We start from the raw sequence: 56,815 nt of genomic DNA on the forward strand, positions 1-56,815 counted from the left end.
TTTGCCTCTTCTGTGGTTGAAATTGAATAAAACTATATAGGTTAATTATGTATCTAACTAAGCAAGCCTTATGAAAGTTATAATCATTTTCATTGAATAAAACCAAGCAATAACTTGGGAAGTTGCTTTGATGAAATTAGAAACTTAAAAAAAAACAATAAATTCAACAGACTTCTCACAAAATTGGTGTCAGGGCACAAGGATAATACCCCACAATTTAAGGTTAACTCTTTCGGTGAACATAGATCTCATTGAGCATTAGCAGTGGATTTCTTTTGCAGCGTATATAGTTAGCCAAATGACAAGATGTAAAGAACATTACAATAGAGGATTCAAATGTAAAATTCAGCTTGATCTTTAATCATAAATAAGCAACATGTTTTAAAAAGACAAGTGAAAATGAAAAATTAATCAAAATAACTAAACAATTGCTTCATTTAGACAGTTATACTATATCTTTCAGACCTAACCTGCTTTTCTGTACTTGGTACTACTTTCTCTCTGCAATAAAACAACTTTTTCTTTAGTCTTTGGTTCAATTTTGTTCTTACCTTTGCATTTAAAGACATTTCTTTGGAGAATAACTTGTTAGTCTAAAGCTAAAGATTTTCTAGTCCCCCCCCCAAATGAATGTTATAATTTTTTTGTCTATTTATCAGGTATAATAATCAAAACATTTTTAATAGTTTTGATATTGATTTGACTTTATTGGCATGTTTTTGTAAAGTGCGAGCACCATGACTCAAATTTAAGAAGGAAGGTACTCTGTACATTTGTTCATAGTAATTTTGATCCATTTTCTTTCTTGTCTGCTCTCCATTTCCTGTTCAAAATACAATGTACTACAATTATAGTGAAGCAAATGATTCCTATCAAACCCAATGCTGTCAAAACTCCTTTCAATATAAGACCATCTCGGGCAGGCTCTGGGCCAGAATTTAGGGGAATAAACAGAGATACCTGAGCAATGTTAGATACAGCAGACTTTAAGGAGTTCCTGTCTATTGCTTGTACTGCCACATAAATTCTGTGGCTTTCTTGTATCTCTCCGTTAGGTTGGTATTCAGATCCATTTATGAAAAGCTTTGGTAAGAATGTATATATCTCCTTGGTTCCAGCTTGCTGGGGATTCAGCTTTGATGTATTCACTAAAATGGCATTGTTAAAGTTATCTTGAATATTCTGTAGGCTTTTACTCATTCTTATTTCATAACTGTTAGCTGAAAATATAAGATATGTCACGAGTCAGTTTTTAGTTTATTAGAAATTGCTAATGAGAATGATAACAAAAAAGTCAAAATGCTCAGGAATATGAAAAACTTTAAAATACTACATAAGAACACATATTAAAACCTGCACAAGAGGACTATTTTGGTTTTTGAATAGCAATGTTCAACATAATAAAGATGATATTTCCCCCAAGTTATATTTCCTTATGTAAATTTTACATGATTCTACTCGCAAGTGCTTCTACTTTCTAATAACAAGTTTATTGTAAAGTTTAAATGGGAGTGGTCATGTAAGTCTGAAAAACAGCAATATGTTAGGACTAAGCCCATCAGATATAAAAACACTGATGTTTCAATACATCAGTATTGACAAATGAATAAACCAATATCTAAATACAGAACCAAATACATTCAAGCATTTAGTATATGATTGAGGTAGAACTCAAATTAATGTGGGAAAATATGTCTTCATGTGTGTTTTTGTGAAAATTGGGTAAAAATCTGGAAACATAAAATTGGATCTATACCACAGGCCTTTTTATCAAGATAAACTTCAATGTGATCAAAAAGCTTGAGAAGAGTAAGTAATAAAAATAGTAAATAATAAAAAATGAAACTAGTAGCTATTTAATAGGAAACAATGAAATAATTCCAGCATAATTATGAAGTAGGACAGGCCCTTCTAATTAAGACTCAGAGTTTAGAAGCCATAAACAAATACTTGAAAAATGAAATCTTCTACATGGGAAATAAAATGAAAATCTACTTGGGAAAAATCCTCCTAAGCAAAATATGAGCATAAATGTTAAGTGACAAAAATGTCTGTCAAAGATGAAGTTTACATCTATAACAACTGAATGTCTCCTATTAGACTAACTCTCCAGTAGATAACAAAGAAAAAAAATATTGACGAGTGGGACTCAGACAAAAATAATCAGAAACTATGGAATGAACCAGACTAGGTATGATTAATGTTTATACAGCTTTTCTCTGTGAAGGCACTTCCCATTGCAGTAAAGGTAGCTGGAACCAAAAGTCAACTATTTTCTGGGTCTGAGAAGTCAGTGGACTGTGAGACTGCCAGAGTAGCTGAATATTGATTGTGCCATAAAAAGGGCTAGTCTAAATTCTGTGAATTAACTTCTTTCAAATCATTGAAAGACCTCTAATTATACATGTGTGGGTTCAGGGGAAATGAACAGCTAAAGACTGGAAAGCTGAGTGAAGGCTTTATGCTATGGGGAAGTAATTGAGTTTGGAGTGAGTCTTGCCAAGTTAGAGGAGATTGGTAAATACCATGATTAAAAACATAAAATTAGAAAAGGCATGCTTTATAAATAAAGATTGGGCCCTAGAACTAAGAGTAAACCCAAGATTCTTCCTATTCAAGGTCATCTAAGGTAAACACTACAAAGAAATTTCAAAGCTCCACAGGAGAATATAGAAGATTCCAGAGTATATAATTTGCTATCATCTAAATATGTAATTTTATAAACCATAAAAAGAAGGAAAGGAACTCTCCTACCTCATGGAGATTGAAACCCATACTACTGGAAGACCACTGGACTAATGAGGAGATAAAAGAAGAAATTAAAAAATTCTTTGAGTTGAATGACAAGGAGGACACCAATTTCCTAAATGTATGGGATATAGCAAAAGCAGTAATAAGAGGAAAATACATAGCAATAGAGGCTCATATCAAGAAACAAGGAAGAACTCTAAGAAACAACCTAATCTCAAAGCTCAAAGAACTAGAAAAAGAACAACAAAAAAACCCTAAGGCCAGTAGAAGAAAAGAAATAATAAAAACCAAAGCAGAAATAAATGAAATTGAAACTAAAAAAAAACAATCCAAAAGATCAATGAAACCAAAAGCTGGTTCTTCAAAAAAATAAATAAAATAGACAAACCCCTAGCAAGGCTCACAAAGGAAAAACAGGAGAAAACACAAATAAACAGGATCACAAAGGAAAAACAGGAGAAAACACAAATAAACAGGATCACAAATGAAAGAGGAGAAATCACAACGGACACAGTAGAAATCAAAAGAATACTCAGAGACTACTATGAACAGTTATATGGAAACAAGTTCAACAATCTAGAAGAGATGGAAAAATTCCTACAACTCTACAATCACCCAAAGCTAGATAAAGAAGAAATAGAACACCTAAACAGACCAATAACATGTACCGAAATTGAAATGGTAATCAAAAACCTCCCCAAAAACAAAAGCCCAGGACCTGATGGATTTACAAATGAATTCTACCAAACATTCAGAGATGAAGTAGTGCCTATCCTTCAAAAACTCTTCCAAACAATTGAGAAGAAAGGAATAATACCAAACACGTTCTATGAAGCCAACATTACACTAATACCAAAACCGAACAAGGAAAACACAAAAAAAGAAAACTACAGGCCAATCTCTCCAATGAACACTGATGCAAAAATCCTCAATAAAATTTTAGCTATCAGAATCCAACAATGTATCCACAAGATAACTCACCACGACCAAGTAGGATTCATTTCAGGGACACAAGGATGGTTCAACATCCGAAAATCAATCAGTGTCATCCAACACATCAACAAAAGAAATATAAAAACTATATGATAATATCAGTAGATGCTGAGAAAGCTTTCGGCAAAGTACAACACCCATTCATGATAAAAGCCCTTGAAATTCTTGGGATACAAGGAACATATCTCAACATCATAAAAGGCCACATATGACAAGCCAACAGCCAGTATCATTCTCAATGGCAAAAAGCTGACAGCATTTCCATTAAGATCTGGAACAAGACAAGGATGTCCACTCTCACCACTGCTTTTCAATATAATATTGGAAGTCCTAGCCAGAGCAAAAACTAATTCAACTAATCAATCAGTTTAGTAAAGTGGCAGGATACAAAATCAGCATGCAAAAATCAGTAGCCTTCCTATACACAAACCATAAATCTGAAGAAGAAGAAATTAAAAAAAATCCCTTTTATTATCGAAACAAAAAAAAAAGCAAATACTTGGAAATAAACCTAACAAAAGAGGTAAAGGACCTATATAAAGAAAACTATAAAACACTGTTAAAAGAAATAGAAGAAGACACAAAGAAATGGAAAGACATCCCCTGCTCGTGGATTGGAAGAATAAACATTATTAAAATGGCTATCCTACCAAAAGCAATATACAGATTCAATGCTATTCCAATAAAAATTTCAATGACATTCTTCAAAGAAATAGAACAATTATTGATGAAATTCATATGGAATCACCAAAAACCCCGAATAGCCAAAGCTCTTCTGAAAAAACTCTTCTGAAAAAAAACAAAGAAGGAAATGGGGGCATCACACTCCCAGACTTCAAACTATAATACAAAGCCATAATCATCAAAACTGCATGGTATTGGAACAAGAACAGAACCAGAGACCAATGGAATCGAATAGAAAATCCAGAAATAAACCCACAGATTTATGGTCAACTAATCTTTGACAAAGGAGCAAAGAATATGCATTGGAGCAAAGAATGTTCAATAAATGGTACTGGGAAAACTGGGTCGCTACATGCAAAAGAATGAAGCTTGACCACTACCTCACACCATACACAAAAATCAACTCAAAATGCATTAAAGAACTAGACATAAGACCTGAAACCATAAAATACATAGAAGGAAATATAGGCGAAACACTACATGACATGCACCTCAAAGACATCTTTATAGACACATCACCCAAAGCAGTGATAGTGAAGGCAAAGATCAACAGCTGGGACTACATCAAATTAAAGAGCTTCTGCACAGCAAAAGAGACAATAGCCAAAACAGAGAAACCCCACCTACTGGAAGAACATTTTTGCACACAACACTAACGATAAAGGACTGATCACAAAAATCTACAAAGAGCTGACGAGACTCAACAAAAACAAAGAAAATAATCCAGTCAAAAAATGGGCAGAAGAGCTAAAAAGAAACTTCTCTGAAGAAGAAATGCAAATGGCCAACAGGCTTATGAAAAAATGTTCAACATCACTTGTAATCAGGGAAATACAAATCAAAACTACAATGAGATAGCATCTCACACCAGGGAGAATGGCACATATTAAAAAAACTAGCAACAACAAATGCTGGCGAGGTTGTGGAGAAAAAGGAACTCTCCTGCACTGCTGGTGGGAGTGCAAACTGGTCCAACCACTATAGAGAGCTGTGTGGAGATTTCTTGACCTACTAAACATAGAGCTTCCATATGATCCAGCAGTTCCACTCCTAGGTATTTACCCAAATGACACAGAAACAGTAATTCCAAAGGGCACCTGCACCCCTATGTTTATAGCAGCACAATTTACAATAGTTAAGCTATGGAAGCAACCCAAATGCCCAAAAATACATGACTGGATCAAAAAGATGTGGTACATATACACAATGGAATATTACTCAGCAATCAAAAAAGATAAACACATGCAATTTGCAGCAACATTGATGGAGCTAGAAGGGATCATGCTCAGCGAAATAAATCAGAAGGAAAAAGAAAAATGGTCTCACACATAGAATGAATTTAGAAAACGTAAATAAGAGATCAGTGAAAAGACTAATCAATGCAAAGTAAAAATCAAAATCAACAAGCAACTATAAACCAGAGACACACTAAGGGGGCGGGGGGGAGAAAGAGGCGGGGAAAGGAAGGACTAGAGTCAAAATGGGGGGGGGCAATTGTATGGGGACTATAACCAAAATGAAAATGCATACATTGTGCAAAGATGAAAAAAGATGTTAGAATTATATAAAATAAAATATTTAAATAAAAAAAAAATATGTAATTTTAAAATGCTAGCCATGCAAAGAAATGGGAAATAGTATGTATGGGCAAGAAAAATATCAGGAAATAAATAATACATGACTGAGATTTGAAATTAATAGACAGAACTTTAAAATAACCAAGATGAACGGGCCTCCCCGGTGGCGCAGCGGTTGAGCGCTGGGTTGAGAAGCTGCCCGCAGCCTCTGCAGTGCCAGTTCAATCCCCGGCCACAGGCAAGGGTCCCACATGGCGCGCAGACCTCTCCTGCCGCCCGCTGCTCCCCTCAGCAGTGTACTTCGGTCCTTCTGCCTGCTCTGCTCCCTGCTCTGGCTCTGGTGAGTTCTCTCACCCACCCGGGCTTCAGACTGTACCCAGTACTTGTATAAATAAATAAAAATAAATCTTAAAAAAAATTTAAAATAAATAAATAAAATAACCATGATGGAAATCCTGGGATTAAAAAAAATACAGTGAAAAAATATATTTGAGAGGATTAATAGTAGATTGGACACAACAGAACAAAGATCAAGTAAACTCAGAGACAGGTCCATGAAACTCATACAGACTAAGGCATTCAGAAATAAAAGAGAAATTGAACTGAATCTCAATGATTCTTAAGCTCCACTGACTTTTTCATTTAATATATGTGAAAATAACCTAATGCCATATATATAATTATAGTGAACAAATATAATACATGTAATACAAATATTATCCAGTAAGGACAGAGAATAGAATAGAAATATTTTGAAGGCCTACTAACTGAAAATATTCCAAATTTGAACAAAAAAGCACACTCCACAGATTTAGGAAGCTCAGCAATCCCTAAACAGAATACACATCAAGAAAATAGAGTGAGACATATCATGGTCAGTTGAACACCAAAAATAAAGGAAAACAATTTAAATTGCCAGAGGAAAAACATAAAATTACCTTGAAAGAAAAATCTATTGCCCTGAAATTTTAAAAGTTAAGTTGAAAAGAAAACTTTTTCATATAAATGAATGATGAGAGAAATTTCATGCAAAGACCTGAACTACAAAGGAAATGATGCTAGATAAAAATTCAGATCTATAGAAAAAAGCAGCAGTAACTGAAGAATTTGGATACAAAACTACAATGCTTCTCAGCAGTACAGAATTATTTATAAGTGAGATGGTTTCTGGTAAACAGTGATCAGATAGACAATTATAAGCCAAAGAAAGAGAATGCAAATTTGACGCAAGACTGGCAAAGTCCCAAGTTATTCACTCTTATTTGACTGATAATAACAAAATCAGTGCTCAATAAAGAAGGTTGTTTCTTACAGGAATCTCAATCATGGACATCAGGAAATTAACCATTTAATGCATACATAATGATAACCATGTTTTGATGACAGCAAAGAGATTGGGCAAGTTATCCTTTCACAAAAGTTATTAGGCTGAGTTGCTTGCTATGTGGATCAAGAAATGATGGTGGGGGCTTCCCCGGTGGCGCAGCTGTTGAGCACTGGTTGCGAGGCTGCCCGCAGCCTCTGCAGCGCCAGTTCGATCCCCGGCTGCTCCCAGGCCACCGGAGGAGGGTCCCACATGGCGCGCAGACCTCTCCTGCCTCCCGCTGCTCCCCTCAGCAATGTACTTCGGTCCTTCTGCCTGCTCTGCTCCCCGCTCTGGCTCTGGTGAATTCTCTCACCCTCCCGCGCTTCTGACTGTACCCAGTGCTTGTATAAATAAATAAATAAATAAATCTTTAAAAAAAAAAATGATGGTGGAAAACTGAAGGCTGACATAGGCATGGAAAGTCAAAAAGAAACTTTGTCAGTGTCTCCCAAACAGGAGCAAGAAGGTCCAAAAAATAAAACTGGTTCCAATCTCCCTAACAAAAATGATGGCCAGTAGTGGGAGAGGAAAATGTACCAAGGTTTGCATGATTTATTCTCTAGACTGGTTTGTAATTCTTTGAATAAATATTCATTATCCAATCTTCAGAAAACTAATCACCTCAGAAGATGATGCCCTGTAATGCAGAACTAACAGTTCTGCTGGTTGGATTGCTACACACAGTATTTATGTTTTCAGACAAGGTTTCTGTGTGATTAGTGTCAGTCTGCCAGGGCCTCTTCAGTCCAGTGGGAGCTGATATGCTCTTGTTCCCAGACTCCAGGCTATAGGACCTTATCAACAACTCAGAGCTTTTTATGACAACCCTCTGCAGCTTAATCAGTTCTAAGCCCCCAAAACTATTTTAGCCAACTAATCCCTAATAAAGTTATTAGAAATGCTACTTTGTAGTCAAATAGGTAAGGAAACCAAGACACCTACCCTGGCCCTGATCAAAGTCTTCTCCAGGTGCTGTCCAAGATAAAGTCACCTCATCTTCTGTTTTTACAGCTTCCAGGTCAATAATTTTGCATGGTGGAAACATGTCAGGATGGGGGCCAGCTGGAACTTCCCACATGGAAAAGAAACTGCCTGAGCTTACTCGGCTAAAGCCCCACTTTTGTTCCTCCTCGTTCAGGCCCACTGATTTTCTTGGGGCATTCATTTGAATATTACCTATGACACCAAAAAAAGGAATAGCCAAAATACCAAATTATAATCTCCAGATTAGCTTGTTTTTAACAGATTATTTTAAAACCTTTTTTCTTTACTACAGCATTAGAAAACTGAGTTGGTTTATTCAGCAATTCATTTTTTCACCCATCCAGCCATGCACTCTGTAAATATGTTGAGGGTGTATGTAATGCCAACAATCACCAACAAAACTGTCTCTTAGGGGATTTATAGTTTTACTAATAAACATTTACAAATCGTAATATATGTAAGAAGGAAAAAAGACAGGGTGCTATGAAAAAACCCACAGGGACATAATGTAGAGTGGCATCAAGATACCCACATTTAGGGCCTCCCCTGGTGTTGCAGTGGTTGAGCGCTGGGCTGCGAAGCTGCAGCCTCTGCAGCACTGGTTCGATCCCCGGCTGCCGGCAAGGGTCCCACATGGCACGACAGACCTCTCCTGTCTCACCCACTGCTCCCCTCAACAGTGTTCTATTCCCCGCTCTGGCTATGGTTAATTCTCTCACCCTCCTGCGCTTCTGAGTGTACCCAGTACTTGTATAAATAAAAAATAAATCTTAAAAAAAAAAAAAGAAACCCACATTTAGAGGTTTCCTAAAGGATGAATAGGAGTCGACTGAAGTATAGAAGAATATCCCAAGGACAGGAAACAGGTTATATAAAAACTTCGAGGCGTAGAAGAGCTTGACAAGTTATAAAACTTAAAGCACAGAGACTGGTGTGACAGTGGACAGGAGAGAGGAGTTTGTGCAGGACCACGTGGACCTTTGTAGTAGTTTCAGAGTTTACTCCTAGGTGCTGTGATAGAAGCAGAGCAGCAACACAGTCACTTTTGCTCTCTAACAGGTCACTGTGAGCTCTTTCAGTAGAGGATCTGTTCTAGCATGGCAAGCAACAAGACCACTAAAACGGCTATTGCAATAGTCTAGACAGGAGAAAACGGCAGCTTGGACTGGATGGAACATTGGAGAAGCCAGAAGTAGACAAGCTGAAATATATTCTGGAGATAAAATCAGTGAAAGCTGGCAATGGGTTTCAATATAGAGTAAGAGAGAAAGTTGGTGAAAAAAAAGGAAATAGCTTCCAGGTTTCTAAAATGAGCCACTTTGGAGGAGAAGCGGGCTAAAGAGAAAGAGATTAAAATGTAAATTACAAAGTTTATGATTCCTATAAAACATCTAATTGAAGATGACAAGGAGCCAATGAGACATGAATTTTAAGCTTAAAAAAGAGAAAACTTAAATAAGGGACCACAAAATCAACAATCAACTATAAACCAGAGACACACTATAGGGAGGAGGGGAGAAGGGAGTAGGCTCAAAACAAGGGCGGGGGGGGGGGGGTGAATTGTATGGGGACTATAACCAAGATGAAAATACATACATTCATTTTGTGCAAAAATGAAAAATGATGTAAAAATATATAAAATAAAGTATAAAAAGGAGATTTTAGCTAGATTTAGCAATTTTGAACTTATGAATTTGGAAGTTACAGGCATATAGATATTAAAGTTTTATGGCATTTTATAGTGAAAAGACAGAGCATCTTCAGGAATCATTCAGCTGTCTATAACATCCAAACTCATGTTAATTCAAAAACTTATTTCTTGGGGCCTCCCCAGTGGCGCAGCGGTTGAGCGCTGGGTTGCGAAGCTGCCCGCGGCCTCTGTGGTGCCGGTTCGATCCCCGGCTGCTCCCCGGCCACAGGAGGAGGGTCCCACATGGCGCGCAGACCTCTCCTGCTGCCTGCTGCTCCCCTCAGCAGTGTACCTCGGTCCGTCTGCCTGTTCTGCTCCCCGCTCTGGCTCTCGTGAATTCTCTCACCCTCCCGCGCTTCTGACTGTACCCAGTGCTTGTATAAATAAATAAATAAATCTTTAAAAAAAAAAAAAAAATTCTTGTGTAAATTGTTGGGCTGCTTGCTTTCTTCTTTCTTTTAACTACTATCAGATTTTTGCCTTTTTCTCTTTCTTAAACCTCTGTGGGAGAAATACAAGACCTGGACCTGAGAAAATTCAATAAATTTTCTGTTAGTAATTCGGCTGAAACAGTCATAGAGGTTAAAATAATGACTAAAAGGAAAGTAGGAGAAATCTGTGAGAATGATCTATTGTCTTTCTGTTATCAGTGCCAAAAATCAGTGAGGATTGAAGAGATAGTCAACCAATTATGCATTGACTTAAGATTGTTTTGAATTTCCATCACTCTCTCTCACTTCTTTCTCATACTCACACACACTCATCAGATATGTATATACCCACTTTTAATGATATTATTGAAATAACAGTAATAATGCCCTTACCATTTGCTATGTAACCGGGTACATACACAGCGTGACTCCCTGGGATAGACTGGGCTGGGGCGTTTATGCTGGGAATGTGACTGACCCGTACTTTCAAGCTATATCTGCCATTAACGGCAAATGAGAAAAAATACCTCGAGTAAATTCCATCATTTTTTATAACATCAGCACCTGAATATATAAAAAAAAAGCTCAATGTCAATACTTGTCATCACAGTTTATAAATAATAATTAAGTCATTGAGAAACAAAATTCAGTCCCTGACTTCTTCCCATTTTAGCAAATTCTATCTGGGTCCTAGCTGCTTTTATATGATCAGGTAATTAAAACTCCAGTAGCTCCATAATTTCTTCCTGTGATTCCTTAACCTCTGAAAATATTTTTTAAAGTAGAATGGTTTTATCTATTTCAGTGTTAATAAAACATTTAATAAGCACTTTAGAGTTCAAATTCCCATAATTGAAAATAACAGCAGTTTTTCACAGAAACCATGCACATTTTTAAGCTTGTGGTCACAAATTAAAATCTACTCTGCTCTTGAGAAGTAAATATATATATATATATATATGCACATAAATACATTTCATACAATGGAAAGGAGGTTGTGAATGCCCTGAAGCCCTGATTAAAAAAACAAAAACAAAAACAAAACCTTGGTTATTCATAGTGTGGCATTATCTAATTTCCTCACTATAGAGCACATGGAGCTGTTTTTTAGTGTATAAGGGCTTCTGACTTGGGCTTTGACAGGCTTTGGTTCCCTGCACAAGGCTTTGCCTCGGGAGGCCTTCTGAAAACTTGGCCAGAGCTCCACTTCTGCATTGATCCTTAAAGAGCAGTTTAACATCAAACCAAGTCCATTACTGAATGTCAGGGAGGCCTAGACTCCTGGGCAGCAGTGAGAGAATGAGCTTAGCCCAAATGCAGAACACATTCAGTATTCATGTACAAGTGACCACAGTAGGCCAGCAGCTTGTCCAGTCCTACTGTCAATTATTTTTCTCACACCACACACCCAGCTCTGAATGCTAAATTGAATTATCACTTGGGCGCTGTAGAATCACCACCACAGAGGAAGGGCTGCTCCTTAAAATAAGAAAAGTAGGAGTATGTTAATTACAAGAGCCAAGCAACTTATTATCATAGTAGGGTTTTTTTTATTTATTGGAAAGAAATCAAATCTAGTTATTTAGTGATTGATAAGTCTATCTTTTTTTAGAAGTGATAAAAGAAACCTCTCTATGCCACAGTGACAGCTGCCACCTCTTTTAAATACTGAATCAGAAAGAAATGGGAATGAACACTGGCTTGAATTTCTGGGGACTTGGTTTTAAGATTTGGATTTGCCATTCAGTATCTGTAAAACCATCTCTGTGAGTCTCTGTTTTCTTATCTAAATATGGGAATAACGTCTGACAGACTTGGTGTGAGTGTTATTTGAGAATGTGCATAAGAAAATACAATTTAAATTATAAAGCAATTTATTGCTCATTAATGATATTTAGGAGAAAAATATAATTTCCCATGATAAAAAAAAGTATTAAATGCTATGTATATGTGTGTTAAGTACTGGGGAGAAAATTAAACTTATACTTTGATGCTTATGCAATATTTTCCATTATTTTTTATATTAGGGTATAAACTCAGAAAACAAATAAATGAAATGGTTCAGGGGAGTTAATATTAAGCTTATTGAGCTAATTCAGCTGATCTTTCCTAAGAGAGCAGGATCTCCATTTCAGATGGGACACAGTACTTGTGCAGTGTACATTTTTGGACTATTTCCAAAAATGAAAAGAAAAGTGTGGCCATGGATTAGCAATCAGAGCATGACAAGGTCATTTGAGATCCATTTCAGCTGGCCTGGCAAAAGGACTTCCCTGGAATCCCTCTGAGGTGGACTTGAACTAAAATCCTTTAAATGAACTTTTTTTCTCTTAAGTGTCATGCAGGATTCCATGATGAGATTCTAACGGGCAGCCAAACCTAACAATCTTGAAAAAAATTTACCTTTGAAATAAAGGTAGGAAGTAGGGTTTGTTCAGTTTACTTTGTTTTCCTAGTTGTAGGAAAATCTTTATACTGATTCCATTAGGGTTGTGGGCCGTGCCGACTTGTGACCACATCACACATGTAAAAGGCCTTGGTTCTGCTTTCTCAGCCCAGCCAGTTGGCTAAAGAAGAGTCTAGTGTCATCTCCTGGATCACAGGTTCAGTTTCCAATTTTCTCTTCACATTTGGATCAGAGGACATGGCCATTGTATCTCACCTCTTGGGTTTTAATTTGCTACTTCAATTGTCCAATGTTATTATTTCAGTGAATAGTAAAGCTGGTGCTTCTCAGAGGAGCATAGCAAGTCACAATGACACAAAGCCTGTTCCTGTGTGACTTCATTGTATGTGTCCAGTGTCATTGGCAAGTGAAAGCCAAGACCTGGGTGTCAAGAGACCTCCTGCCTCCCTCCCACTCACACAGTCATTCTGGGGTTCCTTGCAAAAACTCTCTTTTCCTAAGTTCACATTATTTTTCTTGTATAGATGTGACCTATTAGTGATTCTCTGGGGACTTGAGACTCTCATAAGATTGTATGAGAAAAATAAATGAGTTGAAGGAATTTTACAGATAAACAACATAGACTGCAGCATCAAAACAATAGCTCCTGGGCCTCCCCGGTGGCTCAGCGGTTGAGTGCTGGGTTGCGAAGCTGCCCGCGGCCTCTGTGGCACCAGTTCGATCCCCGGTTGCTCCCCGGCCACCGGAGGAGGGTCCCACATGGCGCACAGACCTCTCCTGCGGCCCGCTGCTCCCCTCAGCAGTGTACTTCGGTCCTTCTGCCTGCTCTGCTCCCCGCTCTGGCTCTGGCGAATTCTCTCACCCTCCCACGCTTCTGACTGTACCCAGTGCATGTATAAACAAAACAAACAAACAAACAAATAAACATGCCTCTATAAAAAAAAAAAGAGAGAGAAAAAATTCCAAAAAAAAAAAAAAACAACAATAGCTCCTGAGAACGTGAGAACGTGAAAAATGATATAACATTCTTTGTTACCTGCTCCATCATCAAAAAGTCTCAGTGTCATGGGATCTGCATTCTCTGGCTCAATTATAGCAGTTACAGTGGCATTGAGAATGGGATAAAATCCTTTTCTCACATTTGCATAAATCATCACTGGATCAGGAAAATGGGTGCTGTCTCTTTCTGCAAAGGCTTCCACAGAGGCAGGAGGCGTGCCTTTGCGGGAGGCTCGAGAGGTCACTGTCACTTTCAAGGCCTGAAGAGAATGGTGAGTATTGTTCAGTGTGTAGGTCCAGAGTCCTGGCTGCAAAACAAAGAGGTTTTTTTGTTTGTTTGTTTATCGAGTGTAAAGGGAAAAAAAATACCAGCTATTAATTTTATGAAACATCAACTTGTAATGTAATTTAATCAAAACAAGAATTTTTGTTCTCATTTGGTTGATGTTTCACTTTCTAAAATACTACAAAGAATATCTGGGAAAAATTGTATAAGGGATAACTAAATTCAGTATTTACATGACTTTCACAGCACAACTCACTTGTATTGTTAGGTAAAGCTTTAGGGAATTATATCCTGAATTTATTTGTGGGGGAGGGCACATTTTTGGAAGATAATGATAGTGTCCGGTTTCAAAGTATTTTGCAAATAGTAACCTGAACCTCTTCATTCAAAATGATGTTCAAGATTTTTATTCCATTTACCTGAGAAAATTACAGCAAATTACATGGAAAACTAAATTTTATGTGGCTAACCTAGAAAAAAAGGTAATAGCATTTTTCTTTCCCTCCACCTCCTCCACTAACCAGAAATCCAAGCAACAAAACTCACATACACTATTAGGATCCAAGACAAGGAATACTGCTTTTTAATAAGTCAGGATTCCACATGGTCTATGTTGAATAATCTACAGAAATACCATTCCAGAAACACCATTCTCTTTTGCCTGTCTTGGCTGCCTGGGGGAAACCTGCAAAAGATTGTCTGGGTGAAAAAAACTTAAACTAAAATTTAGCAGAAATTTGTTCCTTGTTTCCTCATTCATAATGCTACCTGTTATAAACCCTGGAAATAAAGAGGAGGAACACCAATGAGCAGGAGAAAGAACAGAGAAAATGAGTTATGTTGTGACTCAGTGTAGAAAGTTAAGGTACCACTGATCCATACTCAACCTTTTTCTTTGGGATTCATGTGCTTGACCATTCTTCTGTGAAGTCACCAATCATCTATTTTGTTGCTGTTGTTACTATCATAATATTTGTGACAGACACATAGTAAGAACCTCCACATTTTGATTTAGTGAGTGTTTTGATACAGGGCACCCAACAAAGAAGTTAAGCAAAGGCAGTAAAAAGTAGATAAAGTGTTCCTGGCCCTTGTGCACAAGAGTGAAAAGAACATGATAAGTTAGGAGAAAAGTAAAAGAGGAGCAGAATATAGGGTGTTGGGGAGAAAGGTTAAGAAATAAGCTTGGGTAGAATTCAGAAATGAAGGACCCAGTCCTATATAAGAGCAACCACACCACTGTAATCCTGGGTTTTGAGTAGGGGACAAGTTTGATCATATTCATGCCTCAGAAAGATCACTGTGATGGGGGTGAAGAATGGATGGGAACTTTGCTAGCTCAGAGGCTGAGAAGCTGCCAAGGCTGCCAGCAGTGACCTGCAAGGATGGTGGTGGTGGTGGGGTGTCGAGGGTTGGGAGGATGCAGGGGAATGGTGCTGAGGAGGGACTAGAATAGGGCATTCACCAAAATGCTTTAAACCTTCTCTGTTTTTTGTCACATTTAGGATTCAAGCTGCTACTCTCTTTACTGGTTTATGGAGCCCTTCCTGACTTAATGTCTCATCTGTGTCTTCTCATCGCTTCTCTTTCCTTCTGGTAAATCTGTACCTTACTTATATGCTTCTGGGTAGTTTCCATATTGAACTACTTGTAGTTCTACAAGAGTCATATTCCTTTTCTCTGCACCTTTTTATGTACTGTGTTTCCTCTGCCCAGAATGTCACTCTCACCCCTTTTATCCTACATATTTCCATTGTGATGTCTTCTAGGAAGCATTCTCCCTCTCTCTCTGCCTCTGCCTGCACATCCTCCTGTATGCTGCTATTCCTTCCTGTTCTCATTCCTATCATGGCATTTTATTGTAAAGTACATAAGGCAAGACTCAACAGGTAACAGACACTCAAAAGCATGTGCATTGCATTTAGTCATATTATAAATTCTATTTGAGGTTTTTTTCCTAAGCATATAGATAACTATGAATTTTGTAAAGAAGGAAATAAACACAAAGAAATTATTTGTACTACCATTCCACTCTTGAAGCCTCTGTTATCCATTATTTGTTTTGAACATACCTGAGTAATTCCTCTTAAATTTTTTATAGTCACAAAATATGTTCTAATAAATTTAAAGTAAAATTTTAATACATTTGAGTAAGATTTCCTTTACATAATGCATGGGATTATGTGCTTTAACTGAAAATCATGTACTTGACTGAATGTCATTATGAGCAAACTCACACCTACCTTAGCAGTTTCTGGAATCCAGAGTCTAGCAGACCGAAAAGCTAGATTGGTGATAAAATCATTTGTGTGGTATTTTCTTCCATTAGGATCAGATAACAGAATCTCAGGGGGGCCACTGGTCTGCCATGTGACTAGAAAGGTAGTATCATTGCCCACACTGTTATCCACAGTCACTGTATTTTTCAGTTGATGGTGAGGCTTAACATTCTCAGCTGTACTTTCAAGCTGTTCAAGAGATTATGTATGTGAAAGTTTCTAATTCTAATGCATACAAAATCATTCCATCTTTTTCTTCACTCTTATGAAAATTAATAATAAATTGGCAAAAATAAAAATCGTTTAATTCTGACATGCTATATTTATATCAATCACTTTTAATAAAAAATATTTTGCCAAAGCAAAATATTATATGTTATAGGAGTACAGTAAATACAATTTTTTTTGTTATAACTGGTATAAATGTCACTTCATTATTCATTATCAAGAGATCTTACTTGGTTCATACTTAACTCTCATCCAAATCAGTATTAACCTGAGATTACCAATTATAATTCCTAGCTACTTTTGATTGTGAATGTGTTTAAATAATTCAATTTGTATATAATCTGTACAGATGATTCTATGTATTTCAATAAGAAATGAAGCACTAGGTTTCAGGGGGTACATTAAACAAATCATTTAGCCATTTACAATAAACCATGGGCAAGCTCATGTCTGTGGGTCTGCATGTGTACGTGTGTGTATGTGTGTGTGTGGTGTGTGTGTAACATGAACAGAATACATACAGATGCCTGGCACTGAATTAAATGCTTTCCATGTATTATCTCATTTAATCCTTTATGAAAACTCTCTGAGATGATGGTATTGTTATCCATATTTCACAGAGGGGACAAATGAGGCTTAGAGAAATAATATGCTGTGATAATAATATCACAGCAAGGAGGTAGAACTTGACTAAAAGCCGGGTAAGCTGCCACCAGAGCCTTTGCATTTCATCATTGTATATTTACTATGGATATAGGTCTGTAAATAACTGTCAGTTTTTGAATTTATGAAGTAAACATATCAGTTACACTTTGTAAAATTGATCAAACTTGGAAAACATAAAATTTATTGGTGCATGACAGCAAAGACACTGAGGATTATTTGTTTAAATCCATTTAATACATGTTTGTGGATGGCTGACTACTGTGCAGTGCACATTCTGTGCTGGACTCTGAGCTGTGGAAGGGGATTTAGAAGTAGCTTTTGCCCGAGGGGGTGGGAGGAAGCAAATATTGTTTAAAAATGAACAATGATGTAATTATAAAAAATAATTGAAGTAGATTTTGCCCACAGTGGGGAGGGGCTAATGGTGTACAAACAACAAGGGAGAAGTGACCAAGTTTGCGATCATAAAACACATCTGAGTCCTGTGAATAATGTTTTATGTTATTTTTTTACTTTTTAACATTTGTTTTTAATATTTTTACCTTTTAACATTTAACATTTGTTTTAACATTTATTTAATATAATTAAAGACGACATCGCTGGGTAAAAAGATTATTCATAAGATCCAATAGTGGGAAAATCTGTAATATATATTTTCATTTATAACTCACGTTGTCATAATTGCCTGTTCAGTATACACATAATCTTCATGTTAAATATTTTCCAAGAATAATTTACTGACCTCATTGTTTACTTGAAGCTATTTACTTGGCGGGTGCACTTACCTTCTGTGAGGAAATGCAGATAAAATTCTGTCCAAAACATTCAATTTTGGTTCAAAATATCTTTACTCCGAAAAAAAATTGACCCTTTTAAAAAATGACTTGATTTGAGGAAGCTTTTGTGAGCCAATATAAGTAAATTGTGGTAGCTGAGACAATATTTAGAAACATTTAGAACTTAAAGAAACAGTTGATACTTTTTACCCAAAGCAAGAGCTTCAAAGTTTTTAAAGAAGCAAAAGCAAAATGGATTCTGATTGATGAAAAATTATTTTGGAATTAAAACTAAATAGTCTTCTGAATTTTCCTCCGGGCCTAATATCTCTACCTTATCCTTACTCCCATGTCTACTCTGAGCCAGAAGAAGGAATAAGCTCTGCTTACAAACTTTGACAACTGAGATAGCAATTCCAGAAACTAACTCGTAGGGCTGAGAAATTCATCCCTCCAGTAAGCACACAATGTGTCCCTGCTCTGATGACACCACGAAACTCAAAAACTTTTTGTGCAAGGAAATATTTTTTTTACATGTTTCATTACATAGTCAAAAAAGTTAATGAGGCAGTTAGCACATTCATCTGTTTTCCCTGCTTCCTTTCCCCTAGCCCACAGCATATTTGTTAGTATACTATGGAAGAGTTCTGACCTGAAAACTTTGTTGAAAAATGTCTCCGGTTCCAGAGGAAATTCTACTGAAAGCATCAATCATGCTATTGGAATTTGATTTATCTGGAACGAAGAACTTTAAGCCACCTGAAATACATGACAGGTAAGTTAATTTTTTAAATGAATAAAATAAAGCAAAAAATAATATTATACATTGAGCCTTTGCCAACCCCTCTGTTGCGTAAGAAGATTTGCTGGAGGGAAGAGGAGCTTGTTTGACTGGCTTTGCTTGGCATGCTACATGACCACATGGCTAGAGGCCTAATGGTTTTGTTTGTTCTGTTCACAGCTGTAGTATCTACCTGGTACATGATAAAAGTCAACAAATATTTATCAAATAATCTTGTAATGAAGGTAACACATAGACAATCCAGGTTGTTACCTATCTACATTGTTATCTATTTACATTTTGAAAACTTTGTTCTCAAAATAAATTCAATAAAACCAACTTGGAATTTTTAAGCCAGAATACCATATTTTATTGACTATAAGGAATATAAGGTAAAATTATTCTGCACTTAATTTAGAGTCAACCAAAAGAATATATATCTTACCAAACAGTATATGTCCTTAATCATGGAAGTTAGTAAATTTAATCTTAATCATATTTTTTAGATCCATGATTACACATGCTGAGGCAGGTTTAACAAAAAAATTACCAGCGTGATATTTTCATTGGCTGTAGAAAATCAGTACCTTCTAGGGAAAATGTTTAAAAAATCAGCAAAATATTGGCAGGTTTTGACAATGTTCTCTTTAAGTCATGTACTCTGTTAACATAGGCTGAGTTTCATGATTGTGCTTTCAATATTCAAGTTTAAAGAAAAATGCTCCAAAATTTGTTTTTAGGGCCTCCCCTGGTGGCGCAGCGGTTGAGCGCTGGGCTGCAAAGCTGCCCACAGCCTTTGCAGCGTGGGTTCGTTCCCTGGCCGTGGGGCAAGGGTCCCAAATGGCACGCAGGTCTCTCCTGTCATCCGCTGCTCCCCTCAGCAGTGTATTTCATCACTGTCTGTTCTGTTCCCTGCTCTGGCTCTGGTGAATTCTCTCAACCTCCTGCACTTCTGACTGTGCCCAGTGCTTGTATAAATAAATAAATAAATCTTTAAAAAAAATTGTTTTTAGAAATGCATTTACCTGTAAGTTGTGATAATTCCTCCAGGTTTTCGACCACAGATGAACCCAGAGCAATGGAATGAATGGTTGAACCACTGCTGAGCACAGTGAGTAAGCAATTGCTAATATGCTCATCATCTCCACTTGTCACTAATATCATCACAGTTCCATAGGTTTTTCCATTCAGCTTTTCAGCCACCTGAATATATATTATCAGTTATTTGGGAGGAAATGTAATTAAAATATTTTTATTGTGTGGAATTCACTGTCATTCCAATTCAGTGAGGATAGACCTCTTCTGGGTCCTCTGAGGAGTCAATCCTCAACTCACACATCACATCATTTATCACCCTACATGTCATTACTGGTTTGCTTGTGAACAGGGACTCTTCCTGTTCAACTCTTTCTGTTGAATCACCCTGATATGCCTTTGTTTAGAATAATGTCTGTGATAGAGGATATGAGGGAACGTTATTGTGTAAGGTTTTGCCTCTCAGATCCAGTGACTGACCAATAAGAGGCCCTCGAGCTGTGGTTTTCAGCCTCGGCTACACATTAGAATCAGATGGGGACCTTCAAATACTTTTAACTTGCAGGCTATGACCCAAAGCAATTAAATGAGAATCTCTGGAGTAAGAGCCAGACATCAAGATTTTTAATCTCCATGTGATTTCAGTGGGCAGCCAAGGTTAAGAAACATTTGTCTTTAGATAGCAATAACTGCAGCCAGTGAGTCCTTTTTGCTACCAGAGGCTTGGTGCATGGCAGCATTGTAGGTGTCAAATCCAAACTATGCTGATTTAGATATACTCTATCATAACTGACACATGCCTCTGGCCTTAACTGATTGTTTGTTTCAGGTCCAGTAAGGTTATAAGCAGGAATCAGACATGCTGCTGTTGACTGGAAAATCCAAGAGTAACAAAGGACACATCCAGGACAGTCCCAGAATGGATAGAGTCAGTGTTAGCAATTGTCCAGTTAATGTTAAGTCCCCAGTCTTCAACATTGTACTAATTTATTTATCATTCCTTCAATAAGCACTTACTAATAAACTATTAAATATCAGGTACTTTGCTAGGTACAGGGGGCTTTAATGATGAAGGGATGGTTTCTATCTTTGTCTATAACAAAAATTTTTCATTACTCTCCTATTGTTGAGTCTGTTATGATCACACTATAATAGATTGCCCCAAATTAGAAGTTACGTCACATACATAATAAGAAAAAGGACAGTTACTGTGAACCAAGACTTGGGTGCTCTACTGTACCTCAAATCCTTTCCTAAGTCCTGAACAGATGCTGGTTTCCCCTTCGGTTGACACAGTTGTAGGCAGATATGAAACCAATAGTTTTCGGTCATCATCACTGTTAATTTGGTGTAGCTGGGTTCTGATCTGTCCTTTGCTATTGAAAGTTACAATGCCCACAAAGGTTTGAATTTCAACAATCTGCATCAAATAAAATTCTGCTGCTTGTTGCAATCGAAGGAGTCTGTCAGCCTGTGTCCCAAAAAAGGGGGGGAAAGGCAGTGATTTGTTTGGTAGACAAAAGCATGAACAAGTAACTCAATTAGCAAATATCTCTGCTAATTCTTCAGAGGTGTGGGATTATATTTTTTTGAGGTGTATTGTGGTACAAAGCTAGGATATTGTGCAATTAACTGCAGTCCCAGAAATAAATGCTTCTCAGGGAGGGAGGAGTGATTTGGAAACCTGCCCTCAGCAAGTTATAATTCCACCTCTTAGAACACAGATCACTACTATTTCTCTTCAACTCAGATTTCAAGTTCTATGGAACCAATTGAGATTATAGTGGTAGCTGTTTCTTTTAAAATACAGTCTAAGTTACAGAGGATATTGCAAAGAGACCTTATGATAGAGAGGAAATGTAGTCCTAGTTATCTGTCTTGGCACTAACCTCTGATATCATGGTCATCTGGGACTGAGGACTTTGTAAAGTTGGATGATAAAACCTTTCTTCTTATTAAAATGTATCTGCTGTGAGGAACAGCTAAGAACATTTATGATGTACAGTTATACTTTGAAGAGCTAGTCAAGCATAAAGTAATATTAGTGACGTAGTTTGGAGAGGTGACACTGATGAATTCACTAGGATCACTTGTTTTGAAGGTGGTAAGAGCAGTAAGCTGAGCAAATAGCCAATATATAAACTCTGAATCCATATTTGAGAAGAGTATGTTCTAATCAACTGCAGATATAGAAGATTATGAAATTATCCAGATGCTGAATGTATTAGTGGTGTTTCTTTGATAATATTTCACAGCTGAGTCCCAGAAAGCAAATTGTCCAGGACTACTGATCCAGAGAATGCAAGAAGATAAATTCTTCCTTTGGACCATTGCAATAATAAAATAGTAATTTTGCTTATGAACCAAAACTTCATATTCATTATATTATTTATTTCCTCCCAACAGCCCTATGAAATAGATTGCACTGTCCTGTTAAATGTTTAACATTGGCTTTCTGGTGTGAGAGAGATATCCGTATTTGATGCAATTAACTCCCACTGAATTAATTTCAATTTGTCAATGTGATAACACTGAATGTTATGCTGGGAAGAGATATGTAATAGCACATCTCTTAAAGATACAAAAGGTGAGAGATGACCTCAAGAACATAGATTTGGGATCAGCAGATTTTTTTTATAAAGAGCCAGAAAGTAAATATTTTTGGCTTGTTGGGCCATCTATTCTCTGTGCAATAGCTCACCTTTATTTTAACACTAAAGCAGCCACATATAATATATAAACAAATAAATATTGCTGTGTTGTAGTAAATCTTCACGGACACTGAAATCTGAATTTCAGTGTCATGAAATATTATTATTCTTTTGATTTTTTCTCTAAACTTTTTAGAAAGTAAACCCATTCTTAGCTCATAGCCTGTGCAAAAACAGGTAATGGGCCAAACTTGGTCAATGGGCTGTAGTTTACTTTCTCAGAACACAGAAACTATCAAAAAAAAGTAGAAAAATAATTTGACGGTGAAGAGTATCAAGCATTTATTATGTGTTTTCATAGATGTCATTTAAATTATGTATACATAGATTTTTTTAACAATGGTTGTGTTTAATACCTGGATTTCAAATTTCCTAAAAATTTAACTGTTAACTTATGAGGCAGAATGAGCTAATTCTGTCACACCAATTAAAGTAGATGTAATTATCCCTATTTTACAAATAAGAAAACTGAGCTTCAGGAAGGTTATTTTGCTCTTAGTTACACAGACAGTAAATTAAGATGCCAGAATTTAAAGCCTATCTACCTGATTCCAGAGATTAAGGCTTTAACCGCTATCAGAATTCTAGAACTTTCTAGAGCAAGTTTCTGGCAGGCTTTGTGATTGCCTGATGACTAAGATATAGTTTTCTGTTCACAATGACATATGAACTGTACACATAGTAGCTATGCACATTCACTTCAAACTCAGTGTTTTGCCTCAACCAAGCCTGTCTACCAAGGAGTGCAATTTGACCAGACAGTACCCTATCATTACATATTAGAGTTTTAAAAAAGCATCTTAGTCAGAAAAGTTTGCAATTAACAAAAATGAGGGTTAGGAATTATCTGTGGATTTTGTTTGTCTCAATTTCTGTGTCACATTTTGAATTTCTTTCTCATATCCCCCAGAAAAGATAATATCCATCACTATTCCAAGCTCCTCCTCCTCTGCCCTTACCTCCTGAAAAAAAATAAATAAATAAAGTTTAAAACTGATAGAAAGAAAATGATAATGGTTTATAACCATTTTAGTTCAAAATGTTACCTCTGCCATATTGCTGGATACATCCAACACCAAACAGACCACTTTATCGCCTGCCTGTACAAGGGAAAATGTGGGAGGAGGTGGAAATTCAGTCCCAATCATGGCAAAACTATGGTCAAAGTCAGCAGAATCTGTGATTACATCCCATGTGCTTCTGAGGCTGCACATTTGGTTCTGTAGGTTTGGAGCTTCTTGGTTGTGGGTACTTGCATTACAGAATTCAACCACCTAGACAAAGAACAAAACCTGACATTATAGACATATTTCTCATTGTCAACCAATAAAGGTACAAGGAAGGTGAGATGAAGCAGGGAAGTGAGAAGTCAACAGCGATACCTTTTTTTACTTCAAGAATGACTTTGAGGGGCCTCCCTGGTGACCTAGGGGTTAAGTCCCAGCACTATCACTGCTATAGTCTGAGTTCGATCCCTGGTCAGGGAGCTAACCCACATGGCACAGCAGACCTTTCCTGCCTTGCCTGCTGCTCCCCTTAGCAATGTATTTCAGTAGCTCTGCCTGTTCTACTCCCAACAATGTCTCTGGTGTATCCTCTCACCTCTTGCACCTTTGGCCTACACCCCAGTTCTTCTACCCCCTCCAAAATAAATAAAAATAAAAACAAAAAAAGTTGTTTTTTTGTTTTTTTAAAGAACAACTTTGAATTTACAAATAAACCTTGGTACCCTTTAATTGAAATACTGGCACCCTTGTGTTACCAAGATACCCCTTTATCAAAGTTTATTTCACTTGGATAATAGAGGGCGAACCATGAACACACACACACACACACACACACACACACATATATATATATATGGAGAGAGAGAGAGAGAGAGCAGTGATATATATATATATAGCAGTGAGATATATATATATATATACACACACATATATATACATACATCATAGTCTTCAAAACAAAACAACCTCTCACTTTCCTTAGCTTGATATTGTGTTCAAGAAAATAACCCAGGAGAGTTATTTTGGCTGCCCATTCTTTGGAATCATATGACACCTTTATTTATTAATTACTAAACACGTAATCTATCTAGTTTAAATATTGATTTCTACAGTAACAGGATAAGGAGAAAGCCAACTTAAATTTATTTCCTGACCTGCACCCCCTGGAAATACAGATAAAACTCATTTAATAAAAGTTAACTTGTGTCAGCAACCCTTTTAAAAGTTTAGTTTGCATAGTCAAGTCATATGTCACCATGAATTTCCAGTGATTATATTCCTACAAATAGTAGATGCATCCTGCTAATAGGGAAATAAGCACTTTGCCCTAGAAAAAGTCTAGATCCTAGTCCCATCTCTAATTCCATAAAAAAAGAAGCTGAATTTAGAAAGTTTAGTAATTACTTAAGGACATGAATTTCTTAGTAGCATGGGGAGATATGAGTAGAACCTATTTTTTTAATTTTATATATTTTTTACACCATTTTTCATTTTTGTACAATGTATGCATTTTCATCTTGGTTATAGTCCCCATAAAATTCCCATCACCCTTGTTTTCATCCTACTCCCTTCTCCTATTTTTTGCTGGTGTTTATATGTAACTCATTCTCTATAGATCATGACTGTGGTTAGGGGTTTATAGAACTTTTCTGACTGGCTATTGGTATGCAGGATCTTTCAAAGGATCATAAAGATAGTACCAAGGCACAAATAATTTGAATGAAATATATGGAATTAGATTGTTTTCAGCTATTAAAGCTATAAATTAAACAGTGGATCAGACAAGAAGTATTAAAAAACCACCTTAAGTTGATTCCTAGTATTAACTGCATCCATACTGGAAATAAAATTATCTTAAAAAAAAAAAAGCTTATCACTTCAAGTCATGGTCATCTATGTAAACAAAGAGCAAAGTTCTCAGAGACACATGCCCACAGTGCTCCAGCCCCATGGAAAGATGACCACAGACATGACCTAGCTTTTTGTGAAGACAGAAGCAGATATGGAGCCTGAAGGGTGAGGCCACCAAAACTCTATCACCAAACTCTCCCCTTTCTGATTCCGTGCTCTCTGAGCAAGCTTCTGCCTGTTCCATGCTTCTTTCTTCAGAGAGAGAGAATGAACTGGCCAGCAGTTGCAAGTATTGGATCCTCGTGAAAGACTATTATTTTCAAATAAAAATTTTTAAAATAGTGCTCTAGATTTGTATATGAGTCTATTGTCAGTATAGAATACTGACAAGGTTGAAGGTTAATTGACCACCTTGGTAACACCTAACTTTTTTTTTTTTATGCTCTAGACTATACAAGGGGAAAGATTAGGAAGTGCAATTAAAGAGTAGTATGCTACTACTTCAAATGAATAAATATAACCATGTGTTATATCACTCACATTAACTTGGTACACTTTCCTATGAAAGGATAGAGGAACATCACCATATAAGCAATTTATTTTGGGATCTCCAGGGCTAACCTAATTAAATCACCTTCCCTGAAAAGCAATAATCATTTTTCCAAAGGAATCTATTTTTAGAGATCATCTTGGGGGGTGGGTCTTAGCTTTATTTTTATATCTGTAAAATAAAAACTAGATGAACTCTAAGATTCTCCACGTTGTAAAATGTAGTGAATCTTAACTGTATGTTTAAATACCTAAAACATATCAGACTACCTTGGGAAGAGATGGAGTCTTAAGAGTTTGGCATTCCAAGAACATACTTACAGAAGACAAACTTTGCATGAACATTATTGATGCAGTTGCATTTTGGGTGCTATTATATATAAATGTGCATCCCTCTTTGAAAAGCTTAGTAATAACACAATTTTGTTGGGGACAGGGGCCTTTTTCACACACAAAAGTGCCTGTGAGGTCAGATGAACACCTGAAAATAGAGAAATGGGTCTGTTTTAGAAATACTTATGTTTCTTCATTGATTCATAAAACAGTTTGCTGCAAGGCTTGCTGGGTACACATAAAACACCTTAAAACTATCCTATTAAGAAAGTTCGTTAATTTAGAAATGCATTCAACTGTATTTTAAAGCATTTGATCTTTATAAGAGGTTTTATATTGCCAAAAAGTTACCAAATGAACCAGGTCAAAACAAAAGATACCAGGAAGTTGACATGAGCTTCTAGATCCCCAAGGAAAAGTATGAACAGTAGTACCTGAGTCAGAGATCCTTTGAGTTCATAATTATATGCCAGAGGAAGAGTAAAATGAACACATAATGATGAAATACAAAAGGATTCTTTACTAAATGAGCAATCTCAAATGCTGTCAATGGGAGTGCAAAACAATACAACTTTTAGGAGAGGAATCAGTGTCTATCCAAATTACAGCTGAGGGTACCCTTTGTCCCAGATGAGTCTTGGAAGCACTTCAGTAGATCTGCTTGCATTCCCAAGAAATCATACATATGGCATATGACCTGTGATATTATTGGTGATGTCAAAAGTTGGGAAAAACCCACTTGGCTAGTCATAGGGGACTGATTAAAAATAAGGTATAACCACACAATGGAACACAATTCACTTTTTACAAAAAAAAGTAAAGAAAATATATATATTAATATTTATTTGAATTTGCCTGAAAAGATATGAAAAATAAATAAGAAACTAATTAAAATAGTTACCTAGAGGACATGAGAGATAATGGGTTAAAGGCAGAGCAACAGTGAGATAGCTAAGAGTATAACTTTTGTTTTGATATTTGAATCACAGAAATATTTACCAATATTTAGAGGCAATAAAATCTGAAAACTGAAAGAATCTCCTCCTCATCAGTTATGTTTTAGCTGCCATTAGCAACTTATTTTTGAGGTTAAAAAATCATGAATTTTAAAGGTGAGGAAAAGTACTAACCTTGTTACTTTAATTTGGTTTCGCTCATTTATGTAGAATGGTTTCTCATTGTTATATTCATCAAACACACCCCAACGGAGATGGGCCCATTCATGCACAAACACTCTGCCTGTAGAAAAGAGAGCTTCTGCTTTTAGTTCCTAAAATCTTTGTAATGGGCCTTAAAAAGCAGTAAAATTGTAACACTGTTTGACCACAGATATAGTCTTGCATGGCTTAGCAATGGGATACTTTCTGAGAAAAGTGTCAGCCATTTTTGTCATTATGGGTAAGTCATAGAGTATAATTGCACAAACCTAAATCGTACAGCCAGCCCCACTCCTAGGCTAACCCCACTCCAACAGCCAACCCCACTCCTATAGCCCAGTGGGACCACCATCCACTATTTGTCCAGCATGGCCTGTTAAGCCATTCATCATTGTACTCATTCCAAGGGGTTGAAGTGCAACTCTCTCTTCCACTTGCCTCAACCTATTTCCATCTCTTTCTACTTTATCCCCTATCATCATAAAAGAGGCAATATGAAATATGTTTAGTCCTGTAAATGCAAGCCAGCAACTCAATTATTGCACGTCTATTTGATACTAGTGAAGAGTCTCACATCCTCCCATTTTTCCATGGAGGCTTTCTAACAGGTTTCTATTTAGTTTCACATAGGTCTATAATTTCAGAATTTGGAGAAGAGGAAAGAAGCATATGTCAGTGCAATGGACTGTATGTTTGTCTCCCCAAATTCATGTGTTGAAATCCTATCGCCCAATGGGATAGTATTAGAAGATGGGGACTTTGGCTGGTGATTAGGTCATGAGGATATAGCCATCATCAAGGGGGCTAAAGCCCTTATAAAAGGGACCCCAGGGAGTCCCCTCCTCTTTACACCACATGAGGCCACAGAATGTCCAGTATAACCAGGAAGTGGTTCCTCACCAGTTTCCTAATCTACCAGTGCTAGTACTTGGACTTCCCAGCCTCCAAAACTGAGAAACAAATTTCTGTTGTTTATAAACTATCCAGTGTGTGCTATCCTGCTGGAGCAGTCAACAGACTAAAATACGAAACTAGCAAATAAAGTTTTCCTATTCTTGAGTCTGTTTTCCAAGCTTACCTACTTTTTATTGCAGGTAATTTTCCCATCTGAAGCTATGCTTGAACCCTGGGGACAGGGAGGGAGGAAGAAGAATCCTGGTGGTCTTTTTTATTTTATCCCTGATTCTCCATGTTTATATTTAACTCCAACTCTTGGCTTATGGGGACCCCCCCATCCTCAGCATCAAATCTTCTATAAGTCTTGCATTTTCTTCAATAGTCAGATCAAAATCGATTTCTCCCAAATAGAAGCTTTCCAGATTAACTCCCTTCCTAAAATGCACTTTTACATTTTCTAAATTATTTTTAACTCTTGTAGCCTAGGGAGTATTTTCTGTGCTGACTCAGGCTGTGGCATATTGCACAATTTTTGGATCTTGCAACAAAGAAAGGGAAGGGAACTGTCTGGGCTGAAAGTGTTAAGGAAAAGTTTATGCCTTCTTGTGAAATTTGCAAGTGCTGGTGAAGTCATATACTTGTGCAGACTTATAAGCACCCTATAGTTGCCAGGAAAAAAATTTTCTTATAAGTATGTTTTATAGAATATGCTAGCACTTCAGATTTAAGTGGGGGTAAAAGTGAAAACATCATTTAAAAGGCACTACAGAAAGTGAATACCAAAAACAAAAAGTTAAGAATGAGATGGCTCTTGACTTACGATCTTTTCTCTTTGTGTTTTCTTCCTCAGATCTCATCTGATAAATAAATGTGTCTCTAAACCTATGTGTAAACCCTTAGCATCTCTCCCAAATGCCAGCCAGCCAATGCAACCACAAGGCTGGGCCTTTCCACCAGCATAAACGACTGCTCCTTCTGAGTCTATGTCTATGTGCCATAATTGAGTGGCACCTAGACAATTCTTATTGTTCTTAGTTCTGTCTTTCCAGTTCACATTTCATTGCCTCCCCTCTTACTCATCTCATCTCAAGTGTGGAGATTAATTGTTCTGATATCCAGTTTCTCCCTCAACATTCCGAGCGATCCAGATTAACCACACAGATTTATCTTTTTAAGTCACAGATTCGATGGTGTCACTCCTGTGCTTATAAACTGTCAGTGTGAGTTCTTTCCTCACACTCTCTACACATCAGTGGGGACTACTGTGTGCATCTTTCAAACTTGCTCTGTGTTTTTCTGTCGCCAGAAATTTATTCATAATCTTCTCACTATTCTCTCTTTTCTTTCTATTTATTGAAATGATCCTCAACCTCAAGGATCCTCTCCTTTGTGAGAAAAGGTCTCCTTTTCTGCCCACTATTAATTCAAATTCTCTTATCCTTTCCTGCAGCATTCACAGTCTGGGCCATTAGTCAGGCAATTAACTCCTGCTCACTTTGTCCCTGCTCTTTTCCTGGGTCACAGTTCTCACCCAAATGGCAAATCTGTGGCATGTTTCAAGTTCTCTGAGTTGCTTTGAACACTAACCACAGAATATTGTAAATGGTATTGCCCAAGGTCTTTCTTGATTGGCCACACTTACCTCGTGATCCATAGCCAGCTGTTAAATCATCATTTAGTAGAAAGTTAGGTGTGAAATGAATGTATTTCCCTTCTTTTCCACACCCTCTGTATTGTAGGGTGTATGGATCATCTCCACGTGGCCCATACCAGTCAGTCACTATGACATTTGCCTAAGTTAAAAGAAATATAATAGTGTAGATGCCAACCATGATGTTGGTGACATAGACATATACATTTGTTAAAACCTTGAACTGTACACCTAAGATTTGTACATCTTTCTGTATAAATTGTATACCAATTTAATAATAGAGTTTTTAAATTGCCTTATAGATGGAGTATAAAAATCCATTCACAACTAAATAGCAGGAAAATTATTTAGCACTTTTAAAAATGTGTATTTTTTGGGCCTCCCAGGTGGCGCAGCGGTTGAGCGCTGGGTTGCGAAGCTGCCCGCGGCCTCTGCGGCGCCGGTTCGATCCCCGGCTGCTCCCCGGCCACCGGAGGAGGGTCCCACATGGCGTGCAGACCTCTCCTGCCGCCCGCTGCTCCCCTCAGCAGTGTACTTCGGTCCTTCTGCCTGCTCTGCTCCCCGCTCTGGCTCTGGTGAATTCTCTCACCCTCCCGGCTTCTGACTGTACCCAGTGTATGTATAAACCAAACAAACAAACAAACAAATAGATAAATAAAATAAGACATGCCTCTAGAAAATTAAAAAAAATAATAATAATAAAAAAAAAATAAAAAAAAAAAGTTTAAAAAAAAAAAATAAATAAAAATGTGTATTTTTTTTTAGAATCTAGAAAATTTTTATGGAGCCTGATTACTTCCACTTGGTCTTCCCATTTACCAGATTAAAATTTTCTCAAAAGTCAGCACAATAAAATTCTGATATTATTAAACACTATAAATATAGTAAAAACATGTGGAGAAATGTTAAAGCATTTACATCATTCAGAAGTGTACTGGAAAATGTTGTGGACTTTTTTGAATGACTTTCCGCGTGTTATTTCATCAGTGCAAAACAAAAGGATGTGTCTTACCTTTTCATTCCCATAACCAATTTCATCAGCAAAATATCATTCTATGGAAGTTATAGTTCATTTTTACCCTGACCACTTTCAATTACTAATGCTAAAACATAATATTTTAAGTCCAAAAATAAAGATAATATCTATTCAAGTAGCCATTAGAGAATGCAATTTTATATACAATATGGTTTATTTTATATTTAGGAAGAAAAATAACAGGTAGTCTTGGATTTCCCTTTAGAAATTAAAGATGGTAAGTTTTTTTCTTTAAAGCTGATTTTGGAACACCAGATCTATAAATATATATACATAATTATCACTATGTTTCTACACGTGTAATGTGAGTGTGTATGTGCATACACTGAGGAGTAGAGGAAGGTAATATTTTCATTTTTATTTCCCATTATTTCTACATTGTTTGATTTTTTTTTCAGTGAGCTTGAATTACCTTTATAATAATATTTATTTTTAGGAAAATAGGAATTCAAGTCAAGGGCTTTGCAAGGCAACACCAAAAAAGGAATCATCAGACATAAACTCAAATTGTGTCTCTGTAATTTAACAGTTTTTTGACTTAGGAAAAAACTCTTACCTGATTTAAACCTCAGTTCTGTTAATTTTAATGACAACGAATTTTGGAGTGTGTGAGAAGTAAGTAATAAATACAGAATTTCTAGCACTTACTTGAAACTTAATAATTACTATGTTTCTTCCCAGTTTATTCCTCTATCTCTCCTAGCTCCATGACCACACACTTTCAAAATGCTTTCAGCTGGCCACAAATCAAATGCATTTAAGAGCTTTTAATTCCTTCAAGATATAGGGGTACTATCTGTATTGCTATACCATTTGTTATTGAAAGAGTGACTTCAAAGGGAAGCTAAGTATTAAAATAATCAGAGGATGCCCACTCTGACCACTGTTATTTCACATACCATAAACATGGAGGAGGGCCTGCCAGAGCAATTTTTAAGAAAGATATCTGGATTGGAAAGGAATATGTAAAACTCACTATTTGCAGATTAATTGATATTTTATATTTGATCTTATATACGTGGTGGATAATGACTGGATATTTGTGGTGATATATGCATTTTCTGGGTGAGAAACTGTGAGGTGAAAAACCTGAAACCTACACAGTGTTAGAAACTAACACTAGCTCATTAAAAATAAATAAATAAAACAATTTGGAAATTTTATATCAAATGACACAAATAAGGAAAAGGGGAAACTGTATCTCTCATCCCCGAGCCCTTCTCTTTGAGCTATAGTTGCAGATATAGCGCCCACCCACTGCAGAATCTTGAGCTCAATGCCTCTGTTTAAGCCCAGATGGATGATGTCAGACTTGTTCGTGGTAACTTCAGTCATTTTGCAAATGTATTAAGTATTTATAGTATGCATATCAGTGTGTTACAGATGCCATTATGGATGCTTAACTATGATCTACAGCTTTTGAGAGTTCTTTGGAAGTAAGTTAAAGAAGAGTTAGCCGTTCCCAGTCCCCTGCTTACTTCCACCATCCTCTAAAACATCCTGGATTTTGGCTAATGAGAAATCCTGTGAATTTACATTCTAACAGAAGAAGACAGTCATATTTTTCTGTGTGTGGGTGGCTTGTTTCTGTCTGTACATGCATGTTTACTGCCCCTGACAGGATAGAAATGCAGATAGTCATAACTGGAATTGTTCTCTTCACACTTCATACTCGGAATAAAACTAGTACTTGGTCCTTAGCCAAAATCTCAGAAAGGATCTTCTAAGGTACAAAATAAAGTGATTTTTCTGAGCTGCTACTCAAGCAATGGCACTTTACTTATTTTTATTCTATAATTTGTACTTCTTTGTAATATTTCCATATATTTTATGGATAAAAATCTTCCCAATAACATTATGTGTGAATTAATATCAGTGATTTGTTTTTCCCTTGTTCTCACCTTTATTATTTAAACACAATACGTGTTAGTTGTTTTTTTTCCCTTTAAGTTTAATGAAATCCTAAATTCTTACCTTTTCATATGATTCTTGTTTTACTTGACTATAATTATTAGCTTTCCATGTGGCAGGTATTAAAATCTTTATACTTCTGAAAAATACTTTTCTCTTGGTAGCATTGAATAGATAATAAGAAGCTTCAGTTATCATTTCCTATAACCAAATAAAAGAAAAGCTTATTTCATCACTTATAAGTCCTTTATTTTTTCATTTTCTCATTATACTTGAAAAAGTAGTCATAAAAAATAAAAAATTTTGAAGGATCCCTTTCTTTTTGAGATAACTTTAGGCTTTGGGTAAACTTAGGAGCCAAATAAGCTTCAAACAGTTATCTGGAGGAGATTTTGAGACACTGTGTCTAGGTTTGCCTATATAATTTTCCCAATTTTGTGAAAGGCTTTTAAATTTTTATGAAGCAAATCCTTTTCTTGTCCTACCTGTAGGCATGTTCAAGGCCACACCTTGTGATGACACCAATTTCACTAAAGCAATATCAAAGGAAGCTCTTCAGTAATGGAATTATGATCCTCCCTTACCATGTTAAAGTGAAAATAGTCACTTATTTTACAGAGCATTCTAGTAAAAAGAAAGAAAGTTTCTCTTTGTCACTCCTGGCTTTCTCTTTTCTGTTGAAAATTCTCAATCTCAAAATGGAATCCAACAATATGATTTTAATGAGCATAATAGGTCTTTTTCATCAATCAAACATTTGGTCTTTATTGCCACGTGGGCTATTTTTAAAGTTGTTACCTCCCAAACAGTCATGTAGGAGCCTAAGAAAGTTAAAATTAATAGTAACCATCAACAACAAATGAAAGAAGACAAGAGGGGACACTATGCAGAGTTAAAAGCACAAACTGGCTTAGCCATAATTATAATTTTTGTTGTTATCTTTAACAAATGCTGCTCTCTTACTGTTCAAATGCAAACCAGGTAGGATTATTAGCTCTTTAAAAACTACAGTTCTGCCCCAGTGATATAATGGTATTAACTGTGTACTTGCTACTCACCTTAATGTTTGGGATGAGGTTCTGATCCTCAGATACCTGAGGATTGATTGCAACCAGTAAATCATCGTATCCATTGTCCCGAAGTTGGACTCCATCTCCCAGGCATAGAAATTCTGCACTCAGGGCCACGAGGAGAGTCAAAAACTTTAGGCTGCAAACAGGACCTGCATCGTTCCTGGGGATCATGTTGTAGAGAAGCCTCTGGTTTACTCACTCTGATCCTGCTGGGCACATTGTGCCAGGTTGTCCATGGGAAAGCAGGTAATTTCTTTCTGAACTTGGTAGGTCTTAGAACTTATGGTAAAGGAGGTGCCTTCTTTGCAAAATCTGGGTGGATCACTTTATAAACCTGCCTCTACAAGTCCCTTTTCTCCAGGCAATGCCACACTTGCCTGTTCTGCGGCAGAGCTTTCTCCTGAATCATGGTTGGGCAAGAAAAAATCTTTCTCCCTCCTTACTTATTTTATACCTTCTCAGAAGGAAGAAGGAAATAATATGAGTTTGAAACTGGGAAGCCTGGCTGGCTGGACTGGAGATCAGAGATTCTGAATTGTTCCATCTACTTTGCACAGAAGCACAAAAATTGATAGTGAATTTCCTCTCCTTAGCCTTGACAACCTCCTCCATCAGTGAATGCAACTTCTCCCCTACTGCATTCAAGTTAATTTTGTTTGTTGTAAGTTTCCCTTTTCTACTGTTTTGAGGATTTGGAGACTCATCCTGTAGTCCCATCCCTGCAGCCCTTGGGTCGGATAGTCTGGGCAAGCGCTCAGCTGGTGCTGGGGAGAAGGTATCAGATATCCCCCAGGGAAGGCCAAGTGCCAGGAATGTAGATGCCCGTGCTGGCCACTGAGCCATTCCCCCTGCCCTTGCTGCCCTTTCTGGACTCTGGAAAATTATAAATTTCTCTTTCAGCAATTCTCTTCTGAGAGCAAGGCTATGCCCCATTACCCTTACATTTCTCCAGGATTTATCACAGGATCTGGTATATAGTAAGCTTTACAAATAATTGATAGCAAATTAATAATACCTGATAATTACATAATGTTTTAAGTTTACAAGTGAAGTTTTTTAAATGTCAAATGCAGACATTTCATTTTCAATGAAAATTAACACTAGGTGAAGGGACTAACATTTATTGATTGGTGGGTTTTATTATGGCCATTTTATGGGTGACAAAACCAAGTCTCTGAAAATCTAAGTAATTTGTTCAAAGCTGTGCAAGTATACTGTAGTGCTAGAACGAGACCGCTGACTTCAGACTTTGTTATTTTTCATAATACAATCATATCTCGATTTATTGTGCTTTATTATCACATTTCACAAATACTTCATTTTTTTTTTACAAATTGAGGTTTGTGGGAAGTCTCTGGGCATCACTTTTTTTACTTTTGTGTCTCTGTCACATTTAATTAAGGTATGCACATTAGGTATTTTAGACACAATGATACTGCACACTTCATAATCTACAGTATATGTAGACATTACTTATACGCACTGGGAAGACAAAAAATTTGTATGACTTGCTTATTGAGACACTTGCTTTGTAGCTGTGGCCTGGAGCTGATTCTGCAAAAACTCTGAGGTACCTGCATCCTGTTCTTAGTTAGCAAATTATACTAGCAACTCTCTCTTTTGTGTGTGTGTGTGTGTGTATAAGGTCTCCACACACAGTGAAAGCTATTGTAAAATAATATCTAAAACCAAGGAAGAATGTTTTCTGCTGGATCAGGGGTCCAGAGCAAGCAAGTCTTGAAACTTGTGGACACACATGTCTGTCTTCTCTGCAAGGGCCCATTGCTGAAGATTCCTGAGTAGGAGAGTCAGCAGGCATGGATCTGTCCTTGCTTCCAACAGGCACTTCACCAATGCTAAGTCTATTTTCTCCTCCTCTGGCCATATTCAGGGTCGGGACAATGTCAGTCTTCCTCCCCCAAAAGGTTGGAGTCTTCTGAATGAGGGCTCTGGTGCCTTGTTTGCCGTAGCAAACAGTAGTTAATTAACTCTTACTATACAGGCACTATGCTTACCTACTATAATCTCCATTTTATAAAGTAAGTATTATTGCAATCTCTGTTTTACAAATAAGGAACTGATGCTTAAAGCAGGCTCAGAAAAATGGGAGAAATTATATCCTTCTTATCAATTTGTTGAGAGAATTGTTGGCCAATATAGTAAAGTGCTTAGAATAGTACCTATCATATGATATGTGACATGTAAATATTAACTAACATCACTGTTATTATCACTAGCAGTTGACTTATTGGAACTCTTCCTTTTGTGAATACATGTTACTCATTAACTCACTGCAATGTGGTGGGCACTGGGATTCAGTAAACAAGATTTAGTTCCTGCCTCCAAGGACCTCCCTACCTAACAAGGAAAACAGAAGCAAATAGATGATACGTTATGTAAGGATTTGGTGCTGGAGAACATGTAACCCATTGTGGAGCATTTAAACTAAGCTCGAAAGAGGGAGAAAGGAAGATTCCCAAAAACATACTTGGCTAAGCTGAGACAAAACAGATGAGCAAGAGTTAATCAGGAGAAATGAGTAAGAGTGGGCAGAACGCTTAATAACAAGAGCCTGGAGCTGAAAGACTGGGAGAATTAATTAAAAAAAAAAAAGAAATAAAGATTTAAGATCTACAGCTTGGAGAGGTGCTGAAAGGAATTTTTCTCTTGTTGTCTCTCTGGAACCTCTTTTGCTTTGCACTCAAATTCCATTTCTGTCCTGAAACCCTAGTGTGAATTCCTTAACTAGGTCAAATCCCATCTTTCATGTTCTCATAATAATCAGATACCTCTCCTTGGAAGCATGATCATGGTTATAATGTCATATTCATATTGGGCAACTGCTTTCTGCTGAAGGGCCTATATGTTTATGTATTTAAAAAGTCTGTTTTTAATCTATATATGAGAAGGAACCCTGTCTGTTTTTTATCACTACCTCTGAGCACCTAGCTCAGAAAACTCTCAATAAATATTAGTTCAATGAATGGAGTTAGGAGAACTAAATAAAAGCCAAATCTAAAGGATTATAGTGTGAAAATATTCCTCCCCCCAACCCTAAATGTACATCTTTGAGAAACATTTCTTCTGTTCTAGAACACTTTCCTTCTTGCGCGCTCTTGACAGACAGCACTTGGATAGTGATGCGCTATCTGGGGACTGTCTCTGGTCACTAAGTTGAAAGTTGCTATTTTACAGCTCAGACATCAGTTTTGCTGTCCTGTCTTCTGGGGTTGATTCCCAGTCATGGGATTTTTCCTCTTACACAGTGTCTACAGAGTGGAAGCCCAGAGATGTGGCAATTCTGAGGCTTTGCCTGTAAGTGTGACTCATAAAGTGAGTCAATGCACGATACTCTTAACTTTTCATACATTTTATTTTCTTATGCCAATCTCTTGTGGTTTTAAGAAAAACATCATTCTCATCATTAAAGCAATATGCTCAAAAATTTCATTCATCATCAACACTGCGAGAGCAGCTGAAGAAGGGAAGTTTCTTCTTGCCCCTGTGGACACTTATATGTATATATTGAACACTGGCTGGAAGAATTCATCAGTACTGACATCCAGCTCTCTCCCCACTTGTTCATTTCAATAGATATAAAGACACTCTTTGGATGTGAGGTTGGAAGATGACATTTTACAAAGACCAGAGTCAACAACTTTGCACAACACCTGGGTTAGAACCCAGGTGAACAAGCAATCTTGAGCTTTGCCTCACCTGGACTGAGAGTTCAGGTATGACATCCTTTCCTGTTCATCTATTTTTTACTTCTTTGGTTCTGGAACTCAATCCCCAGGTTTTTCCCATTTATTGGAGTGAACTAACTTTGCTTTTATCATCTGTTCCCTGCAAGATTCCTGGGATTGACGCTTCATTCTCTGTGCTTGGGAGTCACATTCACTTCTGAAAACTTTTCCTATCACCTCTGTTCCAAACTGCCCTCAAAACTTTTTTTGCTCTCAGTCACCAGGCCTAGGGCCAGGCCAGTGGAAGATCTCACTGCCTTCTCTCTGACCCAGTTGACTCTCTAGGAGACTTATTAAAAAAAAAATTGGAGAAAACTTACTGGTTATTCCCTTTTTTCAACAAAAAGAACAATTTATCTTTTAACTTAAAATATTCACTGCTTGTATTTATAGATTCTCTGGTATCTGAAAAAAATATACCTGGAGTGAAGAAAAATAGGAATAGGATGATCATGCATTTATTTCAATCTTATAAACTCTAGGAATCTGCATTGCTTTTATCTGCTTTCAAGAAAATAAGAGTTATTCAGTTTCAGTAACTGAAGAATATAAAACACATCTTTGTTCATTGTCTGAGCTATAGTTCAGCCTGGCCCCAAAAGGCCTCTCTATTTCTTTTCATGGCATCCACAGTTAGAGACCCACAAAGTGAGTAAAAAATGCAATTGGTGTCAGATTAGTCAGGAGAGTTGACAGCTTGAGAAGAAAAAGAAAGTTTTATATTATTTCCTCTAAGACTCTTCTTTCAACTCTTGAGCAATCCCACTTAGAAGAGGAAAGCAGAGTGCACTGTGTCGTTAGATTCCAAAGCTCACAGGCTGCTTTAATTTTGTAAAGTTTGTGAAATATATCAAAAATAAAAATGAAAGGAAGAGTAAGTGTTAAGAATTTAAATAAAGAGAAGTTTTCTAAGGACTCAGATGACCAATTTCATACCTCCTTTAGCCCATTTTCTTTAAAGTCATACTCATTTTCCAAACAAAGAAGTGAAGTGGGTGATTTAAAGAGAGTTAGTTTGTGCTTCTTGAGCCCCCACCTGCCACCACTTCATCTCTTGTTTCTGGAATTCCCCCAGGCAATTTTTCACCTCAGGCTGCTGCTCTTACGCCTCCTCCCTACCTCACTTAGATGGCTTTGTGTGCAAAATAACTGCCAAAATTTTCCAAAATGCATGGAAAACCAAAACTACCATAGTGTTAACTCAGTAAAGAATATGGGAGAGTTTGAAATAGCCCTCATCTGTAATGCAGTCTTAAAATTCCCTTCTATAAAATGTTACTATGTGAGTGTGTACCAGACAGCCCACTAGAGACATGTTATCCTTATTATTCTCATTGTTTTCCAGAGAAGAAAAAAGGGAAATAGAAAGTGGAAATGTAGGGGATTTTTTAAAAGAGCTGAAAAATAAGCCAGGAAAGATCAGATAACAGGAAAAGCAAATAGAAGCACAAAACTTAGACTGTTCTTCCCTAGTCTGCCCTTCTCTGTTCTTCCTGCTCTGATTCTGACCTCATTATATCTCTGAGGCCCCAGAACTCTGTCAGAGCCCCTGGGTGCCCCAAATCCACCAAAAAAATTGTAGCAAATCTTTGTTGTTTTCCTTTCTCTCCTGCTGTTTCCAATATTCCATTTCATACACTGAATCCTCACAATAGGAAGAAACTCCAACTAGTTCAACAATCAGGAATTTGAGGACTAGGGCTCTCCCTTCTGTTCTTGGTATCTAAGGTTCTGAATCTCCAGGCAAAACTCTCAGCAAATAGAGAGGAAACCCACTGCCCTCCTTCCAGAGTGCACCAAAAGGTATTTATTTTTTTTAATATGCTAATTTTCTTTTTTGTTTTAAAAGATTTATTTATTTATGCAACCAAGAGCTGGGGTACAGGCCAGAGGTGTAGGGGTGAGAGGATTCACCAGAGAGAGAGAGTGGGAAACAGAACAGACAGACTGACTGAAATACACTGCTGAGGGGAGCTGCAGGCGAGTCAGGAGAGGTCTGCTGTGCCACGTAGGTTGCTCCATGGCCAGGAATCGAACTCGTGCTGCAGTGGCTGTGAACAGCTTCATAGGTTGTATCTTAACCCCTAGCACCATCACAGAGGCCCTATATGCTAATTTTCTTATTTTTATTTGAATAATTTTTTTTAATTTATATATATTTTACATCATTATTCAGTTGTAGTCCCCATAGAATTTCCTTCACCAATGCATCCGTGCACCATCACCACAGTCCCCTGTGCTCCTCCCTCCCTCCCTCTGATCCCGCTCCCTCCTCCTCCCTTGCAGGGTGTCTCTGGTTTATAATTGTCTGTTTGTTTTTGTTGTGTTTTGTATAGTTATTATTTTTTTGAAGATTGATTTATTTATGCATACAAGAAATGGCGTACAGGCCAGAGGTGTGAGGGGTGAGAGGATTCACCAGAGACAGAGTGGGGAACAGAACAGGCAGATTGACTGAAATACACTGCTGAAGGGAGCAGTAGACTAGTCAGGAGAGGTCTGCTGTGCCATGTGGGTAGCTCCCTGGCTGGGGATCGAACTCATGCACCAGTGGCTGCGGATAGCTTCATAGATTGCATCTTAACCCCTTGTGCCACCAGGGAGGCCCTGTTATTATTTTTTTACACTGATGTCTTATTTGGTTCCCCTATATTCCTCTTATAAGTGAAATGATCCAATATTTTTCTCCTTCCTTCTGGCTTATTTCACTGAACATAATTCCTTCTAGCTCCATCCACATTGTTGCGAATGGCCTGAGTTTATCTTTTTTGATTGCTGAGTAATATTCCTGTGTGTGTGTGTGTGTGTGTGAGTGTGTGTATCTTCTTGATCTTCTTGATCTGGTCATCTATTTTGGGGCATTTGGGTCGTTTCCAGGTTTTACCTATTATAGTGTTGCAATAGGTGTTTATTATATGCCTTTCGAAGTGTAATGTGCCCAAGAATCACTTGCTTAAGTGTCAAGGTGGGGTCAATATCCTGCAGGTTTGGTAATGCTGAAGCCACTGAGTCTTGGGCCTTGGATTGGTCTCTGCATAAAGGAGGTCCCAGGCACCATCCAGGGATTTACTTTGTGATTATACTAAGTAGTCTTTTAACATTTTTTTTTTCATTTTATATGAGAAAGGTCTGTATTTTCTTCAGAGCTCAGGAGAAAAGTGTTACATTAATCATTGTTTATGGTGAGGCTATTGTTTAAATATTCTTTCTAAAGAATCTACTACAAGTACAGAGTTTTAAATATGTAAAATCAAAAATAAAAATTGTACATTTTAGATTCTTGAAAGTAATAATCACTTCTCTGTTATTATAGCCTCTCCCTCAATTTTAATCTCTATTTTCATATGAATCATTATGTCAGCCATGATTAGTTTGTTTCAATGATCTCCTACATGTAACCTCAAGTAATGCCAAGAACATATCTTATTCAAACAGGGGAATATTTTCTTAACTTTAATATCTCTTTCTTTCACTCATTCATTCAAAAAATAAAATATATCTCAAAAAAGCTGTTAAAACCATAAAACTGTGTTCTTTCAAGATGCCAGGCACTGTTATATGTTCTAGATGTAACAGTGCACAAAACAGACCAAGTATTTACGTCTGGATGGAATTTATGTTCTCAAGAAGGGAGAAAGACAAATCTAGAAAGATAACTAGTGAAAGTAAAGGAGAATAAGAAACCCAGTAAGGGTAAGAGGCAAAGAGAGGGTGGAAGATGAGTTTTGGAATTTCAGATCAGGGGGCTGGGGAAGGTCTTACTGATAAGATTAAGGGGCGGGAAGGAATCATGCAAATATCTAAGAAAGAAATAATGCAATCAGAGAGAAGGGCAGTCCTTGCCTAGGCTGGTGAGTGCTTGGTGTGGATGAGCACAGCAGAGAGCAGTGGAGGTCCGTGGGCTGGAGGGAACTGTGACCTGGAGGCATGTCTAGCACACAGATCATGCAAGGCTCTACAGTTGCAGTTACTGTAAAATGGGAAATCAACAGTGCAAGTGGAGGAATCGCATCATCTGGTTCTCAGGCTTCTTGTTTGAAAGAATCAGTCTGTGGCTGCTGTGTTGAGGATAGGAGGTTAAGAGTAGAACAGAGGCGGCCAGTAAGGTAGCTATAGTTAATATTATAATGATCAGTTATTGTTAGCTCTGGTCCTTTTGCTCCGCAGAGCTTTTGTCTTAGTCAATTCTGTGACCTGCAAAAAACCCAAACCCCTCTCTTGGATCTCTGCAACTACCTGGACACCTGACTTCTCAAAATTCCTTTTTCCTAGTTCCATACCTGCTGCTTCATAGCTCAGTCTACTGTTTCAAACGTAGTGTTTTGAGTTTTTCAGAGAAATGTGTACATGTGCTTGTGAGCAATTTGAATTTGATTGAAGAATTCACAGAGGTAGTTAACAAGGTATTTAAGCCACACCTATATATATATATATATAATGTTTTAATATGTAATAAAACATATTATTGGTCATTGCAGGTTTCCACAAATATGAAGTTCCCCTGGTCACCATTGCCTCAACTTCTTTCTATTGTGAGGGATCATTATCTCTCCTTTCCCTTTTCCTTAATTTCAAAAGCAGCGTGAGCCAAGTGAGGAGGGTGAGAGGATCCAAAGGGCTCCCCTTCAACATCAGACACTACACTTATTTATAAAATGCTCTTTAGAATAAAGAGGGACTCTGGCTGGTAAGAGTTTTTAAAGACTATCCTGGTTTAGACATTTGCTTCCTGGATGGCTTTAAAAGTTATCAAGCTCATTCTGTTTGTTTGTTTTTTTATTACTATCTAATGAAATTTTATTGACTCACCATTGATCTATAACACAATATTTCTTTTTCTCTGAATTCAAAGTAAAAATAATCTTCTATCATTCTTTTTCTCATGACATGTCATTTCTAGTCCCTAAAGTTGCTATTTTCCCTTTAACTAGCTGGGCACAGACAAGGTCCCAGAGGTCTTTGCATATCCCACAGAGCCTAGCACTCTGCCTTGATCTCAGATCTGTTGCCTAGCCTCCTGTTGTGATCATTTAAGAGTTTTGGCTGTGGCTTTCTTCAAAATTAAACGGAGGCCTTCCTTAAACAAAGACCATCTTTCATCTACTTTATTTTTCCTTGTTACCCCTCAATTCTTTTTTGTGTCTCCCAGCTGAGTACCTTCTTTTCTACCTCTACTACAACAGATATGGTAACAACTTTTTAAAAGTTATTAGTTTGTATTTTTTACTACCCAGTTACTTTTATTTTTTCCCTCTATTAGACATTAATGGGATTTCCTTTTTAAGTAGGGATTATTTAGAGTCACACAACTAAAAAAAAGGAAAAATCAATCAATTCCTTAATATAAAGATATAGATGGTTACTAAAATTACAATAATTTTTTTTTTTTTTCTATAGAGGCATGCCCTACTTACTTGTTTGCTGGTCTGCTTGCTTGCTTTGTCCATACATGCACTGGGTACAGTCAGAAGCGCGGGAGGGTGAGAGAATTCACCAGAGCCAGAGCGGGGAGCAGAGCAGGCAGAAGGACCGAAATACACTGCTGAGGGGAGCAGCGGGCGGCAGGAGAGGTCTGCACGCCATGTGGGACCCTCCTCTGGTGGCCGGGGAGCAGCCGGGGATCGAACCGGCGCCGCAGAGGCCGCGCGCAGCTTCGCAACCCAGCGCTCAACCGCTGCGCCACCGGGGAGGCCCAAAATTACAATAATTTTAAAAACAAAAAGATGTGTAATGGATGATACATTTTAGTTGAGATCAAATATTCATATTATAAAAATGTTAAGAGTAATTTTGTAAAGCAATGGCTATAAGCAACTAACAAAATCATATTTTAAGAAATTTTGCCCTTTTTCAACCAAGAGTGAAAGAAATAATTTTTTAACGTCACAATTTATCCTGAGTCATTTTATCACATAAATGTTTTAATTCCACTTGAAAAGATAGCATTATGTAGATTATAGGAATAGATCACACACTTTGTAGATAAGTTACTAAACTTATCTAAACTTTTTACTAAACTTATTAAAATTCCAGAGTCTTAACTGTATTAAAATTTTTTGCCCCATCTGTTTGCAATTATATAACTTTTTACTGACATTACCTTTACTCCATATGTGCAATAATCATATAAGACATGATGGCAAATGGCTAAGTGATTGTGACTTGATTTTAGACTACCTATATTGAATTTCCAGTTCTTAGGCAAATTATTAAATATCTCCATGCTTCAGATTCCACATCGTTGAAATTGGTGTAAAATTTGAATTAGTACATTAAACTAATATTAATACTGATTAAAACCATGTCTAGATCAGAGTAAGAGTTTAATAAGTATTAGCCCATAATAAGTGACAGTCTTTCTCAGGTACACGTGGCACCTTTAGGCACTGTTAGTTGCCTACCCAATACTCAGCCTCCTTCTGTTTCTTGCAGAACTCATCGTCCAGGACAGAGGTACAACATGTCCATTACTCATTGTTCCCCCCTCCCTCATACTGAGGCACAAGTATGTGACCTGACCCCAGTAAAAAATGTAAGAAATTGTCTGCTAGCCGGAGGGAGGTGGAGGAGAAGGAGATGTGGTGCTGGAATGTTTTGTAGGAAATATTTCCCTCCCTGAAAAAAGAGAAATGTCTAGAAAACACCATCTCTCTTTCCTAGAATGGTGCCAGAAACTAAAGGAATCTCTGCAGCCATAAGATGAAAGGGGACAAGGGCAGCCAAAAAGTGAAGTCTTGAGCTGAAAGGTAGAGACAGCTTGCATCCCTGATGACAAGGATGACAGCTGAGCAAACTGGGGGAAGTGCTTAACCCCAAAGTCCTTATGGTGTGGAGTAATGAAAGCTCTGATTCTTTAAGTCAATTTTAATCAGTATCCTGTTAATTTCTGGCCAAAATAGTTATAAATAATAAAAACATATCAGAAAATAGTATTAACATTTCTAAAAATTGCCAGTGTTTGGAAACATGTACACAAAGTAGTTTAAGATGTAAATGATATCTTTTGTTGAGCAAATTCATATTATTTTTTATCCCCAACCAAAATTTTGACCAAAGATTGTTTAGTTTCAATAAGCAAGAAAGAGGGAAAGACCTATTGAAAAATGCCCCTACAATAAAAATAAATAAATAAAACAGAAACCAAAGCTCGTCCTTTAACTTTCTTAAGCTTTTCATATGTGTACCAGAAAATAAATTTTCTATGCCAAAGTCATATTTATACCCCTGTATTATTAATCCTTTGTCTCCAAAGGACCATATTCTATCATCCCATGAATACTTTGCTTCATATTTGATGAGTTGGAGTCCATTATTTTCTGAGGAGCTTTAAAAAGTGAACTAACTCAAATCAATTTTTAATTCACATATTTTCAGTATAAGAATAAAAAAAATTGTCAAATATATGTCTACATAACCATACAGCAACTTTATTTCATGAAATTTAAAATGCTTACATTATATTGTTTAAGTCTTTGGTACCTAATCAGAGTCAAACAATATATTTTTAAAAGGAAATTTCATACTTAAACGTGTCATTTCTCCTTGGTCAGCCAAAGAATTGCTGATGTCCAGACTATAGACTGTCAAGCTTATAATATAAGGAAAAACATTGTTCTTTTCTGCATTTAAATAAACTTCTGATTTTAAAATGGGTTATGTCCTATAATGTTATTAAATACTTCATTTTCTTGAGTGTAAATATGGGACATATTTCACAACTTGGGCTAAATTTGAGGGTGTTTATTTAACAGGTCAAACATTCTGAAGTTTTTCAAGTTACAATAATTACTGGAATCATTTATAGTTGAGAGGAGAAAGTAGATTCACATATGCTATTACTCTTTCAAAAAGCTCATGTAGGGCCTCTTCTGGTGGTGCAGTGGTTGAGCATGGGGCTGTGAAGCTGCCTGCAGCCTCTGCAGCGCCGTTTCTATTCCCGCTGCGGGAGAGGGTCCCACATGGTGCGACAGACCTCTCTTGCTGCGCCCACTGCTCCCCTTAGCAGTGTATTTCGTCAGCCTGCCTGTTCTGCTGCCCGCTCTGGCTCTGGTGAATACTCTCACCCTCCTGCGCTTCTGACTGTACCCAGTTCTTGTATAAATAAATAAATCTTAAAAAAAAAAAAAAAGCTCATGTATGAAGACTCCAACTTCTTTGGAAAACACTTGGGTGAAAAGAGATCATCAGATCCATCAATCCCACTCTTTGGCATTTAATCCAAAGAAAATTGAAAACTTATGTCCACATTTAAAAAAAAAAATCTGCACATGGATATTTATAGCAGCTTTTTTCCTAATTGCCAAAACATGGAAGTGATTGAGATATCCTTTAGTAGGTGAATGGATAAACTGTTTTACATCAAGGCAAAGGAATATTATTCACCTCTAAAAAGAAAAGAGCTACTAAGTCAGGAAAAAACTTAAATGTATATTGCCAAGTGAAGGAAACCAATTTGGAAAGGCCATGTACCATATCATTCCAACTGAATGACATGCTGGAAGGGTAAAACTATGAAGACAATAAAGTGACCAATGGTTGCTGTGCCTTTATGGAGTAGGAAAGATAAATAGGCAGAGCACAGGGGATTTTAAGGGCAGTGAAAATACTCCTATGGTGTTATAATGGTGGCCACATGTCATTATATATTTGTCCAAACTCATAGTATACAACAGCAAGAATGAACCCTACGGTAGACTATGGGCTCTGGGTGATGATGATGTGCCAATCTAGTTTCATCAACTGTAATAAATGTTCTATCTGGTGAGAGATGTTGACAGTGATATTGACCTTACATGTACATACATGTATATGGTGGCTCTGTACCTTCCTTTCAATTTTGTTGTGAACCTAAAAACTGTTCTAAAAAGCAAAATCTTTAAAAAAGAGATAATCATTCTCAATTTTGTATTATGTGCTTTCCACCTTAAAATAATAATGAATTGTTGTCTAATAATGAGTACTTACAAAGCACTTACAATTTATCAGAGACAGTGTTACGTGTTCTCCAAATACATTATCAACTATTACAACAATCCAGTCAGATAGGCGGAATTACTCTTGAAGTGTTTTGTTTGTTTTTTTGAAGAAAAGCAAGGTTCAGAGGCGTAAAGTAACTTGACTAAGATTTATAGCTAGAAAATGTGAACATAGGTTGATAACGTTTCAAAGCCCTTGCTGCTAACCACCAATTTATTGTAACAGCCTACCTTAACCTCACACCATACCTAAGCCCAGCCTGACCTCCAGTGGTTTAGTTATTGCATGACTGGGGTAGTTGCCTTTTGGGGTGGTTTCCAGTAGACCTCTTATGAACAACAGGTAGCACTTTGCCCACTGCTACAGACTAAATGTTTGTGCTCTCTCAAAAATCCTATGTTAAAACCTAATTTCCAATGTGATGGTATTTGGAGATGGCGTTTTGGAGAGGTAATTAGGTTATGAGGGTGGAGACTTCATTATGGGATTAGTGCCCTTAAAAGAAAGAGAGTGCTTCCTCTTTTCTCTCTCCCCTACATCATTCCTTCCAAAACAATAAATTCAAGTCAGATCATATATCGAAATCTCTAGAATCATAAAGCTTTTAGAAGAAAACATACAATGTTTTCATAAATGTGGAGCTGTGAAGTACAAAACTATAAAAGGAAAATATCAACAAATTAGATTCTATCAAAAGTAAAAGTTTATTTATAAAGACACCATTAAAAATTATGCAAGATACAAAATGGGAGAAAATATTCATTATATATGTTTGACAAAAGACTTTTTCAGAAAATATAAAGAACTCCAACGAATAGTAAAAAGAAAACAATACAAAAATGGACAAAAAATTTGAGTAACACTCCATAAAAGATATACATCTGGACAATAATTTAAAAGGTGCTCAACATCGTTAATTATCAGGAAAATTCAAATTGAAATCACACTGAGATGCCACTTTTACCCACCAGAACAGTTAAAATTGAAAAGTTGGTCTTAATAACTGTTGGCATGGATGTGAAGAAGCATTTGGAACCTTCACATATTGTTGGTACAACCACGCTAAGGATGGATAAGGTTTTTCTTTTAAAGTTAAATGTATATAAATCCTATGATTGACAATTCCATTCCTAGGTAAGAAAATAAAAACATATCTTCATAAAATACCTTTACAACAATGTTGATAGCAACATTACTCATAATAACCCAAAACTGCAAACAACAAAATATGTATCAACAAAATTGATAAACAAATCATGGTAATAGTCATACAACTGAATACTTCTCATTACTAAAAAGGAAAAAACTACTAAAATATTCAACAACATGAAAAAAATCTAAGAAACATCGAGTAAAAGTAATCAGACACAAAATAATATCTATTGTGTGATTGCATTTAAAGGAAAATCAAAAATGCACAAAATTAACCTCTAATGGGAGAAATTAGAAAGGGGTTGTCTTATTGTGTCTCTGTGTGCCAGAGGGTAAAGATTGTTTTGGTTAGTTTTGGTTAATGGACTGGAGAGAAATACAAATAATATTTCTGGGTTGATGTAAAGCTTAATAGATCCTTTCTAGTTGTGAATTCATGGTTGTATATATTTGTCAAAACTATTATTCCAAACATTTAATAAATGTGCACTTTGTTGAAATATAAATTATACCTCAATTTAAAAGTAACCTGTAGTCACTAGGAATTAAATTGATATCAATAATGAAGTCTTGATGGGTATGGCAGAAATGACAAATACAAAAATTGAGGTGTGGGTTTGCTATTTGGAACTGCACTAAGTTGCTTAAAGACAAATGCGCTAAGTATGGTGTCATAGAGTTTCAATGATTACCTTAAAAATGTATCTCTATGGGTTTCTGGGATGACATATCAAGCATTAATGCTGTAAAGAGTTATATTACAAGAAAAGTTGAATAAACAGACTCACCAGGTCTCTTAGATGAAAATTTAAGGCATTTACAGGAGTCAGATCTTGAGAATTTTAATGCACCTGTTTGGGTGAACTTGGATAACTCGATCGTTTTGATAGAGCTTTTTGCTTTCTGAAGAACTCTTTCCCAGTCTTAAAAGGCTGGTCTTTTCGGGCCTCCCCGGTGGCGCAGCGGTTGAGCGCTGGGTTGCGAAGCTGCCCGCAGCCTCTGCGGCGCCGGTTGGATTCCCGGCTGCTCCCTGGCCACCATAGGAGGGTCCCACATGGTGCGCAGACCTCTCCTGCTGCCCGCTGCTCCCCTCAGCAGTGTACTTCGGTCCTTCTGCCTGCTCTGCTCCCCGCTCTGGCTCTGGTGAATTCTCTCGCCCTCCCGCGCTTCTGACTGTACCCAGTGCATGTATAAACGAAACAAACGAACAAACAAATAAATAAAAACATGCCTCTATAAAAGAAAAAAAAATTTAAAAAAAAAAAAGGCTGGTCTTTTCTTTGAAAATTCTGAAATAATTTCAGCTGATGAATTTACCATGTGAAGAGCTGTTATCACTTTATATCTCTAGGCCAGCACTATCCCTTAGAAATATGTGAGCCACATAAACAATTTTAAATTTTCTATAGCCGCATTAAAAACAGCAAACAGGAATAGTTCAAACTAAATTTTAATTCTACAACTTATTTAACTCAATACACCCAAAATATTATCATTCTAACATGAAATCAATATAAAAATTAAGATATTTTACATTCCTTTTTCATATGCAAAATGAGTTTATATTTTGCACTTATATCTCAGATCAGATCAATAAAATTTTAAGTATTCAGTAGCCATAGGTGGCTAGTGATATTTGTATTCTCCATATTGGACCAGAGTTTCTTCACATCAGTACTGTTGATATTTGTGCTAAATAATTTTATTATTTGGGGACTACCCGATACATTCTAGGATGTTTAGTAACATCTCTGGCCTCCACCAACTAGATGCCAGTAGTTCCCGGCCATACCCACTGTGTCCAAAAAAAGGTCAAAGCCCCTGATTGAGATCTGTGAAATTAGAGCTCACTGTGTTCCAAAGCACAAGTAAAAAGTGTAATGTGGGAGATATTCAAGGGGATATAAAGGATGGCGGGTGTTGGGGGGATTAAAAATATTGTCGTGTGAAAAAAGTCAGAAAAACTGGTTTCCCCTGCTTCACATTATGTAGAAATCCTTGGTGAATTGTTTCACAGGTCATGTGTTCAATATTTGGACTTTTTGAAATAGGTTGGAATGAATAATTTTTTCTCATTTAAATAATAATGGCACAAGCGATCTTTTTATGCATAAATTCACTATTGAACCAGATTGTAGGAACATATTAGACTTAGTAAATGAGGGATGCATACTTACTTTATTGGACAATTCAGCTCAAATAGTCAAACTTGAGAATCTTATTAACCACTTTTAAGAATTTAAGATTTTATGAACACTTCCTCTTGAATGTCTTACAAAGGTTGTTTACATCTAATACCAATGCAATTTAATTAAAATAAGTGTTTTTCAGAAGAGGAGCCTCACTTTTGTGGACAATTATTTCCTCTAGGTATGACAATTGAACAAAGTTAGCTAGGAAACCAAATTAGTGCTGGAATGCCTCTGAGAGTTGTGTTCCTTGCCCCAATTCCAGCTGTCCCCTCCCTCTTATTTTTTTGTTTTAAGATTTATTTATTTATACAAGCACTGGGTACAGTCAGAAGCGCATGAGGATGAGAGAATTCACCAGAGCCAGAGCGGAGAGCAGAGCAGGCAGAAGGATCGAAGTACACTGCTGAGGGGAGCAGCGGGCCGCAGGAGAGGTCTGCGATCGAACCGGCGCTGCAGAGGGTGCGGGCAGCTTCGCAACCCAGCACTCAACCGCTGCGCCACCGGGGAGGCCCTCTTTTTTTTTTTTTTAAATGACGAAACCAAACTGGAAAAGTTAGTAGACTCGCCAGAGACCTCTTACAGCATCACCTAGCGAGAAGGTACTTAAATTCTCAGTCCCCAGAGGTTTTAGTTTTTTGCATACATGGCAGTTGTATTCATTCTGAATGAACTTTTAACTCTTACGAACTTTGGCTGGACAATCATAGAGTGGATAAAAAAAAGATTCTTTAGTAAAACCAAGGACAAAGTATGTCGGTTAAACTGCTCAGTCAATACTTGCTTTATTTGCGAACTTAATATGACGGCGTACGATTCTTAACACAAATACTAAGTTGAAATAGTGAATGCTGGCTAACTCTTTTCTCCCCCAAGTAAATGTTTGCCTGGCTTTTTCAGGAGATTATACTCAATACCACCTGGCTGTAGCACAGATACAAAAAATTTGAGACCTGAAAGGCGCAGAGCAGATCACGGTGGGGCTCCTCCACTTAACAGGAGAAAACAGAGGGCCGAGGAAGGATCTCAGCTAAACAAAAATACTATAGATTTAAAACGAGTTTCTTTCCATTGGGAGCTCCCTTTTACAAAGCAAAAGTAGGGCACCACCACGCCAAGTGTCAGAAAATTCGAAACCTATGGGCCTCATTCTCCTGACGGTTGAACTCCTCAATTAAGGCTTTTGGTAACTGCACACAAGTGCTGCCCCTTTTGTTTAAAAAAAAAAAAAGAAAAAAAACAGGCTCAGCTAGGGAAGCTACAGAGACAAAGCGTCTTTCTAAAACCCCGCCCCCCCAGCCGGCCAATAGCAGCAGGCGCCGGCGCTCTCTTTCCCGAGCCCGGCCAATTGGCTGCGCCGGCTCGGAGGGGCGGAAGGGGCGGGGCGCCTGTTGCCAGAGAAGCCCCTGGCCGGTTACTAACCGCGCTTCCGTACCGCTGGCGCGGAGACGGGCGCGCTCCCGTCGCAATTGGTTCTAGGAATTCGCCGCTTTCTACCCCGCGTCCCATCCTAGCCTTTGCCCACGGCACTGCCCCCTGCGTCCCGCTCCTCCTAGCCGACCCGGGGCTGGAGAGTAGAGGTATGCTTGCCGGGGTTTCCAATAATGCCGGATGAACGTCGGGCTTGGCTACTCCCTGTACCCCTTTCTGAACCCGGCGGAGTCGCGCTGACGTCGCGGTGACGTGCTCGCGGCTGCGCCGGCGGCGCGCCTTTTGGGGAAGGGCGCGCTCTGTCGGGGATGCTTGGGCTGGGGATGGGCGGTTCTCGCCGGTGTAACTGGGGGTCTGGGGGGTTCCCAGGAGGCGAGAGGCGATCAGGTACCCCAGAGCTAGACCTCGGCGCCTTGCTACCTGTTCTTCCACTTCCCCGGGCTGCTCGGGCTGGGAAAAAGGGACCGAGACTCTTACTTTTAGGAAGGGTGTGGTCCTCGGGATAGCAGGGCTGGTCTTATCCCAGCAGGGTTGCTCCGAACCAGATCCTAACTGGGTGACCTCAGGCATGGCCGCATTTTTTTTTTGTTTTTTGTTTAATCCCAGAAACATTGTGTTGATGCTCTTAGTCCTTTAGCTGACATATTTTTTTAAAAAAATTTATTTTGTATAGTTTTTACATCATTCTTCATTTTTGCACCATGTATACATTTCCATCTTGGTTGTATTCCCCATACAATTCCCACCCACCCCCATTTTGACTCTGATCCCCCCTCCCTCCCCCTCCCCCTCCCACAGTGTGTCTCTGGTTTCACTCATAGCAGGAATTTAGAAAACCTAAATAAAGGGGGCCTCCCTGGTGGCACAAGGGGTTAAGCACCGAATTATGAAGCAATCCTCAGCCTCTGCAGCACGAGTTCCATCTCCGGCCGGCCAGGGAGCTACCCACATGGCGAGGCAGACCTCTCCTGGCTCACCAGCTGTTCCACTCAGCAGTGTATTTCAGTCAGTCTGCCTGTTTTGTTACCCACTCTGTCTCTGGTGAATCCTCTCACCTCCCGCATCTCTAGCCTGTACCCCAGCTCTTGTATTTATAAATAAATAAATCTTAAAAAAAAAATAAGGGACCAGGAAAAAGACTAATTATAATAAAGTCAAAATCAACAAGCAACTATAAACTAGCTGACTTTTAAGCGCCCACCGCATAATGTCTTGAAGTAATTTAAGGCATGGTAATTGACTGAAGATGATTTTTTTCTAAGAGATGAAACGTTTTAAAGAGAAAGCCTGATAGGAAAGCAGCCCAACAGAGTTAGCCAAAAGAACCCTAAATTAAAATATGACAGCTAAAAACTTCTGTAAATTCTTGTGTTTCATTCTGTTCAAACCTCACCACAGTTTTGTCTGGCATAGGGTAGTCGCATTTTTTTTTTTTTAAAGAAGAGACCATGGCACTCTATTGTGGCTATGAATTGTCCACCTTGGGTGAGTTAAGAAGACTGAAAAACTGCTGTGTCTGGCCCAGTATCCTTTCTTTTTTTTCTTTTTTTTTAAAGATTTATTTATTTATTTATACAAGCACTGGGCACAGTCAGAAGCACGGGAGGGTGAGAGAATTCACCAGAGCCAGAGCAGGGAGCAGAACAGGCAGAAGGACTGAGGCACACTGCTGAGGGGAGCAGCGGGCAGCAGGAGAGGTCTGCGCGCCATGTGGGACCCTCGCTCGGCAGCCGGGGATCGAACCGGCGCTGCAGAAGCTGCAGGCAGCTTCACAACCCAGCACTCAACCGCTGTGCCACTGGGGAGGCCCTATCCTTTCATTTTTATATGCTGCTTCTGTGTCATCAAGGAATGGTTATATTATGGTCAATCTACCTGCATTCTGCTTAAGAAGAAAGGATACTTTTAAAAACTTTTCTTCAAAGTACTAGAAGTTAATATTGGTAATTAAAGCGATAAGTGATAATCTGGAACCTTAGATAGGGAGCAGTCTGATTCAGAGGATCAGAGGTAAATGAGATGGGTTTTTTTTGATCCATTCTTTCAGTACTGATCTCTTCTCTCATTTTAATTCTGATTCTTTCAATGTTTTTCATGTATTTTTTTAACCGGTGGGAGCAACTTTTGTTTGATTTCTTCAAAAGAAAAGAATGTTGTAGTTTCATCTCTCTAAGACCCTAATAACTAGTTTCATTGCTCTTCTCTCCACATGCCTCGTTCATTCTTCAAACTTCTATCAGATTAATGTTTTTAAAGTGCACTTCTGAGCTATCATTCCCCGCTTAAAATTATTTAATAGTCTGTCAACCTCGAGGGAAAAAAGGAAGCTATTGAGTTCACATACAGTGAGCATTCTCAGTGCTTTTAGTCTCATTTTTGCACTTGACCTTGCAAGTTATATTCCTTCACCATTCCTTGCTCTTGCTGGTGCGATCTTGAGTGACTTTTCCTGTTCCTGTACTCAAATTTCCTGTTCCAGGCTCAAATTTGTTTTGTAACTCCACTGAGGTTGTCACCTCTCTGTAATCTCACCTCCCCTAGGAGGTCTCCCAGGTTCCTGACAATTGACATTAGCCTCTTACTCTCTTTCCTAGTACCCCATTTGTCCCATTACCACTTTTAGCACACTGGATTTTAGTGGTGTGCTTGCTATTTGAACTTCTTGTCTGTGCCTTCAAGGAGCTCAGTCTTATTCATCCTTCACTTCTTTGTACAGAATAGTTTTCACCTTTTAATATAAATCCAATTTATGAGTCATATTAACACCTGAATGAATTGAGCAAGTTTGTATGTTACTTTCTATTGTGTGGGTTCTTTATGGACACTTTAGTATCTGATGGCTTTTGATTCATTACTGAATTTCACTACTTCGTAACAAACTTGGGAAAGCTACTTAACCTTTCTAATACTTGGTTTCCTCATCTATAGCTTTTGAATGGTAGTAACAATCTTATGATTTTTGTGAAATCATGTTTATAAAAAAATAAATTTTCTGTCAGTAGACTGCAACAGTTGTCATGTTGAATGAAACGAAAATGCCTTTTGTTTATCTGGTGAAGGAGGCTGACTATATTTGGGATTGAGCAATATTCTGGTTTTATCCTGGGCAATTGTCCTGGTTGAACAATAATTTGGTCACTCTAATTATATATATATATATATATCAGAACCTAACCTGTGCCCCCACTATGTTAGCTATTTGTTGAGGCCAGGGTGATCCATGCGATATTTGTCCCCACAGATTTAGTAGCAAGTTTAAAATAAAATTAAAATAGGAGCATTTGTGGGGCAATTGAATTTTTAAATGGTATGATTCTGAAAATACTATTAGATGTTTGGGTTCTTGATGTTAAGGAACAGACTATTTGGGAAGAACTTGGACCTTGAAGTATGTATCCTATATTTACAATTTAGCCACAGTTGATGTCATCCCTCCCTCCTGTTCCACCCCCAATTTTATCCAATCTGCAACATTTTAAAATTTCCTATTGTCTTTATTCACTGGAGAGGGGCACCAGCTAATTATTTATCTTTAGCCTTTCTATAATGCTTTTTCTAATATAGCTTTTCCTCATAGAATCTATCTTCCACCTCTGCTTATTTTCACTCCTTTTGCCTATTTCCAAATTTCCTATACATTTTGAAAGACAATATAATTACTTTTTTAGTAAACTTTTCACTAGTGACTGGATTAGTGAGAGAAACAAATAGCATTCCTGTATATACTCTTTGTTCCCTGCTGAATATTTCCTATCAATTTTTTCAGTAGATACTGTGTATTTTTGTTTGAAGCCAATGGGAACTAGTTTCCCAAGAATTAATGTTTAAGAAATCAAAATTAAAACTTGCAAAATCCATATACTTTTCAGACCAGGGAGAGTAGTTTTAAGTCATATTTATCTGCAGCTGTTTAGTTTACTTAGATCAACCCAGGTACTAAGGAAGGTCAGAGACTGTGTGTGATCTTCCTCTTCTGTGACTATGGCCAGTGTGGTCCCTGAACAGCCACCCCTCAAATATTTGTTATTGGCCAAACAGAACAGTTTAGTGATTGTGGCTGGATTAGCATAAACATATGCCTGGTCTTGGAGAAATCTTTAAGAACATGCCTTTTTGTTAGGGAACTAGTAAACTCATTTGTAGGAAATTTAATTCTTTAAATATTTAAAATATTTTAAAATTGCTAATCTTTAGCACTTGTGTGCAGAATATGCATCTTGTTTCACCACTAACAAATCAAATAGAAGTGTAATATGTTTGTCAACTGGCAGTTTATTCTACATAATTGAAAAATTTTCTTGTGGCTCCCCTGTTTCTATATGCAAGAATTCATTCAGCCCACTAAAATATAACATTTTTGTAAAGGTAGAAATTTTTTTATGCTAAAGACAATGATTATGTTGTTCTTCCACACATGTCTTTAGTTTTGTCACAACAAAAAATATTGGAACCTCTGAGTAACCTTTATTCTAGAAAATACTTGTGGATTGTAAGAATGTCATTGTTGATCATTTCTGTGGGAACATCTGAGATTTATGTAGGTCTCTGCTTCATATTTTGAGGAATCTGTAATGAAGATAACATTTTAGAATGTTGGTCCATAAGTCATTCTAAAATTCCTGTTTTTACAATGGGTTAATTTTATTTGTTTATACTTTACGACAGTTGAGTATTATAGATGATGACACAGAAAAGAATGGTGTGGGATTTGTCTTGTAATAAAATTTTTAGAAAAATTATAAATATGTATATCTGCCAGTAGTCCAGAGAGCCAAGTAAATAAAGAACTCATTTAAAATACTGAAACCAAACCGAATCTTATAAAATATTTTCTACAAATTGATGATGTCTATCTTATTACATTGAGTTTTAAACTTTTATTCCAAGTCATTTTAATGATCTCCAAAAAGATGAATCAAGCAGTGAGTAATTAAAAAGCAACCAATTGTATTCATCATATTCATTAACTACTCTAAGCCTTGACTTTTCTTTAAGCCTTTAATTATTTCTTAGCTTTTACATGGCTTATTGGGGATGAGGATTCAAATTAAAATAAAACTTTTTTAATATTCTCTATACAGAGAGACAAATATTTAAACAAATGAGTAGATGAGAGTTCTCATGTTTGCGGTGACTTCCCCAGAGCATGTTCTTGTTACCTTTCATTTGGGTCTTCATTTAATTTTGTGTATCTGTGTATTTTTAAATTTCT

General features: G+C 37.3%; 1 protein-coding gene across 1 annotated transcript; it reads right to left on the reverse strand.

The window, feature by feature from the left end:
• Nucleotides 1-777: 777 nt before the first annotated feature.
• CLCA2 (chloride channel accessory 2) lies at nucleotides 778-34,518 on the reverse strand (the record flags this gene model as incomplete). Its single annotated transcript, XM_084243615.1, is given in 17 exon segments — nucleotides 778-1,220; nucleotides 8,314-8,547; nucleotides 10,870-11,040; nucleotides 13,920-14,190; nucleotides 16,412-16,636; nucleotides 18,770-18,876; nucleotides 19,924-20,101; nucleotides 21,174-21,404; nucleotides 23,691-23,918; nucleotides 26,373-26,532; nucleotides 27,515-27,619; nucleotides 30,077-30,231; nucleotides 33,100-33,237; nucleotides 34,095-34,283; nucleotides 34,285-34,389; nucleotides 34,393-34,449; nucleotides 34,453-34,518. Coding segments are annotated over 17 exon segments (3,063 nt in total).
• Between the last annotated feature and the right edge of the window lie 22,297 nt (nucleotides 34,519-56,815).

Source organism: Talpa europaea (assembly GCF_964194135.1).
Source record: "Talpa europaea genome assembly, chromosome: 9".
Taxonomy (NCBI): domain Eukaryota; kingdom Metazoa; phylum Chordata; class Mammalia; order Eulipotyphla; family Talpidae; genus Talpa; species Talpa europaea.